Below are 72,089 nucleotides of genomic sequence, written 5' to 3'. Positions count from 1 at the left end.
CAGAGTAAAATGTCAGCTTTCTGTGTCTTACACAGAAATATTCAAAGTCAAATACACAAAAAGCATTCTGCTCTCTTTCCTACCTTCTTTTTAAAACTGTAAAAAAAAGGAAAAGAGGCAGAACATGTAGCCTATTACTCAAGGTGAGAGAAGACACAAGTGCAAAAAAAAACCAAACATATTACACGGTATAGCTAATCCATCAGCTAAGTGTGCTCATAAGTCTGGCTAACCCCAGAGTAGAATCTGGACTGTGTGAGGGCACCTGAGTCATGGGGATTACAGACATTACGGTAATGGATATCTGCTGTACAGTAATAAGCAGACAGCTTGCGTGAACTTGCTCTCAGCGGTCAGGTCTCGACATTGTTGTTTCTGACTTGAATCTTGATTCCGTTGTTAGACCTTGGATATCAATACAGCTGGGTCACTCACTGCAGGCTTAAAAAAAGACCTTACATTGCATCAGTCCAAATCCAAGTCTCTTGTGTGATGCAAACCTTCCCTTATAACTTCATCCCGTCTGTGCTTAAACTGTAATGCTGACTATCCCCAGGAATTTTTTTTTTTTGGTAAGAGTGTGTGTTTCTATGTGTTTGACTCATGGTATATACACAAGGAGTAAAAAGGAGCAGGGTCGCCCTGGCTATCGCTCATCTCTTTAGCTAGAATCGAGGTAGCACTGAAAAGGTTGGTCATTATGTTTTCATCTGGGTCAAAACACATTGCTAGCTCAGGGGGAGATAGTGGTTAGTGCCATGTATGAAGGCTATAGCCTTCCAAGCGGGTGGCCCAGGTTCGAATCCAGCCTGTGGCTCCTTTCCCGCATATCATTCCCCACTCTCTCTCTCTCACTGATTTTCAACTCAATCCACTGTCCTATCTCTCAATTTAAGGTACAAAAAGCCCCCAAAAATCTTTAAAAAAAACACATTGCCAGCTCCCTCTTTTACGACTCCTTTATTTGGCATCACCATTCATGTACAGGTACTTGGCAAGGATTAATTTCGACATAGCTAACCAAACTAAAGGTACATATTTCACTTAGACCACACTTATCAAAATACTTATTATTGTTGTTTCAGAAAGTAAGAAATCTTCCCTTTCCCAGCCTGAACGGAAGAGAACGGACATCAGTGCTGCTCTTTGCATGGTCAGAGGAGGTAAAAAGGAAGGAATGAAGAAAAAAAGACAGTTAAAAGATGAAAAATGGAACGTGGTTGAGGGCCTCTGTGTGTGTTTTGGATGAGGGGTAGAATTAAGTAGAACGGTGGACGGGGATGGATGTGGGCAGGGTTGACAGTAGTGTGCATGCGTGAGACTAATCTGCCTCCATCAGCTGTCAGAGTCGGGGATGTCAGGGCTACAGAGGCTCCTGGTTCTCCCTCTTCCTCTCCCTCCCTCTCTTCGCTGGCAATGTCATGTTGTCAGCCCACATATGCTTGTCTGCAACGAAGGGTGGGGGTAGGGGAAGCGGGTGTCGGGGGGGGGGGATAGGGTGGAGGAGACATAGGCACATGGGCAGCCTCCGTCTTTTTCCTGTCGCTGTCCACACTTGTCTTGTTTCCTGTGTGTTGCTGACGTTGTTGCCTTTTAACCCCTGCAGCTCCTACTTCCCTCCTCTCTCTCTTTCTCTTGCTCTCTCTCTCTCTAGCTGTGCAGGGAAACCATACAAGGCACATTAAGCTCATAGGGCTTTTAATTCTGGCATAATTTTGTGTCTCCCTTTTCTATTTCTCTTCACTTAACATCCCGATAGATTTTTAGCCCCTCTAATTTGGGCTGCAGGATGGAGTATTGAATGCTTAGACCTAGACTCATCAGCAGTGATCGTGCTCCACAGCTGATCTGAGATCTGACCTCCTATGAAAGTGGAGATGAGAGTAATGGGCATGTCACTACAGGGTTATCATGTACTGTCTGCTGGTGTTTACAGGCCCCCATCGGCTGCCTCTAGCTCCATCAAGGATCTAGGAGACATTCTCTCTAAACATGTTCACAGAGAAGTAATTGTCATGGGTGATTTTAACATCGATTGGCTCTCTGTTTCTTCACACTACTGTCTGACTTCTGTTGCAGTTTAAATCTCACTCAAATGATCACCGAGCCGACAAGACCTAAACTAAAAAACCCTCAAAACTCCACATTGATTGATCTGATCATCACTAATAGAAGTGATAAAATAATCTCCACAGGTGTTTTTGACCTTGGAATCAATGATCACTGTCCGGTGGCTTGTGTCAGTAGTACACATCTTAAGAAATTCTCCTCTCAGTCATAGACAAGCATGCACCACTTAAGAAACATAGAGTGAAAAATAGATCAAACCCCTGGTTTACCAGTGATATAACAGATCTATTAACAGAAATAAATAAAGCGTGGTCCATTGCCAGAAAATCAGGGAACAATTCAGACTGGTCTGCTTTCAGACACTTAAGAAACAAGTGCACTTCTATGGTGAGACGATCCAAATCTGTATATTTCTTAGAGTTAGTTTCCAGCTCTTACTTGAACCCTGAACATTTCTGGAAAGCTGTAATCACAAATAAGACCAAAAGCTTGACCATTCCAAATCAGAGCATGGTGAATGACCTCCTTCTCTCTGATCAAAAATACATTTGTCAAGCCTTTAACACACATTTTGTGGCAGCTGGTAACCTCTTTGAGAACGTCAGCCTAGCTCCAACATCGTGTGACAACAATGTAGTCTCTGATCCTTGCTCCACCCTACTTACCCTTCATCCGGTCTCTCTCAAAACTGTCAAGGATGCATTGCTTGCAATTGATCATAGGAAACCTACTGGAGCAGACAATCTGGACCCTTTTTTCTTATAAAGCTCTCAGCACCGATTATCTCAAAACACATTACAAACATTTTTAATCATTCCATCTCATCTGGTATAGTTCCAAAAATTTAACTAAGGCATTTGATTCTGTGATTCATTCCCTGCTCCTACAAAGGCTGTGTAATATTGGTTTCAGTGAAAATGCATGTAATTGGTTCAGGAGTGAGATCTCTCTGATAGACAACAGTCTGTAAAACTAGGAAGCTACTGTTCCGATCTTTTTACAGTAACAAAAGGTGTTCCACAAGGTTCAATTTTAGGCCCAGTTTTATTTACTATATACATAAACAATATTGTCTCATCTCTATCAAACTGTGATGCCCATCTATATGCTGATGACACAGTTCTATATTGTGCGGCTGACTCGGTACATCTTGCAGCCACAAATTTTCAGCAGTCTTTTAATGTACTGCAGGATGCCCTAAAGGACCTGCGATTAGTCCTCAATGCTGACAAAACTAAATGTATGCTTTTCTCGAGAGCTACAGAAATTAACGAAAATTATATTAAGATAGTTGCCAGAAATGGGCTAATGATTGAGAGAGTGACAGGATATGGATATCTGGGCATGTGGATTGATGAAAGACTGACATTTAACTTCCACATTAATAATATTCTAGGAAGACTCAGGCAAAAAATGTGTTATTTTTACAGAAATAAAATTGTTTTTTCAATGTTTTGTAGGAAGAGGGTTGTGGAGTCTGTTTTCATGTCAGTCTTGGACTATGGTGATGTCATCTATAGGCATGCACCTGCCACAACGCTTAAACGTCTCGACTCTGTCTACCACTCTGTATTAATATTTATTACTGGTGACCCCTATGATACACATCATTGTATCTTGTACAACAAGGATGGATGGTCATCTCTAACAGAAAGACGTGATATGCACTGGCATCTTTTTATTTATAAAGCTTTCACAGAAAAATTACCCTCATACCTGACAGAACTCAGGATGTTTATTGTTGAATATTCCTCGAGTCAGATCGGAACTGGGAAAATCAGCTTTTTCTTATTCTGCACTGGACTCTTGGAACAACATACAGCATCTTCTTGAGGGAAATGAACTTTTACTTTTTGGGCATTTTAGAAACCTGATTTTAAGCCTCCCAACCTCTGTTTGTAACTGTTTTACAGAAGTGTGTTTATTTATTGCAGTTTTGTACTCGCTTAATTATCTTAGTACATTTTAGCCTTTTTTAGACTGATTTCAGCAGTCTTGTATTATCTGTCCCCTGTTTTTCTTTTTGATTTAATGTCTGTATTCTTATTATTTCTGTAATGACTCCATGTCATTGTAACTGAGGGTTGCCCCTAAATGATCTTTCGAGTATAAATAAAGGTTGAATGAATGATAACCATTGAAGACACCGAGCTAGGGGTCTGATTTTTTATGTATAAAAATGAATTTGTTCATCAACATTTACCTTTGTTCTGAAAGTATTTCAAAATACTCTCAGATTGTTCTAACCATCTGAATAGTGTCTCTATCATAAAAGTTATGCAATTTTTTACAAACAGCCAAAGCCAAACAAAGCTATAATCAAGATATGCCATACTGTGTTACTTAATGAACAAAATCAACCAAAAATAAAATGCTACATTACAATATATTTTCATTTGTATGAAATCATATTTTGGATTGGTTAGGATGTTGAGGTTGCAGGTAACACAATGAGAGATTGTATGGCTATTGTGGTCATTGGTTTCATGCTTCCTAATAAAATACAAAAGCAAAAGACTTTCAGGAAACTTGTGGCAAATTTTAACAAATGGGGGTCTGTGGTAGAATTTGTAAGTCTAATAAGTCTGATGTATCATTATTATTATAAAAGAACAGCATGTGTGAATCACATTTTCCTTTAGGAAAATAATCAACTTTTTTTTTACGTTTGCTACAGAGATTAAAATGTTGGGCTCATGTGTCCTGAGCAGGGAGAGTTGCCAATGACAGCAGTCAAGCGTTTATATCTAAATGGGTTACAGTGCTCTCGCTCCAGTGACCTGCCCCTGGCACCTGCCACAGGGGGCTTTGAGGCTACCTGTCAATCAAACTCAGACAACCCCCCCCCATACCCTGCTCATTTCTTAAGACGCATATCTTGGCAAACTCATTACATCCCATCCCCCAATCTCTGACTCCACACAAAAAGATAATATCTCTATATGTTCCCACTGCATCTCTGGTTTAGCATGCATGTCACATGTTAACCATAAACCCGTGCTCAGTACAGTCGGTCTACGTGAATGGATTAGTGTTCTGTATGAAAAAAAGCGAGAGTTGTGGTTTCTTTCTGAGATAAGCTGCAACCCTTTCTGAAGATTTCCAGTATGTGGGATATTAATGCAGAGCTTCCTTAACAGGAACAGGTCAAAACTTACATTAAAAGCTCTGCAGACCACTTGCAAAAATGCAGAAGAAGTAGAACAAGAAGAGTGAAGTGCTGCTTCGACAGAATAACTCACAACCTTGATAAGGCATAGATGTATTTCTAATTAATGTTAATATATAGCCTCAGCAATAACATGTATGATTTATAACTTTTGATCAATGGCATTAAGCTTTCATGAGCAAATCCTGTGCGTCAAGATACAATTTCAACACCCACACCTGCAAACACGCACAGAAAACACAAATATGCTCAACAAAAAGTCTCTGTCACACATAACACAAACACACAAATACGCACACCCCTCCTGGCTATGAGTACCCTTGCCCCGAGTGCTCCCTCACTGCAGTCTCCACAGCAGTCCAGGAGACAGTCTGAGTGCTTTATGTTTGCTGTAACACAGAGTCATCACTGTCAGAGCCATTGATTTGTCAACAACATAGTGATACACTGTAGATAGATAATGGCCCATCTTGTGCACAGTTGCTGCATTTTTCTGGACAGCCAAGAAGCATCTGTTGTTATTGTTTTCTTTCTTTCTTTCCTTTCTCCTCCTCTTAAACCTCCCTCTCCCCACCCACCCTCCCACTCGCAAACACACAGACACACACATACACATCCCTGCAGTTTGGAAACAATGAAAGAAAAGCAATGTGTCTTGTTCAGCTACTAAATAGCTGTCTGGTTTGTGTCTCCTGAGGTGGTTGCACATCAGTGGCTGGCCCATCTATCAGGCCACTGCACGGCCCTCAAACCTCCAGGTATAAAGATGATAAATACCCCAACTCCTGAAAAGGGCATGGAAAAAGATGGATGGATATGGAAAGAGAGAGACAGTTACAGATAACAAAATGGAGTGATTGGGAGAGAAGATCAGGAGAATTAAAGGAGGAAGATGAGGATTCATTTAAAATGAAAGAATTGCAGAACCAAGCATGAAGAAAGCACATTGTCCTGTTACTCTTTATTTGGTTCAAATTCAGCTTTGTTAGGTTAAACTATGTATGCAGTGAAGATATGTGCATCACTTAAAGAAAGAGTGTGCAACTTTTTGGATCGCGTAGATAACACCCTTGAGCACCAGCAGCATGAAACCAAAACAAACCACACCGAAGCCTCCACTCTCCTCCAGCCTCCCTAACTTCACATTCGCACGAAGGAGTCAAGCGCAAGCGGAGGACAAAATTGTCCTTGGCTCTAAGCTGCAATTGCCTTTTGCCTGCATTGTTGTGTTAGCAGGCTAATGCTAGCGCTATTTAGTTAGCTCGTAGGTTCACAATGCATGTAAATTTAAACGAAACAACCGTGATATAAAAACGCTTACATGGCATTCAAATAAGCAGTAAGTTTGTTATTCTTCTTTTCTCTAGTCCTTGACTAAAACAGCTTTCAAACGTAAGGGGAAGAGCCGGCCGCCCTGTCCATGTAACTCATTGTAGACAGTCATGACTCAGAGAGACATTTACATACAGTATATATTAGATTTTTGCTATATGTTTGTGTAAAATGTCACACATTCTTCCTTTAACTAAAATAGATTGGACAAAGACTGTCGAAGTTTAGTTTTGCTTTAACGTATATCATGAATTAAACGTGTCTGTTTAATAAAATGACCTATCTAAATAGAGGTTGAATTATTACAACAACAAAAAAGGTCAGCCATCATGACGCTAACTGATCCAACAGATCAATAGCTTTCAAATATTGCACAATTACTTCTTCTCAGGAGTGAAATGAACAAACATGAAATATAATCTTCACTTTAACAAAATGCTGCTCAATAGTGATATCGCATGATAAGTATCTCAGAGGCATTAAAACACAACTCAAATTAAAAAAGCTTCTCAGGTGGAACACCTTGGTAGCGTAGCTTAGGTCGGCATCAGTTCAGATAATCTCTTACTCCCACACAAAATCCAAAACATGAACATTTGCAGGTGTTTCCAAGAAACGTGGTCATACTTGCATTTCAAAGATTGTAATCAACTTTTAAATACAAATTGGGTTAAAAAGAGCTGTGATGTAGCTTGTTTTGGTGCCCTGACTTCCTGTTTACATCACTGATTGCTTCTGATTGGCAAAACTATAGATTTAAGCAGCAGCAGACATTGCTTTAGAAATTCAGAAAACACTAGCCTGAAGTGAGGTAGGGAGAACTTAAGAAGAGCAAACTTATAAATAGGTTTATGAATAGCTAGTCCAAGCTTTATGCTCTTATCCCCCATTCACTCTACTGTTTGATTAAACACCACTTTCCCCCATTATCTGGGCTGTCACTGCATGAAGGAGCTATCTGCTGTGTGACTGGCACACTACTGCCTGCTGCCTCTGATAGCATTCCACTTTGGTTAGGTAAATAGGAACTGAACTGAACTGAGACTATTTAAACAGTCTAAATGTAAGGAGATTAAAACTGTCCAAACAGAGTCTGAGCACAGGGATGCATCAATGCTAGTAAAGCACCACTGCAAGAATGAGAAACACACATGTGTGGGGGGGTTTTGAACAGCGCGCACACACTTCACAAAGTCAAACAGACAGACACAAGCATCAGAAAGGCTCAGCAAAAGACACATAGAGAAAGAGGACACATAGAAGCTGTCCTTTAGCTGTTTTTGATGCCTTGGTGCCCTCTGACCTATAAAATATATGCTTGCACACACACAAACAGATACAAGTGGCATGCGGCAGGCAAAGCAGGATGGACCTGGGGACAAGTTTCCGCCTGGGTGCCTTCAAATTCAAGCCAGTCCTGCCCTGCTCTGCCCACAGGCCCTCCAGACTGGCCAGTCGAGTGAGCGACCTCCCCTGACTCTAACACTGTGTGGCAGGGGGACCTAGAGACAGATGTTCCCTGCCACTGGCATGGTGCAGACGAGGAGATGGTACCGCATGTGCAAACAGGACTATATGTGTGTCTATGAAGAGAGAGGGAGACACAGACAGAGAGACAATCTGAATGCTTCAATGGTGATATAGGGAGGAAGAAAAGAGGAGCAGCAGTGGGTGGGTGGGTGTCAGTGGGGATGGTGTGTGTGTGTGTGTGTGGGGGGGGGGGTTGTAAAAGGAGAAATAAATCAAGTCAAAGCAATTTGTGGCAGTGGCTGCTGCAGTGTCATTAGGAATCCCATCACGCAACGGCTCCTCTGAGCAGTCAGCAGACGCAGGTTGACAGCAGGCCAAAGAGGAATTTTAATTTTTCTCCTTGTCTCACTGCTCCCACCTCTGATACATTTCCTAAGTACAAACCCACATGGCCAGAAGTAGCCTTCAGACATCCTCTACACTGCTTGTTGGCCCTGCCTAAAATATCATAATTTGAGCTGATTTCTGAAAAAAAATTAAAATCATTATATCTCTTTGTAATTTAAAAAAAAGTTCCCTAAAAAGAACCAATAAAACCAGAGATAATTCAACTTGTTTTATACTGCACCTGAATCCAAAACTTTCAATATCCAAAGTGATATCATCAATATAATTTCTTTCTTTATGCCCTAAGCCCAGCTCATCTATCTCTACATCACTGACAATTTTCCAAGATTTCTGATGTTGCACTCATCAGATATGAAATATTAAGAATAGCATGACAATAAAACACATGAATGTCAAAAAGATTTGATGGAGAAAGTATATTCATTTTCATGATAGTCAAAGTTGCAAAAACTGCAGGTGACAGTAGTACAACGTTACGCTTATCATTGATTGATCTCACACAAAAAACTCAAATTAATTACTGAGGTGAAATAATTATATCTATTAAATTAGATATGATAAGACATGATGGGTGTGACCTGGAATAACATCTCCTATTAAAGCAGCATGCGGGCTGATACAGATACAGTATGGATGTGTGTCACACACACAACCAACAGATCTGACAGATTCTAAGTGGATAAGCAGCTCAGACAAAGACTGCGGTTATATCGCTGCGCGGGCAGAGCCGGAGCAGAATAATGCTGCACATTTCTCCTCTCAGCTGCCACTTTAATGAGCAGACAAAATGGCCACCGTTGAATAATTAATATGCGGGTCCATTAACAAGGCATTAGAATGCATTCTATCTCTTATTGATTTTTTCCTGTCTTTTTTTTCTTCGTTGAAAACTTTTACTCCATCCGTAGACCACTCTGCGTCCAGCGCTGGCGAGAGTGAAATATGGCTGCTGCTGTTTAAATGTCAGCTTTGTAATTACACATGGAGCCACGAGCTGGGCAATCCCACGGCCTGAGGGCCTCTGATTTATGGTCAGGCACGGATGGCAACCGCAAAGAGACATACAGACAAAACACATATATGCATGAAACATTGCTTTCTCTCACACATTCACAAACAAACAACCTAAAACAAATGACACACATTTTTTAACTGTAGAGTTAATGTAATGTTAGCTTAAGGCTGTACATTAACATCTTAACAACAAAGAAAGACACAATAAATAGGACGGTTGATCAATGCCAATTATCATAAATTCATGCATTCATTCATTTTCTTCTTTACCTTTGTATGTAAACCTTTGGTCATCCTGAGCTACGCTAACATACTTTCTTTTTCATGAAACCGTTTTAACATTTTATGTCTCTCTGTTATTTGTGACTACCGTACCTACTGACTTGTTTTTCTTTGGTACGTCACTTAACAGTTACAGTAAATTATGTGTCCTACACTATATAATAATGATATGTAGGTGAGTTGGCTATGTTAAAAGATAATGGTATGTTTTGTAAACAATTTTGGCACCTATAAGTTGTTGGGAATTTGTTTGGAGATTTGTTGTACTTAATATAGTCTTCTGAACATGTTAAACCCTAAGTTATTTCCATATGAGCTCACACATCTAAAGGTTAAAAACTCCAACCTGTACGGTTTTGCACAAGTAGTGCTGAGAAAGAGTAAGTAGAGCATTTAAAAAAAACGAAAAAAACAGTGACAACAATTTTGATAATGGTTGAAATGACACAACAAGCTTAATGTTGCTGTGAGAATATGTTGCTCTCTCTGTTTGCTCTCTGTATTTATTAAATACTGTGGGACGTTGGTATTTGTAGACAGAAAAGCAGTGTAGTCTTTTGACTCTGGTCATGCATTTTTCATTTAGATTTCACTTTTTTAATAATAGACTGTATGATCAATCTCTAAATATCAAATAAATCAGAAGTTAAATTGAAAATGAAAATAACCATTACAGCCCTGCTTCGTCTTGCATGGATTCAGAAACTGATAAGAGTCATTATTTCTCCAAGTATCTGTTACACACATATAAAGTGCAACATCAACCTCACCCCTTCCCTCCTCCCAGCATTTTTGCTCAGCGGTCTAACACAGTGTCTAGTGGCATGTGGGACACCCCGGTTCAATACCCCCTCCCTCACGCACTCCGCCCATCAGTCAGATTCTGGGCACAGATACCTGCTGGGAAAACCAATCTATAGCTGGACGAATGGAGGAGGAGAAGCGCGGCCAGATCAATGTACAGATATTGATACACGCAGCCATGCAAGAAGACTACACTCCTTCTGAACTCATTCTCTCTCTCACTGAAAAGATTAGGAATCAAGATGAACTGCTGAGTAAGGGTTGTGTGTGCGTGTGTGGATGACAAAAGAGACACTGACACTGTATCTGCGTGGCAGATAGTACAGATAGAGCAGGAGAGGAGAAGGAGGGAGTGGAGATACGCAGTAGAGACACAGATTACCACCACAGAGCTCAGTAATGGTGTGAGGGGAGCACGTCAATAATAAATACCTCCCATTACAGCACGGTGGACCGCTGCTGCAGCCTGTAAAGCATGACACCCGCTGACTCCCTGATCTACCCCAAATTACCCCTGATGCTCTCACACTGAGCTTCTGTAGATGACAACATACACCGACTGCATCAAACACAGAGATAAACAGCACAGCTACGCACAGATACATGCAGGAAATCAAACATGCAGCTGCAGCAATGATTTCATTTCGAGCAAAGTACAGAGGTTGAGCGTCAGGGTTTGATACTTCTGAAGACTCCCTGTTGGGGTTTGGATTTTTTTTTTTGGAAAGAGTCCCCTCCCCTCCATCCCCTCTCTTCACACAGGGACGAGGCTTGACATCCAGGTGTTTTATAGTATTTGTGGCTCTGATCATCCATCAAGCCGATCGATCACTCTCCCAGCAGCTTTTATTAATGATCTTGTCAGGCAGCCCGCTCTCGGGTGCAGCCGCTTGTCCAGAATGATAGATCATTAGCTAGTCTGCCTGCTATTTATTCTCTCATGACCTTGTCTCTCTCCATTGTTGAGTGGGCCGAGTTATGAGAGGTGGGACATGATAATTCGCAATTGATTCCGTTTTGTTTTCCAAACACAAAAGTTTTGTCGGGGTAAAAAAAAAAAAAATCATAGAGTACTCATTATGCAAAACATTTCCATGAAGTTTCGAATAAATAAACCTTGGATTATTATTTTTGATTATTATTTGGTCATAAACTTTTTTTGTGGCTTTATTCATGAAAATGATTTTTTGTACTGCGATAATCTAATCCAATCGAAAAAAGTAACTACTACCTAGAGTTACAAGATGAATTTGTGGTATTAAAAAATAAAACGTGTACTCTAAAAGGTAAAGAAGTCCATTAATATCTTCCCTTAAGCTTTATTTAGGTTAAGAAACTGACGTAAATGGTACTACTGCAGTAGTGTTGTGTACACTTTTCATAGTAGAGTATAAACCGTATAAACACAGGAGTTCATATTATTTGGGTCATATACTGGTTTGGTAGTTCAATCTACGACACTGGTAAACAGACAGCACCATTAAAAAAGCATTCAAAGTGCTTTTACATTACATGTCACATTCCCCATGTTTCAAACATATTTACATACTGATGGCCGTGTCATGCAAGGTCCATCATCATTTCACACACACTCACACTAGGGTTCAGTATCTTGAACAAGGACACTTAAATATGCCCAGGATACTTCAACATGTAGACTGTCAAAGTATCAGACTCACTCTTGGACTGAGCCACAGCTGAGGCGTTTTCCATGTTTCAACTCATCTGAAAGGTAACTATTGCACAGAGCTACCAGATTAATGTAGTGGAGTGAAAATACATAAATCTCCCTCTTAAATGTATTCAAATATCCCAAGTTGTTCTTAAGTACAGTATGAGGTAAGTCCACAAAAATGTTTATATCTGCAGCAGCATTTAAGCCACTTGTAAATATGCATAAACTTGAGTTATCATCACCTACATTAGAAAAAACATGCTGCAGAACATCAACAGACAGGAATACATACATAATTAACATAAAGCACAGAGGTACAGGAAAAGAAAAAGAAAAAAGAAAATAGGGGGAGTGATAGACAGAGAAAGAGGGGGAAAAAAGGGTCAACAGAGAAAAAGGCAAAGAGAAAGCAGAGAGCGAGTCAGCAGGAGTTTCACAGGAAAGAAGCCCGAGGCTGAGCCAGTGAGGTGTAAGCAGCTTCAGAATAAACATGAGCTCCATGTAAACAACAACCTGCCACTACAAGCATCGGTTACGCACCCACACAGACCTGCTGGGGTTCTGGATTCACTGATGTGTGTTTGTATATGTGTGTTCTGTATACTCAGGGTGTCCCTTGGGCTCCAGAGCCTTGCCTGTCATCCTCTCATCACTTCTCTCTACCAACTTACAACCTTAAAGCCTGTCATGTTGATCACGGAGCTACGGGCCCAGAGCCTTCTGTGATTGTCAAAAGTGCGCAAATGTGAATACTTGTATAATTGTAGCCTGCTTTACTGTTTGTGTCTGTGACGTACAGCTGACATGCAGTGTTTCAGAGCACTGCTTTGAATCTAAAGGATTCTGTGCTTCATTAAATCTGTTTGAAGTGACCTTCATTGATCAAACAGAAGAGGGAGAAAGGTCTTCTCTTCTTGAGTTATTCATAACGGATGGATTTCAGTTTTAAAGCAGAGTAATGGGATGATGTAGACTTCAAATTGAGTTTGAGCAACGTACTGTAGATCAATTACAAATCCTACATGCAAATGTCGAAAACAGTTTGTGACCTGTGGGCATTCGCTTCATTATGTAATTGATATTGTAAATGCTAATTATAATATATCAGGTATTATGTTGTGGAGTACATGTTTAAATTGTTGTGTTAATACAGTGATTTACATCTAGCTTAGCAGAGTTTAAGGAATTTCCCCAGAGCTCAACTTCCGATGACCCTGATGAAGGCCACAAGCCGAAGCGCGTCGGTCTAAAAAGGTTAATCAAGTCGATCTATATACTACAATCGCTGCTGGAGCTTTTTCACCTCCCAGAGCTAAACTTAAAATAAACTGTAAAATCTAGTTAAAAAGCACTTTCCCTTTTTGGAACGAACTCCCTGCCCGTAGGTGTCTGTGAGCCCTGTTTCGAAGTTGCCTTCAACCAGGTGCATGCTGGGATGATGATTCTGAAGATTGGGTAGAGAAAATAAATGGGTGATTGAATGAACTGGCATTCAAACAGTGTGCTGGATGTAATAAAAAAATCTCAGTTTGAAACGCAATCCTGTTTCAAACGTTTGTCAGTTTGTGAAGGCGGCTGGTTCTTGTTATAACCGGATGTGTCCACTGTCTGAAGAGGAAGCTAAATGAAAAATCAACTCGCAAGCCAGGCTTTCATTAAAGGAATCCTGTGACAAATATACAACAGGAAACGTTCAAATATGACCCCCCCTGACATCACCTGCTTCTTTGAAACCTTTGTTGTTCTACGCAAACTCTCCATGCGTCTCCAACACGCAAACAACCACACCGGTGTCCCCCATAACCCACCCTGCAGGACCCTGGGGCCCAATAAGCAGCCATCTGCAGACAACCTCTTCCACCACGCTCCAGCAAACACAGCCAGGGAGGGTATGCACGTGCGTGTGTTCAAGAGAAAGAGAGAGGTGGATGTAGTTCAAGGACAAGAGCACTCCATCAAGCCAGAGTCTTGGGAATATCCACCAGCATACCCACCCTCCCCCTCTGTGCACCAGGGGGGCACTGGAACCCATCCTGAGTGCCCCCCTTAAAAAAAAGAAGAAACGAAATCACCTACACTGGAGTGTATCTGCTACAACATTCCACTTCTATGCTCTTCAGTTCTGATTTTAACCCTCCACTGCTCGTTTCAGCCTCAGCGTGGCAGCCCTGGCCTTCCTTCCTGTGATTCCCAGCTCTGGCGTGGGTGGTTGGGTGGGGCGGTGGAGGGGTGAGGGAGATTTGGGGGCACTGAAGCTGTCCTCTGGTGCTCCTGCAGCCCTGCCTGCTCATCCATCCTGGCCTGCCAGCCCACAGATCGATAGCTCTGCTCTCTTAATCAGGTCTCTGGTGACTGTGGGTGGACAAGTGTGTGTTGGTGTGTGGACAGGGGTTGTATCAGCTTGAGATTACACTTGTGTGTTTATCCAGCCCTCATTTCTCTGGCTGTTCATTACGGCTGTTTATCTCAACTATATTTTACTGCTTCCTTCTTCTTTGGCTTCTACTTTATCTCCAAATCCTTTGCGTATCACTTGTTCAAAACTCTTTATGCTGACTTTTTCTACATCTTCATTTATGTCACAAACCTCTCTTTTATCATCTTTCTCTAGCCAGATCTTGTTAAGGCTCCCATCTCCCCGACAGTCCTGCTTTCTATTTTTTTTTTTTCTCTCCTCTCAGTGCCTTTTTCTTTCATCTCTTCATGCACTCTCTGCCTGTTCTGGCAGCGTGCCAAAGCTCATTCAGAAAGAAGCTCCAAGTCAAGTTGGGCCCGGTGTTGCTGCTATCTGTTTTGACTTGTGATGAGCACAGAGGAGGCGAAGTACTGGAGAAAAGGAAATGAGAAAAGGATGAGAGGTGAGAAGAGCGAGAGGGTTAGTCAGATGGAGTGCGGGGCATCCAGCTGTGCTGTTCGTGCATTGCTAGAGAATCCGCCTTCAGGCTCTCATCACACCTGTGTAACCACAGCTGCACAGACACACACACCCATACACACACATTTACATAGAGTTTAACAACACTGTTTATGAGAAATGGCAAACAGAAAATAACTACAAAACTCTACAATTTATCTAAATTAAACTTTTTAATTTTCAGACAATCTGTTATTTCAAGTGCATTACAGTTTATAAAACGCTGAGGACCTAATATTAACAGTGTTTAAATACTGATCACATTTTTAACTTCATCCTTGCTCCTCTTCTACCAACACATTGTCTCTTTTATTTGCTGTTGGTGTATTTAAGCATGGCTCATTATAATGTTCATATCACTCAACCATCAAAATTATCATGGGAACATCACCATTTTCACTCCCCAAAAAAAACATCTTCAAAGAGTCTACTAGTGGGTGTCCTCAAAGTGCTTTTTCGTGTTTCAGGTACTGTGTTTCAGCACCTTGTTTGCACTGGTAGAATATCCTGTTCATGGAAGTGACATATAGCTTCAGTTCTTTAACCAGGAAACCAGCATGTTGTCATGGATATCGGAGAAAGTCCAGTCATGGGAAGAAGTGTCGCAGGAGGTCCTTCTTGTTGACCTTGCCCATCTGATTCCTAGGCAGCTCTTCCACCAGCAGCAGGCCCGTGGGGATGGTGTAGGGTGCCATGTGCGCTCTGCAATAAACACGGATGTTAATGCACTGAAGAATGCTTACTGCAGAGAGGAAGATAAACACCGACTCAACACAGACAGTTATGCACAAGGACACACACACACACACAACACTGATCTATGTGCACACATGGAAGGGAATACGCACACATATGCACCAACAAAAAGGAAAAACAAAACAGAAAACAATTGCAAAACAAAGGCTAGCCCCGTGGCAGAGTAGAGGAGATAAGGAAAAGAAATGTCCTTCATACACGCTGCAGCTCTCCTCTCTAATACCCACAATTCGCCTTCCAGACACAGACAATTCCCTTCATACAAAACAATATAATCACTGTGAGATGAAATAAAAAAAAACAAATAATGAAAGGGAAAAACAGAAGGCTGCGATAATTAAAAGTGTTTTATTTTTTCCGTTTTGGGTGCATGGTTGTTACGTCAAGTCTTGAAGCCTGAAGCATTTCTATTATCTTCTAACCTAGTTTGTTTGTTTGTGTCTGCGACTGTGTGTGTGTGTTTGTTGTGTGCATGTTCCTGTGTGGTTGCGAGTAAGCATAATGACTCATACTGCTGCCATCAAGCTCTCCTTTCAACAGATGTCTCTGTCTCTCCATCTCTCAGAGCCAGTAAGTAAAGTGTGAGCGAGTACATGTGCGTACATACACCATCACTGTAATGGAGCTTGCTCGTGTCACCAATTTCTCTAGGGCAGTGTGTGTGTGTGTGTGTGTGTGTGTCTGTGTTTGTGTGTGCATGAGCATGTGTGTTGAAGGCAGTGCGGGGTGCAGAGGGTGTGATAGAGATTCAGGCTGACAGCTGAAGCCAGGGCACTGAAGAGTGAGCATTCATCTACTTGTTTATGTCTCATTTTATCTCCCTCTCTCTCCCCTACAACCCGGCCTAAGCAGTAGGCTGTGTGCTGGCACTGCCTGACTGCTGGCAGTACCCCTGGCACTGTGTGTGAAAGAGTGTATGTGTGTGTTTGTGTCTGTGTCTGTGTGAGCAAGTGTGTGTTAACCCAGGTCACAGGCTGCAGCAGTAATCCACCATGCTGGACCAGCAGGCCACAGCAGTAGGATCTAACGCCCCCGCACCATATGGAGCCCACAGCCCTGACACAAACACACGCACACACGCGCATACACACGCACTCACAGAATAAAAAAGATGTGAATAAATGATACTGGTGGGAAGAAGAATAGTGTGAAAGACAAAAGCAGATGGTAGAAAATGTGGACTAATGTGATAGGCAAATTCAGTGTTGGGGGGCGAGAAGAGGAAAATAATACAAAAGAGCAGTGTTTGTGTTTAGTTTTATTGCCAATCCACAGCATAGGGACGCATGTTATATTTCATGACAAACTTTCAAAAGCCAGTTCTGACATTTGGAGAAGGGAAGGGGAAAAAAATGATAGTACCAAAGACAAAGTCCTACATACCAATAATTTGTCTTTTTTTTCCCCTCCCCATATCCCTCTATTTTATCATTCGTTCAGCTCCCCTCATTAGTCGTCTTTGTCCTCTCTTTCTCTCACATCCCCTCCTATTGATCTTAGGTCCTCAGGTCTGGTCACCGGGGAAATGTGACCTGAACTGCTCGGAGAGAGCTGCAGAGTTTGCATTTGAAGCCTTTCATTTGTTTACCACCAAACTGACAAAGAGCTGTAGAAGTTTTGTCCTTGAATCAGCATCATAACATAAAACCTAGACAGGGTCAGTGGCTGTGGCTCAGTTGGTAGAGTTGGTTGTCTCTCAACCGGAAGGTCGAGGGTTCGATCCTCACCTCCTGGAGCTACATGTCCGATGTGTCCTTGTGCAAGACACTTAACCCCAAATTGCTCCCCACATTTCGGCGTGTGAATGTGTATAAATGGGATTAATTACTACTGATGGTCACTCTACACAGCAACATCCACCATCAGTGTATGAATGGGTGTGAATGGGTAGGTGTGACATGCAGTATAAGAGCATTTTGAGTAGTCAGAAGAATAGAAAAGCGCTTTACAAGCTCAAATCCATTTACCATAAATTTTGAAGAATTGGGATATAGGGGTTTATTTTGTGTTTCAGGGAAACATTTTGTCCTCCCTGAAGCGTACTATCAACAGCTAAAACAAACGATAACATTCCCGCAGATACTAACTCATTCTCTACAATGATTGCGTTAACAAAGCTTCATTCTTAAAGTAAACATACTCACAGTAACAGTGTTATTTCCTTCTAACTATCAGGCAGTGACTTTAAAAGAGAACATGATCTGGATAAAAGTCTCAGTACCTGGCCCAGATCTTCAGCTCTGGCAGATTCATGCTCCGTCCCTTCTTCAGCTGAACCACGGCGGTGACTTTCTGACCCCAAGTGGCATCAGGGGCCCCGATCACAGCAACATCTGCAAGGGAAAATAAAACACAAGACATATTACAAGATTATAATCTGAATCCAATGATTTGGATTGAAAGTGCTCAATGGTATGTTTAATTACAGGGTGTTTACATGCATAAAGAAGTTGCAGATGTGCTTAAACCAAATGGATCTTTATTTTAGGGGACAGGCAAGAACATCATAAAAACTCCTCAGTCATCCTATCTGTTGAGCTCCATTATTGTAATGCATGGTCATAAATTAGAGAATTACATACAATATAAAAGAGGCTGAGGTGTTGGCCTACTATTACAATGTGAATGCTCTCCAGTTCTATCATAACAGAATTATTCCTGGTCCATTTTACAGCCAAACAGCAATAGAGCATTATAACCCCACTCTGCTTACAGTCTACACCTGTACGTATCTCTTACCTGTGATGTCTGGATGAGCGAGCAGGTGACGCTCCACCTCAAGGGCACTGATCTTGTAGCCACCGCTCTTGATGATGTCAACACTGGTGCGACCCATGATCCAATACACACCGTCTTTGTAGACTGCTGTGTCTCCTGTAAGACATATCAGTACAGAGAGGAAATAAGAAAATGTCATGGCCCATATACGAAAAGCAGCAAAATGCTAACATCTCCTTGTTAAGCCTGGCTTCAGGATATATAAGTGTATATAAAGAATCTTAATAGATATTCTTTTCTATAATCTAAAGCATGCGTCACGCAGAGAGGAAAAAACATAAAAAACAAGTTTGTCTGAAGAAATGGCCGGGGAGATGCAGACAACATGGATGGTCTGTTCTTCAGCGAGAGCTGGAGGTAAGATTTGTGCATTTTAGCTTTAACGCCTGTTAACAATAGCATGCTGCAGCACCAACATGCAGTGGTGACCATTTACTTTTTTGAAGTTACACTAATGGTCCCAATTCAAAAGCGTTTAAGCATTTTCAGATAATGCTAAAGCTTGTGAATTTTCTTTCAATACTTGAGGCAGTTTCTAAACTGAACTTGCCACAAGACAACTAAATCGTCTGGCAGTCGTTTTACCCAAAATCCTTTTTGAGAAGGTGGGAACATTTAAGTGAATATTGATTAAGCTGAAAATAAAAAACAGCCGAAATGATTTTATTTGTAGTCATAATGAAAGGTGAGTAAACTTGAAAACAAAGTGTGTTTTGTGTGTGTATGTGTGTGTGTGTTGGGAGAGGGGGAGAGCTATGGATGAATGATTGTTTAAGGCCCCCCCCCCACACACACACACACACACACACACACACACACACACACACACACACACACACACACACACACACACACACACACACACACACACACACACACACACACACACACACACACACACACACACACACACACACACACACACCATCCTCTAGACACACACCCTCCACACAAACACACATAGGTGTCTGGGGGACAGGTGTGGGGGAGGATGAGTACAGTATGTGGGACGAGGGGCTCAGCTGGGCCGGGGGATGACAGGCAGAGGAAATGGGTCAGTATGGATGAGTGGAGAGAGACGAAGGGGGAGAAAAATGGACAGAGGAGGGAAGGAGCGCAGAGGAGAAAAGACGGAACAGGATGGTGTCCTTTTGGTCGGATTATTACAGGTGGTGCGTCCACAGCTGTGGCCGAGGAGGCATTGGGGGTGGGTGTGTGTGTGTGTGTGTGTGTGTGTGTGTGTGTGTGTGTGTGCGCGTGCGTGCGTAAGAGAGAGAGAGACTATGATGAGGTTAAGCCGGTGCTGTAGTTAAGGTTGGATGGTTGAATGAAGGTGGTGGTCTGGGAGGTCAGCAAAGGTCAGGGTTAGGTGTTGCAGTACAGAACCACACTGGGAGTTTTAAAGCTTAGAGTATTTTTTTTTCACAGCACCCTCATAATAACCATTTAATTTGCTGGTAGACTGACTTTGTTTCCTATGGACGGGGACAGACTGCCCATTTCCCTGAGGCAAGAGTTTATGCTAAGCTAACTGGCTACATTCCAAATGGGATGATTTTAGACTTTATCAATCATCTCATTGAAATCTCAGGGAAAGGGTGCTGAAGGGTGAAATGCTCTTTTATTTCTTGGTAGAAGTTTGCACTTGGTAACTTTAGAATCAGCATTCCTCTTGCTAGGAAACATTTCCATCAAGTTTGTTTTTTTGCTTTTATAGACACTAAAATAAGTAAAGGTCTAAACCTGAAATATGGAATTAAAACAGAAATGCAGTGTCCCTGTCTTACCTTGATTATACATGAAGCATATGAGGGGAAGGATTTGATTTTTGATTTTGGTCTGAGTTCTCTGCCATCTTCTATCTGTTCTCTACTTCATCATTTCATCTGATTTGTTCTCTACTCTAACCTTGTATCCCTCCATCCATCTTACATTTTTTTCAGTTCCCACTACTCCAGTGTCGGCCAAACACACACAACTATGTTTTCTCCTGTTTCCGTCTCTCTCCACCATCTTCCCATCTTCTTCTTCTTTCCCCTTTTGCCTCTCCGCTTCAGCATCAATAGAGGGCCCATCTGTTCCCATACATCACGCACTTCATTTCAGTTTATTAGCTGGGATAAATCATAAATATTTCATTATACATCACGGGCGGCTGTCGCCTGCACACCGACAATTTATCACCGCTGCCCTCTCTGCCGGCTTGCCACGGCGGCTATAAGCTTTCCAGTCTATTAAACAAGATTGATACAGTGTGTAAATTTAGATATTGGGAATTTCTTCACAGACCACTGCTCCGCACTGATAGGCCAGGGTAAGAGGGGAAAGGGAGAGGGAGGATGGAGCGAGAGGAGGAGGGAGGGAGAGGGAGGGGTTTTAACACTACTAACAGGGTAGTTACTGATTCCTCTATTCTCGTCCTCTTTTGGAAGAGAGAAAAAAAAGTGTTACATGCACATGATAAGCTGTTAGTGTGTCCTGTAAGTATATGCATTAGCCGAAACAAATACAATAAAATGCAACACTTTTGCCGCAGATGTTCCAGTGCAAAGAAAGGGAATGGCATTAATGAAGCCAAAGGGGTTGAAAAGAAAAACTCAAGACAACATACTTGGAGTGAGTTTGAAGTACTTGTACATGACTGTTTGACCTTGTCTCTTTGAGGAGAAGGAAATAACGAGGGATAGAACAGCACGTTTGGAGAGAGGCACATGAGGGAATAGCGATTGGAGAACACAGACTGATAAAAGAGGAAAGAAGGGCGGGAGAGAGATTGCTGCAAACTGTGTTACTGGGACGCACACTCACGAGCTTGCACAAATACAAATACATAGTGTATGTACACTAACAGCACATGAATACACAAACACACATACACACACACAAATAGACAGACACACACACATACACAGACACACCACTTCAGACATCAGAGACTCTGCCATTATGTGTTATGGCGTCGGAGGCAGATATGGCCGAATGGCTTTCTTAATTAAAACGATAAGAAGCCTAATTGCACTGGGCTTTCATCTCATTCAGAGGCATTAAAGAAAGTGAAGGCACACAGTGTGGAAAAATAAAGAAATAAAAACAGATCAAGACTTCAACTGGAGGGTGGAGGGCAGAAAACTTCCATAATGTCTTTCAGAAAACAAGAAAACCACATTAGTTGGCTCTGCGGCAAAGTTCATTATGTTGCAGCGTAATTGAAATTCCCTGAAAAATTAACACTCAATTATTTTAAGCCATTCATTATCATTTCTGACCAGGAAAAAAATTGCAACATTGTGCAGGGAAGTGTGTTATCAATATATATATATATATTTAATTCCAGCTATGGTAAAGAGCAATTTTTCACAGAGCAGAAACACAAATTGCTTCTGGAACAATTCCTGCTCTCGTGTGACATTTTAACAGAACTCTTGTTATGGCCTCTATTCCTGTTGTCGTTTTTTTCAAGAAAGTCTACATTGGTGTTTTTTTTTGACTGATTTCATTGTGAGGAAATATGAAATTAAACAAACTAGAGGGAAAAAAAATTAGAATTATAACATTTATAAAATTGGAAGTGAGCATAGCACCGTTAGCCAAAAAGAACACAATTTAGATTATACCAAGTCTACAACAGATACATGTAAAATAATATAGAATTAGACTAGCAGGTTTTATCCTACTGTCTGAATCAGGCTGGTGTCCCTTTTTCCACCACATAAACTGCTTGCCTGTGGCAGGGGAGCATCATGGGGGCTGCACAGTGTTTGTGACATCCATGTTTCCTCATTAAATATGATTGAAGAATTGACAAGATAAATAAAAAGCCATGGGATATTTTCAATGCTTTTTCAAAAAATCATTCATGTCTGTCTTTATGTCCCACAGTCCTCTTAAATTTGTCTTATTATAGGGTGCCTTGACCCAAAAAAAATGTACCGGTAAGCTACACAACTATTCAAAAGACAGACACATACATACGTAGTCCAGGAATGTTACTTTGTTTGGATAAAGTGCAAAAGAAAAGGTCAGAGAGTGACATATGACAAAGGCCAACATCACAAAAACACTTCAGCCTTTCTGCCACAGGCATGGCTGCTGGAGGTGTCGCGAAGGAGAGAGGAAACTAAAAACCACAAAAACAGTTTTTGTGGAGGTGACAGAAGTCGTCTATTAGCCTGTCAGAACTTTCCAGCAATACAACAGAATTCTGCGGCTGCTGAAATAGACAGAAATACCTGTTATACGAGTGTCTGGAATTGAATGGGATCTGAGTGTGACCTTGATCTAAGTACCATAGTTGTTTTCTGTGTGTGTGTGTGTGTGTGTGTGTGTGTGCGTGTGTGTGTGTGTGAACAACCCACTCCACCCTGGAGATATGGCTGGCATGTATCCTCCTGTAAAGTGCACTTTGAGAGATAAAATGAAAACATGTCCACTTCCACATTATATTCTCATCCTGTTTCTGACTTTCTGCACCCTCAAACTCAGACAGACTAACAGTTTTAAAAAGAGAGAAAACATGTTTTCATCCATGGACAAAGTTTGGCTAAAAAAAAATACAATTCCATGTGCTCAAGTAGGATGGAAGTTTTACATGTATGTGTGTGTGTTTCTACATTATAGAACTACATATCTCACGTGCTCCATCCCATCATGTCTGTCATGTCATTATCATTAAAGCAATCCCTTTCATAGCTTTAATCTTTTATTCTGAGCCTCTTTAGTCCTTTTTGTTTCGGCTTGTGAAAGATGAAGTTAAAAAAATATATTTTATGTAAAAATCGACATTCTTATCTTCTGAGATTTTAAATAGCATTATAGATTCATAACTTCCAAAAATCTTTTTTTTTTTTTTTTTTTTTGGCTAATCAGTAACTCCCTGCTAAGCGCTAAGGCTAGCTCTTTAACTCAGCAGAATGCCAAATAGAGCAGCAAGAAATTCAGCCAGTCTCACAGATGACTGGAGTAGATCCTGAAGTATGTACTAATTCATAAATAGACCTTGAATCATGAATCCAGAATCGTTTTTAATCAAATATAGATTCTGAATTGAATCGTGAGACACACAAAGATTCTCAGCCCTAGCGTTTGACAGAATATAGAATTATTTACTGACTAACAAATGTAGTTTTTTTAAAAGTCTGAAGTACATTTCTGAGTCAAGATGTTGCTACTTCTTCCTGTCATCATAGAAGTCAAAATTATTAATTACAAACTGAATGCTGTACCAGACAGAATTGTTGTCTGTTAAATGATTTGACTTTTTATTACAACGCTTTCACTTTCTGGTCCCCGTTTTTTTTTTTTTTTAAGTTAAACAAACGCATCAACAAACTCCCTAAAAGACATTTTTCAGAGTTTTCCATAAGTGTCAGCTGTGGACATTTGTAGCCGACTACTTTCTCAGTGTGGTACAAGTCACGTCGTTGTTGTTTTTTTTAGCATGAATGATTTAACTTGACGGAGGACTTTGGTCAGCAGTGAGTTTGAGTTAGAGGCAGCTGAGCTCACTGCTCTGACAAAGGGCTTCAGGAAAACACAGATTTCAGCATGAACCTGTTTTATTCAATGTTTCACCAATTTCATTCATGGAGGCACAGACAGTATGTTTTGGAGATGATGAGACCTCTATGAATAATTTGCTTCCAGTCTGTGCCTCATGAACTACAGTATGTACAATTGAGACTCTGTGAGGTTTACAGCCTGCCATGCATTTCATGCAGAGCTTATAAGAGCAAAAATGCTCATTTTCAACCACAGATTTTTAGAAAACAGGGTCGCCTCGACTGTTTTTAAAGGCCAGCACAAAACAAAACAGAAAATAAACTTTAAAAAATGACAAGAGTCAGTTGTTTGTACTTAAAGTATACATTCAAAAATACATTTACACATTTTTAGTTCTCTTTAACCTGCTATCCTGCCTTCACAATCAAAAACCCTTCACCAGAGCAGTTCTTAGGTCAAACCAGTTTTAGTTCTTAAGATAAGTGCCTCAAAGCTACACTGTACTTCTCTGTAAAGTGTCTCTGCGGACACCATCAAATAACGAAACAAAGTTTTGAATTGTTTTAAGAACGACCTATCATCCAGATAAACTCAGACATCTTTTTTTGCCCTCAGGAAAGTTGACATTTAGAGACACAATTTGACAGACATGTCGTGTTTGTACATGTCTCCGCACTAGAATGGCTGAAGTACTTAGAGTGAAGCCAGCGAATTGCCTCTCTCCTGCAAGAATGCACAAGTGGCGTCACAGTCTTTCACTAGTGCAGGTTAAAGCTGAGTGCCCTCCATCACTGAGGAGAGGAGTCTTATCTGCACAGGGCCGAGGAGAGGTCTTGTTGTGAGTCATGCCTCTTCTCACTGTGACTGTAAACACTTAGCATATATGAATATTAATGCTCCACATTAAAGCCCCGATGACTAGATGGAGGAGTTAATGAGGATAAATAACAGACAGCCAAGCAGTGAAATCTCAGCTCTGACATTATTTATCATCCTTAACTTTTGTCACAGCTCCTTTTTTAGCAATTAATATCGTACAAGAAAGCACTTTGCACTTGGATGAGTGATCTAATTTGTTTAATATAAAGCAATTAAAGTAGCTTGAATTGCTTTGTGTTAATGTTACTGATTATATTCCTTGCCGGGTTGCCTCTCAAGCAGCAGATAACAAGCTGAACTTGAGGATTGATGTCTGTCTCAGATCTGCCATGTTCATCAAGCAAGCTGCTTAACAGCAGTTTACATGCTCCCCCCTCTCTGCACTGAATCACACAAATCTGATAGCCTGATCGACAAAGCGACTTCGGAAACAACAACGGTAGAACAAAGCAGATTTCATACTTCAGATCAGTTTTTGATTTTTTTGTACTTTCTTGTTTGTGCTTTCATTTTTGTAATTTCCTTTGTTTTTTTTGTTTTTTTTTACCAGAAAAGATAAATAAATATTGGGAGGAAAAAAAAAAATCCATCCACAAATCAAGAAACGGCTGATTCAGACCCGCTGGTGTCATTCCAGAATTTAGTTTAACACCATCATAATCTTAAATTAGATTATTAATTAATTTAAGATTATGATGGTGTTGAACTACCCCCCCCCCCCCCCCCCCCCCCCACCCCCTTCTTTTTGTGTGTGTTTTGTGCAGAAAATAAAAAAAGGTGATTCAACAGCTTGCGTCCTCCTGGAGTTTTGTTTCTCACATGACAGTGTTTTTACAGTGTTTTCATTTACCTGTGACTGGTGTTAGTAAAACTAGGACCACAGCATGTTGCCACCTTGTAAATGTAAATGCTTCAGGGATGTCTGGTCCGAACAAAGGACCACACAAAGGACCAGCTTCATGCAGGGTGGTTGGGATGTTGGTGAATCCCACAGGGAGCTCTGACATTGGAGTCAGGAGGACACAACGGGACTGAGGGTGAAGTCTGACATTGGGAGTGCAGAGAGGGAAGGGATGGAGACAGGGAAGAACAAGAGCACAGCTGGGAGCTAAAAGCATTGTACAAATGACGAGTGATGGCTCTGCAGGATATGAGCCACATTCTGTCTGTCTGCCTGTGGAGGATTTACCCTGAAGCCCTGAGGCTCACCTTTTACTGCTGGGGTCACATCTCTCACAGTCACACACAATTGTAGACACACGGAGAAGCATGCTTCAACAAAAGGTTTTACATATACATTAAATGTGTTTTAACACTTGTGTTTTTAAAAATGAAACTCTGTAGGACTAATGTCTTTTCAAGACTGAAATACCTAAAGGTTCAACATGCAACATGCAGTTTGTTAAAAAGACTGACAGGTGTATTCTGAGATATTTCAGAAAATATAGGAGCAAAAACAAAATTTACACCTGAAACACATTTGTCTTTTCTGTATTAACTTTGCTCATGTAGGAAGATTTTGTAGGAATGAGCCAATAAAAAGTATAAGCTTAAACACCAACAATTTGAAATCCCCTTGTCAACTTTTCCTTCAAGTTCTACAAATAAATTATTGAACTTTAGATAAGACAGGGTTAATAGTCAGACCCCAAACACAATTTCCTCTACACTGCCTGCTAAAAACCAAGCCTTCATTATTTATCACTCAAATGCAAAATTTGAGAAATGGCTAATGCCCGAGCTTCCCTCTCGTCCCACAAGTCCTTATTAATTTATGTGTTCATACATTTATTTATGGTTTATTTCAGAACATCTTAATCCATTCTGGGACTCTGGGGCTCTCTTTGTTGACACTGACTCTAAACCCAAATCTACTGCACCACTTTACGTTTCTCTCTTTCTTTTCTCTTCACTCTGTTTCCCCTGACTTTTTGTATTTACATGTGTACATTGAATCCAACAACAGAAGGACTCACAGTGCTGTCAGCATGAGCTGCACTTAAACTGTTGCTGTGGACAGCAGACAGACTGTACAGCAGAATGAGCACAATAAAGAAGGGTTAAAAAAAGGAGAGAGGGGATCAATGTGCTCAGAGATGTTTGTGAAGATGAGAGGAAAGAAAGAGGGAGCACTCAGGAGAAGGTGACAGCTTCCCTATAGAGCTGCCAGTCATGCTACACAGCAGCAGCTCGCACAAGAGAAGACACCTCGACTTATTGATCTAAACTCTCACACTCCTTCTTCACTTCTTACCCTCCACTTTTTGTTCAGTTTCCCCTTCCTCTAAACCTGTCAGGCTCCAATATCTGCTTCATTTTACTCTCAGACTTCAGCTTCCACACTAAAGGTTTCAAAGACATTTTCAAGTACAATTGACTTTTACAATTGACTTTATCAATTCACTACAGTTATGATGACTGACGTAATCGAGCATCAACGCAGTAACCTGATCTGCTTTGTTTAATCTGGATTTGTACAACAGGACGTTCACATGCATTTCTCCAATAATAAAAACATTTTCAGCCACCTGGGATGATGCAAATTTTAAACTATAGTGATAAAGAACATAAATGTCGGGACTGAAAGAAGACTGAAAAATGGTTCTGCTTGGCCTTGGGTGAAAAGTTGATGCATTCATTTCAAATAAAACGAGACAAAATAATGTAGAAAAAGAGTAAATAATAAATATTAAATACATAAATGATGTACATTTTGGAAGTTCAGATGGGCTGTTTTGAATTCATGGTGCATTCATATGTCTTCCATTTATGCATTGGTTCAGTGGTTTCTGACTGAAAACCAGCAATTGTTAAATTGATGTACCAAACCTTTTTTCTGCAAATAACATAGTTGATGGGGAAATACATTCATTTTTATTTTCTGGAAATTAACTCTCCAAAAATTTAATACAGGCCATAAAGATTGGAGCCATGAAGAAGACTATGTAGAAGCTCAATGCTTATATGTTGCAGAAGTCTGGCTTGTAAGGCTAAAACATAAACATACTGTATGAATGAAAGACATATGTCCTAGTGTACAGTTTTAGTTTTTATTGACTGTTAACAACTAAGAGGGGGGGAATGACAGAAATTATTAACTTCAAAATCAGGAACTTTAACAGTTTGACTAAACCTGGTAGCCAGTTATACAGTATTGGGGGAGATAAGAGGAGAAATAATTCAGAACATGTTAGCCTTGAAATGACCCAATGAGGTCAAGTATGTGAATTCCTAATACACGCCGTGTATCGTTGTGTATTCTTTTTGTTAAAAAATATTTGTAAAATTTATCATAGCCAGAGCAAAAAAAACAAAAAAAAAAAAACAAAGTACATCTTAGTCAGATCCTTGAAAAGCAGTCTGGTGCTGAACATGATTCATTTTTCCTCCCTGACCTGAAGGTCAAATCCTATAGGTTGGAGAAAAGGTGAGATGGAGAAAGCTCTGTGAGGTGACGAGGGATCAGCCGAGAGTTAACAAGTCAGAGATGGAGTGAAGATGACACACAGTGATAGAGAGAAAGGTGGAGTGTGAAACTGGCAGCAGGTGTGAGGGTAAAAAAAGGGTAACAGTGTGAGAGGGGAGGTGGATGCTAAGAGTGGACTAAGTGCAAGAAGTCTCCTTCTAACACCCCCCCACCCCCACTTAGAGACTTAGTATAGACATGGCACGCGTCTGTTTGGATAGTTTGACAAGACAAACACTTCAACTTTGATAATGAGAGAGTATGTTTTTCAGTCACTAAACTGAGATAGACATCTCAAAAACATCCCTGAACCTCAGCTGCTGTTGCTATAAATAGAAAGCCCACAGATAGTTGAGTTGGTCAAAAATGCACTTTCCAACATGTCTACAGGTCCCTAAGGAAACTGTTGGATCTTATAAATCACGTATAAATGAACATGTAAAATTACAAAAATGTATTAATATTTGTTTGACATCCTCTTTATGTTTCGCTATTGACACAGTAACATACTGGACACTCAACCAGATGTATGGATGCCTCACTGTGGTGGCGAGATGTTCAAACATTTTATTTCACAAAGCAAATTCTTAATTGTTAAGACACTTAAGCTGAGGGTTTCAGTGTCGGATTTAAAGTGATCTCAAAGACTGCGATTAGTTAACTTATTTCGCAGTGCGCCCCTGTAAAATTGTGGTGTTAAAAAAAGGGATCAGTGCAGCAAGATGTATGGTCTCTGTCTTTCCATACATTCTATTTCAATGTCAACACATTTCACCCTCAATACCTTCAACTAGACCATTCTGAGGGTTGTTTTCTTTTAAGGAGCGGCTAATATAGCCTCGAGCACAGATGAGAATTAGGCCATGGAGGTTTGTTAGCTCTCATATTCAACATTATAGATTTTTATTCTTTGAATTATTTCTAACTTGTAGTCTTCAGATCAGATCAGATGTCTTGCACCTCTTCTGGAAGAACTACTTTTTAATTTACCTAGTAGTGTTCCTACCCTGTAAACAGACCTTAATGGGTAAAATCTTCAAGTTTTAAATCAAATAACCAGATAAGTTCTAACTGAGTTTGTTATCAGTCAAACTGATGACTCAACCATGAGAGTTGAGCTTTCAGAGTGCTTTAACAGCTGCCTAATAATTTGTAAGCAAAAAAATAAAGAGAACCTTCACGTCTGGAACCTGTGATGCCCCAAATACTCGACTCGCTTCACATATCTAAATATAAATTGTGTGTGTGTGTGTGTGTTTAAGTTGGCATTAGGGAACACAGGCAGGTGGGTGAGCAGGGAAAGTGTTTGAAAGCTTCCTATAGAGTAGTCCACTGGGTGTGTGTGTGTTTATGTGTGTATGTATACGAGTGTGTGTATGTGTGTGTGTGTGTGTGTGTGTGTGTGTGTGTGTGGCTTGAGGGAGCTGTCTGTGGGGAGCTGATTGCACGGGCTCTCATTATGTGGCCGGTGGCTGTAATGGAGTGTGACAGCAGCGTGCTGTGCTCTGGATCTCTGTCCTTCCAGCCTGCAAAGCCAATTAAACACACTCTGCCCTGGTCTCCCACTGCCTCACCCTGCCTTGCTCTCCATCACTTGTGCCTTCCTTGCCTTCCTTTTTACCCCTCTTCCCTATACCCCCTTCACCATCACCATCCCCAGCTCTACACTTCCCCAGCTCTACACTTCCCCCCTCATCTGTCCTCACTCTCTCTGGGTCCTTACATGCCCTCCTTTATGGCAGACTCTTTTAACCCCCTCTAACACCACATTTCCAAGCTCAAAGCCCTCAAGTGTTTGCTTCTGACCCTTATCTCCTGTTGTCTACATGACAATTAAAAAAGCTCCTACTGCATCTGCCCCCCCCCTCCTACCCCTCTGAACCCCCCCCCCCCCCTCCCCCAAGTCAACCCTGTCTCCCTGTGGCATTGCAGTAAAGCATAGATCCTTTGGGAGGGGGGTAAAGAGAGAAGTGCTGGGCTGCAGGGAGCAAGAGAGAGTCTGATGACAGCACACACACACACATACCTACACACACTCAAGAAGGAGGGAGAGAGAGAAAGGAAGATGAGCGAGGGAGCAATACTTGGTTTCTCAAGACCCAGAGCAGTCACAACCACTTAAGAGGAAAAATGCCCTGCAGCACCAAAAACACACGTAGTCCATTTATCACTCCCTCATAGTCCCCCAAAATGTGCACACACGCACTAACCGTACACACATACCGCTACTCTACTTGCGTGTGTGTGTGTGTGTGTGTGTGTGTGTGTGTGTGTGTGTGTGTGTGTGTGTGTGTGTGTGTGTGTGTGTGTGTGCGTGTGAGAGAGTGTGCTTTCTTGACAGAACTCCTGGTTTTAAAGTGTTTATAAATAGAGCCGTAAAAATGGAGTTTGCAGCAGAGATGAAAAATCTTTTGACATGTTTCCTGCTCCTGTGAATCCTTCTGACAGTTTGACCCATGTAGATGCAATTAAGTGGCACAATGCACTCCCTCCAGGGGGATGCGTGTGAATGTGTGCGATCATGTACAGTGTTGAGTTGTGAGTTAGGAGAAAAAGAAAAAAAGGGAGGGGGGAGGAGGAGGTTGGCACCTGTTTTGAACCAGCCGTCAGCAGTGAAAGACTCTCTGGTCGCTTCAGGTTTGTTCCAGTACTCCTTAAAAACCGACGGACCTCGGACCAGGAGCTCCCCTTCTTTGCCCTCCAGACCTGGACGTACCTGCAATTAATTCAACGAGGAAGATTGAAGAGACCAAGATAGACATTTTGATAGAGTAAATATAAGCCAATTAAATATGAAAGATAATCCCTTTAATATCGAGTCATGCACTAATTAACAACAGCAAGATAAACATGCTTAACTGAAAGAATTGAAGAATCATTTAGTTAAAATGCATTTTTGTATACACACACACTATATATATATATATATTCCTATTTTCGGGGCCCCACATACTGCTTATATCTATGTTTTTTAACTTCATTATTACCTGAGTCTCTCTGTGATTGCCCTCCACAATTGTAGTGTTGTTTGTGTTATTCATGACAATCTGGACTTCCACACCAGGCAGTGGGAACCCAACAGCCCCTGTGAAACACATCAAGCACAAACACAAACATAAAACAAGGGGAAAGAGTGCATTGGAAGCAATACGGGAAGTATTTTTGTCCCCTTAAGAAGAAGTTGAACATTTATAAGGGCAATAACTGCCGGAGTGATTGTCATGAACCTTCAGTTCAGTATTTCTACCTCAATAGGAAACCGGCTTTAACCTCTGTCTGCAGGGCATAACTGGTCACTTAATGGTTTGCTGAGCTTGTAAAACACCAAACTGAAAGCCATTCGTCTCAGTCCCCAGTCAGTTTACTTGGACAGTGATGGGGATTTCTTTGGCAATGCCTGATGCAGCTGTTTTCGCTCTCCGATATGAAGTAAACTCCTCATGGAAGAGCTGTTTTTGGACCTTTCTCTTGATATCAAGTCTGCCACACGTTCACCATATTGTGATCTATCCATTATTGTCAGTGTCTCTCCTTAAAACGACACTCGACCACATCATCTGTAGCATTACGTCAACCAAACCGTCACGGTAACAACCTCCTTCATAAACACACTTTACCAAAAAAAAAACTCCATTCAGCTCCAAAACCACTCACTGAAATAACAGTCGCTACTTTAAACCTGTTGAAAGCGGTTTCTTCAGTCACAGTCCTGAATGCACAGCAGAACTACTGCTGAGTGCTTGACAAGGCCTTTTATTTCAGCACAGTTGCTTCAAATTTTAATACATGAGCCGACAAATTATGAAATACAATAAGGACAGAGTGTAAAAAAAAAAAAAAAAGACTATGGGGCTGTACCTCACGTTGAGCACCAGGATGTTTAAGTGAAACTATTAATAAGAAATGTGTTAAGAAATGTGTTACATTTTGAAACATTCCCACCTGTTCTGGCAACATCTGCAGCCTCTATCTTTGTGTGTGTGCAAGTGTGACCTCCTGAGTTAAGTCATTATTGCAGAGAGTGCACAGAGAAGGTGCCAGTGATTTTTTTTTTTTTTGTGTGTGTGCATATGTGCGTGTCTGCCTTAAAGGCTCTTGTGTCATTTCACAGACCACTGCTCTCCCAATAAAGAGCATGTCAGGTCCTGATTAAAGAGTGATTCTCTCACTTCATATTGATCTAATCCACTTCAGTCCTGATTGGCGATGTCTCTCACACACTCTCCATCATTTGCACTCAGTCCAGCAGCGGGGAAAAAAAAAAAAAACCCAACTGAGCAGAGAAAAAGATCAGGCTGTTTCTCAGCAGAGAAGCAGGATAACAACCAAGCGGCAGTCAGAAGGTGAGAAAAGCAGAAAGTAGACGAGTTATAGTGATCACTGCATTCTGACCTGCTGTAGACAGGGTGAACAAGGTTAAGTGAGACCTAAAGAACAAGGTTTGTGCTGTATCTTATTTTCATTAAAGTCACAGAGTGGAGGACAGAGTGGATCAGGATATTCAATGTAAGATAGAAACTGCATGTCTGACAGTGGAAAAGCTTGAAACACTTATTTTATCCTTAAAGGTATAATACGCAACATTGTAAACATTTGTATAGCATATATCAAATCTAGCCTAACTAAATGTATCAAAAAGGAATTATTTTCTAAAATGAAAACTCCCTCTGGGCTTGTTGTCTTCAGCTCTGTGTTCAAACCGATGGGATGGCGCCTCCTTCAGCTTGTTTAAGTTTTGCTCAGAGGCTCAAACATGTTTCGTTCATGTGAATTCTCCCTGTCCAACCGTTAGCTCTACCCGTCCACTCAGGGACGCTGTTTGTAGTGGCCCAATGGCAGAGTACTGTCGTAAGAGTACAATATTTACTGTATGTATAAAATACAAAATCAACTCTGGGCAGCATATCTAAATGAAGACTAGTCGGAAAAATTAAAGCACTCCATTGGCTCATTGAGGGAGGGGTGGAGGAGGAGGGGGAGTGGTGATCTGAGGGACAGCTTTGTTTGACTGGTGCAACAACTACTGGACATCTAATCTGAAAGTCACATTTCAGATCTAACTTTTATTTTTTTCTCTTTTTTTGTCTTTAAACAACTATTAGTGTGATTGTTTTTAATGTAAATAACCCAGTGAAAGCCTTCAAGGAGAGACTCTGTAAATTCCTGTATCACCTCTAAAAAAGTGAAACTCTTTTAAATCAAGGACATCAGAGTTATTACACTAATTAATTTCAAAGATTAGGCAGTGTGGATATAAACGGAAAGTTACTTTTCTTGAAAGGCTTATTGTGCATTAAAATTTTTATCTTGTTTCTTTTTCGCAGTAAATAAATAATATATGACATGGATGGGTCAGATGATCAGACAAGCTGTAAATAAACTAATAGATCAGTTTAATAACCATCCTCGTTGGAGAAAAATAAAAATAAAGTGATTGCAACTGAAATGTTCATTTGACTTTTTTGGCACTTGTTTTCTTTGGAACTGTTATCTGACAGCTTGCACTTTTCTCTGTCAGACATCTTATTAGCCATTCCCAGACCTCAGGCATGGTAAGAAAATGTGTTTAGGTGTCTGAGTGATGGACAAAAACTCAAAAGTGGGTCGAGGAGCTGTTTTCACTGGGTTGTTGATTTGTAAGGGGAAAAAAAGTTCTGAAAAAAAGTCTGGGCTGCACTTTTATTTTGAAGGACTTGATAAAGTAATCATGCAGATCAGCTTATTGTGGTTGCTTACCACCAATTAACAACAAAAGAAGTAAAAGAAGAATCTTTTTTTTTCAGCTGCCAGTTTAGCAAAACACAATTACAAAAACGAAATACTTGATATATGAGTTTTTAAACATCGGGGACATAGGGACAGAAACTGGTGCATAAAAGCCTAAAGCCATAAAAAACAGAACAGAAACTCTATGCTCTGCTTTTACAGACAAACCTTATAACAATCAACTGTTTTCTGTCTGTTACATTTTGTAATGTTGACTAATTGTGATTTGTCCCATCTCAGGTCCAAACAAGACCATTTTTCATTGAATAAAAAAGAGTGGTTGGTAACTTCAGCAAATTTGGGTTGTGATTTGTCATTATGGAGTTTGTAGTAGCTCCAGAGGCTACACCAGTCAAGAACCACTGCTTTGATAAAAACCCTGACATAAAACAGTTCAAGACCCCAAATATGCCATCAATTGAACGACAAAAACAGATGTGTCCTTGAATGGCTTCACTATCCATTTATGATTCAACTGAATTTCTTTCTCTACTCCTTCAAATCATCCTTTTTTTTTTTTAAATCATGTTTTCACTCTCACTTCAAAAGCTTTTGAAATGTTGGTGACATTTGGAACTCTGTGCATGATGATTTAACAAGATTTATAAAGAGCACGGGCAGGTTATGAACCCTGCACACAGGGTGGGAAAGGGTGAGTGGAGCAGGAATAATAAGAGTTTAGTTTGTTCTCTAGCTTTCCTCCCAGGAGGATCAGGAAATACTTGATTATTTTCTTCTTCAAATGACACAAAGCTTTAGAAGGACGGTACTAGCCATGATGCATTTTTTTTGTTCCCAAGGTCAGTGGGAGACAAAAATAGGTTTGGCGGCAAAGTGATTTAATAATGATATTTAAAGAAGTAGGTTGAACTAATCTCACATATTTACATTTCAGCAAGGGGAATATGACCTAGAAATTCATTCTGCTGTTAATCCATGCTCCAGAACTGTACCTACACAACTAAATCAGGCCAATACGATGCCATAAATATAGCTGATTTTTTTTATGCAATTACTATCAATAGGTGTATTAAAAGCTGAGTGGTCTGCTGCTTGGGAGGATAGTGTGTGCAGAGAGAGAGAGTGACTGCACTCCTCAGGTCTTCTGAGAGTGTTTCCTATGGTTTCTATTGATCCATTTTAACCTACTTAAAGACAAGACGGGAACACACTGACTCAAACAAGCGCAAGCTCATGTCTGCATACACACAAACATAAACACATCGTACTATGCGAGAGTCTCCTTGCTGCAGTGGAAACATCAATAGAACAACAGACCTCTTGAAACCGTTCTTAATAATCACCTGAGAGGAATCAAACTCAGCCTGCTCAGCTTATGCTCAATATAACCTGACAAACAAACAAAAACAACACTCTAACAAAACAGCAGACAGAGCATTACCCAATACACTTGCAAGCTCATTAGCTTTACCTGTAAAGCAGAAGAGTTGGCTGGGGAACAGCCAAGGAGGGAGAACGTGGGGATAGGCAGATGAAAGGGGGGGTGGGGGGGGGGGGGGGAGGACAGGAGAAGACAGGAGAAGAAAGCTACCACCACAGGTCTGACCTCATTTCAAGACCCTGCCTGTTGTTCTTTGCCTGCGTGAGGGCGGTGTAGTTGGGATCATGGGGTTTAATCTGACATCACACCAGAGAAAAACTGCCAACAATCAAACACAACACAACACATAAAGCTAAGGAACGAAATCTAACTTCTAAGGGAGGTAGAACAAGATCAGACCTATTTTTAGAGATAGATGTTCAAAAATAGGGAAGGTAAACGAGAGAGCTCACACATAGTTGGTGTCATTATTTGTAAACCTGAGCTGTAATGCTGTGGTGGTACTCAGACATTACAGACTAAAGGAGAAACATCTCAATCATTACTTAGAATCCGCAACATATTGAAATATAGTCGTCAAAATGAAGTAAAAACAGATCAGGATCCAATGGCTATAGCTTTCATTAACACGTAGCCTTATTTCAAAAGATAGACATTTCAGATTTTTAACGCATCTTCTGCAAATGCAAACGTTATTAAATTTGCTACTATGAGCATGTCCCAACTAAAGTTCAATTTTGGAAAAAAATGGAAGGTAAAAATCCCAATCCTCACCTCAATTAAAGGAGGATTTCTACAAGATTGTCTGAAGATCTTCTAAAACCACACTTCCTGCATTTGTTTTCCTGACACTGCTTTTAATCACTGATTGCAGTTTTGCTTAATGAGAATCACAAGCCAGGAAATTCTGAAAAGTATGTCAAACACGTCTTTCAAAATACTTTTGTTCTGGATTAATTTCCTTGCCAATAATCTAGCAGTCGGTTTGTTACCTCCTACCTGGTACACGTGGGCCTTTGAGTGGGTTGGACAGTGCCATGCCGATCTCGGTCATGCCGTAGCGTTCCAGCAGTGTGTGTCCTGTGATCTCCTCCCAGCGCTGAAGAGTGGGAAGAGGGAGAGCAGCCGAGCCTGACACCATCAGCCTGCAGGAACAGGGCGGACGTGAGGGAAACACTCCAGGCTCGAAATGATTCCATTCTTAAGATTATGACATGTTATAAAAAGGAATTTGTGAAAAAAAATAGCCAATATAAAGTATATCAGGACTGGAATCAAACAGGGAAACAGGGTGTAGAATGAAGCAATGCATTTAAAGAAAAACTGTTACAAAAGAAAAAAAGAGTGAAATATGTTTCAAATAAATAGGAGGACAATTTTTGTACATGAGCAATTCACAGATTAGTTTTGCTGTCAGACATTTTCATTGAATGTAGGAGATTTATGACTGGGTGGGGTTTATCCACAGTGTACCAGGTTGAGAATATTGCCTCTATGTAGCTCTCAAATTAGAAAACAGCTGACTCACTTAAATCTCATGCCACAAAACAATGTCATTATATACTGAGGGGAAGCAACATAATGTGGTGTAATATTATATTATTATTATTATTATTACATTGTTGCTGAAAAACTGACTCAAAAGAAAACAAAAGCTAAGATTATCTCCCCTAAAAAAACAAATTTAATGCTATTCTGATAAGTTTGCACATATAACAACCCAAAAGGGGAAAACAACAAAACAAATCTGTCTCTTATAGGCCAGTTCAAGACTTTAGACGAGCTTCATTGCTCCTTTTTCCTGAAACTCTGCTGGAGGGATTTCTTCGGTGCATTGCACCCGTCCAAAACTTTTAATCAGTGTTCATGTGGTTTCAGATCTGGTGAACGAGATTCCCTGACACTTTCATAGCTGCTTTTACTAAAGCCTAGCTCAATTTCTTTGTGTCTTCAGTTTTGCATGTTCGTATTCTCTCAGCTCAGGTGGTCACCTGATCTTTTATGTTGTTATTCCTGAATGCTAAATAACAATCTCCTGAAGCAATTTTTGACTTTTGTCAATGAACAGCTTCTTACAAATAAAATCTACTTCATTACTTGGTCACATGTACAGTATTTATACATTAACACATACATGTACACATGAACCCACAAATACATCTCCCCGGGAGTAAGCTGTCTGTCATTGATCCCACAGCCAGTACCTGATCCTCTCCTTGCAGACGGCTTTGACAAAGTCCTTGACATGAGGCTGTGTGAAGTGCTGATCATAGTGCTGGATCAGCTTAGAGTAGATGGTTGGCACAGCCATGAACACATTAACCAGGGGCGCCTCGGAGCTCAACAGCATCTCCCACACCTAGGACGCACAAACACACACACACACACACACACACACACAGAAATATAACTGAGGGGGAGATAAGGCAAAGTGTAAAGGAGAGTGGTGTGTCTAATGGACAGGGACCATAAGAAATAAATGATTACATCAGAAATCATTCATTTAGAGCATGTGCAAGTGACATTTTTTCTTTATTTGATGTAAATGGCAGAGTAAGGTCTAGACAGCAGCCTCATACTGAACCTGTCAACACGGCAGCAGAAAAAGACAAGAAGAAAAAAAATCAAGATTTGTAAAGGTCAGCAGGAAGAAAACAGCAGAGTGCTGCAGGGCAGAGCTGACACGTTGGCCAGTTAAAGGCCTTCAGTACGGCTACTTTTGACAAATGTGCTTTTTGACTGCTACTGTGTCCTCCACTGCTTACACACACACACACACACACACACACACACCCAGGCGTTAATGGACATATCATACATCGTGAACCACATGAACATATAAAAACACGCCTCAAAAATCACATAAACTCACTTGCTCAAGGACAAAGGCATCTTAAATACCCAGCCCCACCCACTTTACTTCATCCCCTCACACACACACACACACACACACAGAAAAATACTCAGACACACACACATAGTCTGGGTAGACGATGGGAGGATGGTACGACAGCATGAATTAAGTGAAGGTGAACGACAGCTTCTCTAAGTCCCGTCTCCCCCCTCCCCCCCTCCCCGGGAGACAAACGCTCCTCCCCAGCTGTCTCCCCTTCCTTACCACCCCCTCCCCTCACTCCTCAGACTACTTCTCCTCACTACTTCTACTTCTTCTTCGTCCCTCACTCTACCTTCATTCCCAAAGTGCTTCTTCATTCTCTGATTTCATCCCTGACCCCACATTTTTCCTTCTCCCCTCGCTCCCTATCTCACATTCACTTACCTCCTCTCTCCATTTCGTAATTTCCTGCTCCGCTGCCTCTGCGGTCTACCTCAAACACATACACATTCACACACACACACACACACACACGTAAAAAAGCAGTTTCTCTCATCATCTGTCTCACCTATATAGTGCCACAACATTCTTCTTAATGTCCTAGCAATTTCTAAACTCTTCCTTCCACTTCCGCATTGCAGACTCACCTAATCTTTTATCTATTAACTTCTCACCATCTCTCCTCCTCTGGCTGAAAAAGACAGACACAACAGAAATATGGACAACTAGAGCTTGGAAGATAAAAAAAATGTCAACAGTCTAATCAGATCAATATCCTTTCCCCCTAATATACTCATAACAAGATCTAAAACTTGTGTTTTTCCACAGCTCACCTGTACACACACACACAGCATAAAACTTTGCACAGAGAGAAGGATATTAAGTAAGGGTGCCCCGACCGTTCAGGGTGGTGTCTATCAAGTGCAGTGGAGCGCTTCCACAAAGTCTAGTCTGGAGCAGAGAGGAAAGCAATTTATGTCCGTCAAAGAGCTGGCCTCCACCTGGGGGACAGGATGTGGTGAGAACCCAAAGCAATGGCCTGCATCCTAAACAACTCTATGAGCTGTGAACAGCCCTGGAGTTGTCGGGCGTTGATGTTTCCAAAGAGCTGAGCTATCACAAACTCTCAGTGGCATTAAAGCTTGGTTTGACCTTTTTTTGTCTGGTTGCCTTTATTCTTATCAGTTATTAACTTTGATCACATGTCATTCAATTAATTTCTGACTTTTATTTATGTATATTTAACAGAGGCTTGTGTTAAAACAATTATAAACACAAACGAATATGGCTTTTCATGGTTAAGAAAATAATTCAATTCTAGTAAAATATTTCATATTGCCCAAGGGAGATGTAAAATTAAGTTTAGTTTTGGTTTAAGTAATGAAAAACTGATGTTTTACTGGCTTTGAAATCAAAATAAGAGTCTCTAGGATCACAATGAGCCTGTGAGGCTGCTATTTGTGTTTTGAGCTTAATGTGAATGTTGGCTGACCATCAACTTTAAAAAAAGACAATTCTAACATGCCGATGTTAAGCGGGAATTTCGATCACATCATGTTTGAGAACATTTAGCTCGCTTTTTATTTCCCAATCAGCCCTCATCACAAAGTATAGCTGTGAGTGGTGCAGTATCACTATGTTTTATTATGGGTCAAGATGAAAAGTCAGAGGGGTATTGTAATAAATCCTGAGGGCAATGTTAAAATCAGCAACACATGTTGAAGCTAAAGGAAAGTCAGGGGATAATTACTATTTAACTTTTATTAAAGCCTCGAAAGTCACCAAGTTTACCCTCATTTACAAAGATGTCAAGATTTTAAAAAAGCAAACCAAGAGAAGATGATCCCCAGTAAAAACAATGGCCCACTGTGGTGAAGTGGTTTTAGATCCTAGCCTCAATTTGTCCAACAGTTAACGAGAGCTTCAATCTTGAGAGTGTTTTGTAAGTCATTTTTGGAGCACAAAAGTTAAAATGGGAATTTCAAAAATTCAGAGTAAACCTGACTTTACATTAGAGTCCAGTGGTCCAGTTCAGCATTGATGTTATGTAAGATGGTGATCGTCCAATGACAGTAGATAAAAAGATAGAAGTATGAAAGATGATTCAATGAACTCTTTGACATACAGAAAATACTAGAGCACATGAATCACTTAAAGCAATTTAAAAAGGTGCAATGGACATACGTTTCGAGGCGCACTGCGTCTTCCTCAGAGTCAAACAGAGTCAAAGACGCAGTGTGTGTTTGCACCTTAATAAACTGCCTGTGATTCGTGTGCTTCAGTATTTTCTTTGGATTCTGAATGTCTGAAGGAGTCCATTGAATTATCTTTTGTACGTCCAAGGTCCTTCTCTGAGAGCACCGACCTCCATCTGTGGAGGGGCTGAAGAGCAAGAGATCCCTTCTAAAGGAGATACTATTGTTTATCACATCTCTTAGCTGGAGGAGACCAAAAGACTGTGTTATACTGTATACAATGATGAGCGTTGTAGGGAGGGATCTACGGTAATGACTGTAAGAGCAGAGTGACAAACTGAGTCGAGGGATTTGAGAGTGAAACCAACAGCATGTCTAGATAGCATCAATACAACCCAGGACTGACAAAAAAAAGACCACTGACAATACTTTACCTACAACAAAGAGGAAAGTTAGATCTATTTCTGAACAGAAACCCGAGTTTCTGCTGAAGTTTGCCAGTGAGGTTTTCAACGTGGTGATTATATGTAAATGATTAATCGAGCCAAGTACAGAGATATTTACACAATGTGACCCTCTAAACACTGCTACCACTGAGTGTGGATAGTTGTGGACTGTTCAACTCAATATCTCTGCAGGATCGATCCTCTAGGGAAACAAATATCTGTCCATAATTCTAAAAGAATCCATGCATTAGATGATTTACACTTCTGTCTCCAGAGCCAAAACAAGTTCCAAATATATATCACCCCTGATTTCATTCATCCAAAACCATTGTTTATGAAATACAAATAAATGTAATTTATGATTTTAAATTATATTTCTAGCGTGAGAGGATATTTTTTAAAGTAGCCAAATAAGCTGCTTAATAAGCCGCTTGCCGTAAGCATTTGATCATTTATGCAGCTGAACAACTTCTTTCATATTAAAATTGAGTTTCAATTTTATTTTTAAATAATTCTTGCAGTGACGAGAAAATAAATGAAGATTCATATGAAATTGACGTGAACCCCCCTTGCTGTGTGAACCCCAGGAACAGTATCTGTCCCTGTCAGACTGTAACAGTTACACTTGAAAGAGACTTATCGGCGATTTACTGGATCACAATTCCTGCACTGAAAATTTTTCTGTCACTATCTCCGGGCAAAATCACACACAAAAATCAATGGCGGCCTCTGCTGCCTAGGCTACCCTTCAGAGATCTGAGGGGATAGAAGAGACAGACTATCGATCACTTCATCAATGTACTGTAACTTCAGGAGGAGGAGAAGAAAGGCTTTTTTCTGAGGCTGAGAGGAGGGGTTTGTGGGTTAGTACACAAGGTCAGGGATAACAGCTGAATACTGATAGCTATAACAGTGCAGCAATACCCATGTTGACAGATACATAGGTCCTTTGTAGACCTTTACTTTCCAGCCACCTTCACTGCTGGTGAGTTGTAGAAGACACACAAACAAAACACACATTCATTGGGAAGAAAAAAAAAAAGAGGTGCATCTACAATATGTGCCAAAAATACACCTATACACACATACACCCCTCCCTTCTCAGGGCCAAACAAGCACTATCATCCTTCAATGTCAGCCCATCGATTGATCCGCTGCTTAAGCCCCTGCCGTGAGTCGGCGTTGGTCAGATACAAAGCCACACAGGGCAATTCATCACTGAGCCCCCAACGCTTAGTTTGACAGTCAGAGAGGGAGGAGGAGGAGGAGGAGGACGAGGAGAAGGAGGAGAGACTGATAAAAAGAGAAAAAAGGGGAAAAAGATGAAGCAAGGAGAAAGAAAGGAGAAGAAAAGTTGAAGAATCTGAAAATAGTGACATTCAGGGAGGAATGGATGAGGAAAATGCTTGGGGGTCTTTTGAAACTCAGCAGCCCCTTGCAGAAGCCCTTATACGGGACTACGTCAGCCTCCTCTGTTCAGGGGTGTTAATGAAAGGTTTACTGTACAAAGACAAAGTGCAGACGGGACCTTCTGAGGCTGGAAGTCAGGCAGCATGACGCAGGTGGCGCCCACCCAGAGCGGGCACAGCAGCTTGTTAACAATGCCATGCACATGGTGGAGCGGCAAGGTGTGAAGGATGATGTCATCTCTGGACCACGCCCACTCTGAAACCAGACACTGGACCTGAGAGCGAGGGAGGGAGACAGGGGAGGACAGGGAGGGAAGGATCTGAATGTCAAATTGTCTTTTAAAACAAATCAACAATAAGCTTACACCATGGCTAAGATTTGCTGCGTTTTTGTGGTGATTCAGTTCTGCCAGTTCAAACTCTATACGTAGTTTTTGTTCCTTTAAACAATGACTCTGGTTGCCATGGGGCGAGCAGAGCAATAACTCAAATGAAATGAAGTCTAGCTATAGCTATATTAAGGTCTACAGAGGCTTGAGACAAATCTGTATATTTCTCTTCAACAATAATTTCCCCTAATTATTGTGCAAACTGAGTGCAGATCATATTTAGTGTAGAAAGTGTTTTCCTCACGTTTAGGAAAGTAGCAATCATTACGGGTGCTATGAAATATTGTATCACAGAATCTTCAAATCATTTTTAAAGCATGGAACAGGAATGGTGGTGCTGGTTTGACATATTTGTTAGAGAGTCTGGCTGTCCCTGGTTCGAGTGTGACCCTCCACATGAGCTGTATGGAATCCCCCCACTCTCTTCTCCTAACATGTCACTGTTGTCTTTTCCTAATGAAGGCACACATGGCCCAATGCAATCTTTTTTTTTTTTAATGTAGCAGGAATAAAAAAAAAACCTCATAAATATAAAACTAATGTTTGGTTACATTGCATTTAAGCAGCCATTTGCTCGTATTATATGTCATAAAAAATAAGCTTACTTTCTTCACAGGACAGATCATTACATCTACATATACAGTATCTCACAATATCAACTTGTATTCAAAGAACCCAGAGTTTACTTACATAACTGTAAATAAATGATATAAAGGTAATTTAGTTCCTAAAATGAGATGTAGTTGGTTATTATGGAGTAATTGACATTGAACTCATCGCTGTGCTCTCGTAACACACTTGAAATGTCTGTCAACGTTTCTTCAAAATTGTATCTTTTTAAACAATTTAAATGTGCAAAAGGAATTCATCTTAACACTGCCTTTGTGAAGCTTTTGCATTTAAGGTTAAGCCTGTGTGTGATAAGTTGTTAATGTCTCTTTAAGGGTATTTCTACCTCAGTGTTGTATTTTTGCTATAAAGTTATTCTAGTTATTTTACTCTGTTTGCTGTGTGTTTATGCAGCAGATAATTACTAATTATCTTTTTTTTTTATTACAACGAAACTAACATGATTCTGGTTATAAAAAAAGAAAATGGAACAAATCACAACGGGCTGCTGAAACACTTTCAAAAAGACAAACACATGCAGGCCTCAGGTTCATGTTTTCTCAGACAGTCTGTACTTGAAATGATTACACTAAACTAGTTCATGAAGGTCAGCGTGGACCGGTCTTTTATTGGAGTTTCCTTTCACTCTGATGCCTTTCAAGAACACTGTGACACCGTTTATGATGTAGGCACATAATACATCTTATGCACAGAGCACCTCAAAAATAGTGAAAGAGAATCCAATGGTCCATTCACAGAATGTAATACCCCAAATGATGCAAAAAAAGCACACCCTACATGCACCCATGGTCAAACACATCAGGTACAGGATGAATTTTGGGTCGTGATCTGTCCAAGTTAAAATTTGGAAGTGTTCAGGGAATCAATTTTCCTTTCACTCTGTGTCTGAAGTCCTCCTTCACATTAACCTGACAAGAGGCGCTTTCAGGGATTCTGACAACCTGATGTTGTTGCCTTCCAGGAAAACAGACAGAGTCACTTAATCACTCACTCACGTCCCTGGGCCAACCAGAGACAAATGAAGCACTGCTGTCTTTCAGAGTGATTTAATTTTCCACACGATCGGACATGTAGGTCAATTTAAGCTTAAAAAACGAGGGGAAATCTTCAGTGGATCTTTAATGGCATAAATTAATGATTATTCTGAAAGCTCAACTGGAACAAACGAGAAATGATGCTAATCAGGGACTCAAATATGGGTGTGGGGGTGTCTGAACACTTCTTGCCTGAAAAAAAAAATGCATATCATTTAAGTGGCTATAATTGTGAGTTCTGTGGAGCTCTGGGTAGTCATCTTATAATCTCTGTCTGCATGGCATAATATATCCTGTAGACAGAATTAACTAAAGCACAATAACCCTGACTGGAATATTGAAGTACGCTATCATTTCTTTGAAATGACATTGCAGGGTATTCAAAAACCATTAATGTAACATGCTAGTGCTTCACTCATGTAACTATAGGGTATTAATTCATCTAACAAAGTTGAGCTAAATCTCTCGAGTCAGGCAATACTAACCAAAGTCTGATGACAGTGTGTAACTTTGTTTACATTAAGGAAAGTCACAGTTTCAGTAAACTATTTATTTAATCCTATTTCAAGAACACCTGGACAGATCACACAGATTGAGTAAGGTGTTAGTCATGACTCAAATGAATGATGGTTTTACTATATGAGTGAATATTTACTTTTCTACATGACCAAACAAAAGATAGGGATAATCTTTATGTGGATCCCTCTGATTTTTTAAAAACCTAAATGCTAGCATGTCATCTCTACACTGCTACTACTTATTTATTTTTGACAGCCTAACTCTACATCTGCAGACAGCTCATAGTCAATATACCTGCCTGTGCAAGTTATCAATAGCTTTTATATTTTTATGCACTTCCTGGTGACTGTACCAAACAGAGTACATGTAGTATTTCTGTCTCAACACACTAACCAAGAAACACCATACATTATTTTGAATGTTAGAGGATTTTAATAAATCGAGTGATTTGTTTGAAAATAAAACATTTAAAACAGGATTGTCGTGAACAAAATACACGTAAATCTTTGAACTACACAACCCAATATTGTGCTCATCTGTCATTAAGGTTTAAGATAACAGACCCAAAGAGCGTATAGCTGCCATCCCTCACTGCTTGTGATTTTAATTAGCCACAGCTTAAAGTGCATTACTACCTGCTGTACTATAGTCAGCTATGTCAAATCTGTGGGCAAATGTTTTTCAGCTCAATATGTTCTTAAAAGGTTTACCAAGAAGCAATTGAAATAATAGTTTGAAAGACCAGATTTACCATGGCTTGGATGTTGCTGTGCATATGCAGCACTCCCTTTGGTCTCCCTGTGGTACCACTGGTGTAGATGATCATAGCTGGGCGCTCAGCCCAGTCCGTGATGTCTGCCTCCTCCTCTCCGGCGTCTGAAGAATCTAAAGTGCTCAGGTTGGAAGTAGCCGGCAGAGTGAGGCACGGTAGCCCCAGCTTCTGTGCCAGCGGCTCCAAGGTGTCAGCAAAGGGATGACCTGCCACCAACAATGAACTCTGGGAGTCAGAGATGATGTACTCCAGTTCAGATTCAGGGTGTTTTCGGTAGAGCGGCACCGCCGTCCCACCACTCATCCAAGCTGCCCACTGTGCAACTGTATAGGAAGCATCATTAGCACACAGGAAGGAGATTCTTTTTCCTTCCAGACCCCCAAAGCCAGAGTTCAGAGTAGAACTGATTCTACCAGCAAGACCTAAGCTGCTGCAGTACAGCTGCTTGTAGCTGTGGCTTCCACCACTGTCGATGATAGCAACCTTATCCCCAAATGCTAGAGCTCTGGAAAACACCGGCTTCTGGTGTAACCTTGATGAAGGCACTGTAGTCCATCTGTGAGCTTGTCTTTGAACTGCAGTTCTCAGATTCCATTTCTCTTGCTTTAATAGGCAGAAGGTTCTGTGAAAAATAGCTACAGAGTGAGGTAGTGTCCGCTTCAGAGAGTGGCACGCAGCAGAAAGTCCTAACGGCATGTTTGAAACTCTCAGACCCTCAAGAGTTAGAACATCAAGATGGCTCCATTCTCAGTCTCTAGCATCTGTACAAAACAGAAAGCACATGTAGGTGGCAGACTGGATAAAAGGCATGTGTACATAGAGTACATAGAGAACACAACATTTGATCATCATCTTTAAGACAAATACTGTACGGAGTACTTAATCCTCTGACCAGAGTTCGAGTTACGTGGGAGCCAATGAGAGCTCAGCTGCCATAGAAGGCGTCTGAGGAAGAACCAGACATTAACAACCACTATTTTATTAACAAATGATACATATTTCAATGTAAGAACTATAATTTAGGGTGACTAGATAAATAGATTAGAAGAAAAATGTTTTCCAAAAGAACTACGCACTATATTCTCTGGTGAATTACAGTATGGCAGCGCTTCATTAAGGTCCATGAGCTCCAGGACTGCTTCACATCTAATTCAAACACCTGGCTTTTCACTTTCATTCATTTTGGTTAAAAAAAAAAAAAAAAAAAACTTTGCACAACCTTACTGCATAAAGCTAACATGTTTTTGTTGGGCGGAAAAATGTGCAGGTTGAAAATGTTATTGGGGAAAAGTTTTTGCACTTCAGAGGTGGTGGGATAGCAAGATTCATTTTTTTGAGTATAGGAATAATAGAGGTATTGATATTCTAATTCATGGTCTTTAAAACTCTTGATACTATAATTGTAAAGCTCAGAAGGCTTTACACAGCAGCCAGACTAACCTTTAGGCTTTAAATTACTACCTTTTTGATGTGTAAAATCATAAACTTTGAAGCCGTCTGAAACTGTCAACCTGATTATGTCAATAATATGTGCACCTGCCACACCTGCCACACCTATCACACCTGTCACACCTGCCACACCTGTCACACCTGTCTAAGATTATATTCAAAGTTAAATTCAAAAGGAAAGACGTTTAAAAACTATTTACGACTAAATTATGACCCATGTTCAGGGCAACATTCAACTCTCAAATCAGCTAAAACATGGACTCGTAATCTCTGAGGTTTTTTTTCTAATTGTTATTCACAAGTTAATGAAAAGTGAAACATCAACATGACATTTTAAATCTTTCAGGTGACGGATATTCACAAGTTCAAGAAGAGCCCGAAAACAACCGGAGAATAAAAAAATATATATATTAAGAATACTGTCGTGTATTTTTTAGATTAATTCACATAAATGCTGTTGTAAACAAACCTCCTAGAAGTCATATTCACCTTACCTTAAATAAAAGCCGGTACATAATTTGGTGAGGGACGGCGTCACGTACTGTATCTTCCGGTATGAAACAGATGCCGCTTCAATAGTTCCTGCCTGAGTTTTCCACACACTCAGCCGGTTATGAGTTATTATTGTGAGTAAGTATCATTGTGAGTTTCTGAAATACCGTGTACTTTTTTGAGACTTTGGGGGTAGCAGCCTATTTTATTTTTATTCAAAAAGATTTTTTTAAACCTGCAGAGATTTTTTTCAGTTGCTGACCAGTGCTGAATTAAATAAAAAATAAAAAATAAAATAAAATTAGTATTTTTAGGTTATTTTCAGCCTTTTAGTTCTTAATATTGTCCTCTAAAATCTTGCACATGATCTGATGTGGACTAGACCTTTTTGGGCTAATAGATGCAAGGGGATTACCTTGTGTTTTTGTCTGTCATCAGGTGGTTCCTTACTCAGCTGGGTGGTAATTGTAAAGACCCATCCCCATTTTAAAGACTTTTAAATCCAGTAGAGAGGCTGCTATCAGGAAGTGTTGATAGGGGAAGGGAGAGTGCAGTATATTCCCAGCTACCCCACACAGAGCTGTGTTTGGCTTTAGATCCTACGCCAGTCCTACCACTCAGTGTGCCAACTAGCTTGGCTGGCTTCATCATCACAGTGCAAGTGGGCACATTCAGCCGCCAGCTGGCAGTCGCGGGCCTCAGATAACAGAATGGTTCAGACATGGCACACGTTCAAAAAGTTTTCACTTCCCTCCCCAAACCCCCTACACTGCAAACAAGGATGGCATGTTCCTACCGAAATTGCAGCCTTTGTTTCAGAGAACTCCCCTCCACTCTCAGGAATAGTATCGTCAAAGACCACTCATTCCCTTTCGTGGGGAAAGCGCTATTCAAGGGGATGCTATGCTACCCCAGCAGCTATGTTATTTCCAGAGAATCCTTTATTTGAAGGGCATTTACACAGTCTTTTGTCTTTTATATGTAGCGGCCACTGATGCTTTTTTTTTTTTTTTTTTTTTTTACCAAGAATTCAACCTAAAAAGGACCGAATGCGCATCCTGATGAAACGAAATAAGACACAGACGACCCATGTTTTTGGATTCGATGCCTGGAAGTTGGCCATATTTTTGACATGTGGGACTGGAATCTGAGCTACAGAGAAACTCATTCATTTATTTTGGATCCATGAAGGTATAGATGGAAAGTAGACTGTCAAAAGGGGCGTCATGTGATTGTCTTTTTCTTAGGGAATCGAGGAAAATACATTTCTACCTTGGGGAGGGATTGTAACATTTGTGGCGAAAACATGATCAGATCGAGTATCTTGCTCATGCTTGCATTCTGCCGCAATGGCCTGCTGCCAACACACTATCCAGCAAAGACCACCTGAAAGGATCTCATCACTGACGGGCAGAAAGACGCAAGCCGGCGCCAAATCCCATCTTGGCAAAGGACTGCTTCCGAGGAAAAAGAGAAAGAAGGAAAGAGGGGACCCCCCATAGATCTGTGAGAGAGGCTGAGATGGTAACACAAACCATGGGGAGTACCCAAGCATGTGTCAGGTTGGCATCAATGTGAGAAAGTCTTGGCAAGCTCTTCGTTCTCTCCCCTCCCACCTCAGCTCACACGCAAACACACTGTTGCCCTGCTTGGAACACATGGTACATCAGCAGCGGCATCTGGCCGCGCTGACTCCTGGCAGCTGCGCTTCGTCTTCGCCAGTTGGGAGTCTTGGCACTGCCACTTCATCAACTACCTGTGGCTCCTCCCGGGTAAAAAGGCGGGCGATGAATTATTCCGAGGCTGCAGCTGCAAACTTGAATTTCATCCAAGATATTCCCTGTAAACATATGACTGCCTCACACTGCACATGCCACCCACATACTAATGCACGATTGACAACATGGCTTGTTCTTCCGCGCAGAGGGAATTGTGTGTACTCACGTGATGGTACGGTTCATTTGAGGTGAAAGATGACGGATGTTCTGCAATGATTCTCTCTTGGTTGTACTGTACCTACATCAAAAACAGACACAACAGGAAACTATTGGCTAACAAAGAAATATTTTTAAAGCCTCACATCTAAAAATGACAAGACAACACAATTTTCAGTTATTTTTTATTCGGAAAGGAGTTTGAGTTTAAGTCTGTGCTCTTCATCGGGCAACATCAGCATTTATCTTTGTGTTGGGAAACGGTGTTGCGTCGCCCAGGATTACACTGAATATCATTTTCTTTTTTTTAAATGAACCAACAGCAAGGTGACCTTTCATCTCATAATTATTTCCTCACATTCCATTTCTAATGGAGGTTTTGACAACCAAGGACATCTGCCTGAAGCGCTTTGAATACGTTTGAGCTGTGACATCATGGATTGCTGATGAAGAGTAGGACAGCTTTGTCTGATGATCGCCTCCCTCTCTTGAAAGAAAAATTCCAATGGCTTCTTTGTGTGACGGGCTTGCAATTACCCTCACAAATATTTGTAACATCTCTTTATGAAAAGTTAATGATCAAATACAGCACAATGTAATTTTGCATTTAAATCAGTGGCACTATTGGCTTTCTTTTATGAAATATAACATTGGAAGATGCTTTGGAAGAGGTGCATTCAAAGCCAACTCAGTGTCCAGGGATTTGTCTTGAATCTATTGAGCCCTCTTTTGATATTTCTAGTAGAGAGGCCTTCATATTCCCAAACCTTTCAGTATATCCAGATGTGAACAGCTAACTGGTATGCTGTTCAATTTTGACAGCAGCACTTTGGGGGGAAAAAGTACAATGGGTTGATTGTGATCACAGTTACAGTTTGTGACAATATGGGCCATGCCCCAAGTTATTGATTGATTTTCTGTGAGAGGCAAACTCAAAGGAAGCAGTAGAAGGAAACGTTTAAGGGGAATTAAATGTTAAGTATTATTGAGATCCACTTGCTGACGTGTGAGTTGGTTTGCTTTTGGCTACTTGAGCGAATGGACGCAAGGCTAAATGGACTTGAACTTGAATAGCGCTTGAACTTGACTTGAACTTGAATAGCACTTTTCTAGTTTTCTGCCTATTCTCAAAAAACTGCATGTCACATTTATAGACTGAAGGCAGATGCTGCTATGTAAAGTGAATATCAGTATTAACTAATTCCTATGACACAAATTCACACGCCGCTGATATAGCACAAGTGAAATTTGGGGATCAGTGTTTTGCCCAAGGACACTTTGGCATTTAACTGCAGGAGCTGAGAGTTGAACCTACAACCCTCTGAGCCACAGCCGTCCCTAAACCATAATGCATAACTCACATTTTAATTAAAAACTCATTGTATTAGTATTTTATTCTAGCTTTATTTGAAGATAGAATTTGCTGGCAAGCTGTTAAAAATCTGCACAATTTTGACTTCATCTCTCCCATTAACACATAGTGAATATACTCAAACACATGCACATATTCTCTCACTTTTTCTGTAGGTGTTAGTCATCTGACAGTGACCCAGTGGGAGTTTTTTCTCCATCTGTGTCAGTCTGACCCATTTTAGCCCTCGGCCACGTCCAACTGTTCTGTTTCCCAAACATATGTGCTGTGGCGGGGGGATAAGCGGACCGTTGCCGTGTGGGACCTGCAGACACACACAGCAGAGATGACACTGGACCCTGATTTCCTGTCTGTCTGCTTCCCACGGCATATGCCATCATCAATACTGGCCCCGAGGATTCACACCTTAGTGATTTGACAAAACACCAACACTCCTACTGCTGCTCCTTCCACCGCCTGAGACAAAGATGTTGTTTTGGTCGTAAATTTACCCACTAACTGGATTTATAGAGATTTAATCCTGTTAGTGTTTGTTTGTGTTTATCTGTTGGAAGATGCCTGCCCTCACTTGGCCACCATCATGACTCTGCATCTCATTCATTGCTTAACCTCTCTTATTTGGTATTAATCCGCATTTCCCCTTTTCCTACTAGCCAGCCCTTGATTGGGCACTTGACTTGGAGGACAGGCTGGCTACACTATGCCCGTGCAGATCATAACACTAGCCAGTGAGGGCAGAATAGGACAAGGAAGAGGGATAGGTTTTTTTTTTTCATACAGATCCATGTTGGCAGAAGAGATGGTATCATTGCACAGAGCCAGGACCCACTGGGGACTGTGGGGTGTGAGGCACATATGGGCAAACAGGCTGCTGATGAGCTGCTTACATGAGCCTCTCATCATGGCCTTAGAGAGAGAGAGAGAGAGAGAGAGAGAGAGAGAGAGGGAGAGAGAGAGAGAGAGAGAGAGAGACGCCCCCTCCAGAGGATTTGAAATGGCTATATGTTGTTGGTCTGCATTGTTTGGGTTGGCATAGGATCTTGGAGTCAAGCTGAGAGGCTCTCCCTTTAGATTTGTATTGAATGTCATCCAGATAATTTGAGGATAAACACTGTACACCAATAAAGGTCGAATGAATATGCATCCAACTTGTTTTTGTCATTTACACATTCTCTGAATAACTGAGGCAGACGGTGTGGTCAAATAGACGGAATAAAGTTGATTTAACTGTAGTCTTAAGGTAACTCACCCTAAATAAATTATATCAAACTTCCTGACCTACTGGCTGCACTAAGCTGTAGATTGCTCTGGAATTCTTTGATGGCTCTCCACTAATGCCTTATTGATTCTCCTCTTTCCCTTTGAACTCACACACATGGAAATGGAAAGTATTGTACAAGACTTCCGCCCCCCTTTTCTTATTCAGCTCACTAACTCTGTCCTGCATCAACAATATGCTGAAAGGGTTATAATAACGTAATCAATCAATCATGCCAAAGATGCATATGGTTGCACTTTATTACATCCAGATGTAAAGGGAAATATTTAATTAATCCATCTTCAAAAAAGCAACAACATGTAAACATATTTACAAAGCTTGGATAAAAAAATGATCTCTGTAGCTTTCCTGGCTATGGGAGAAAGAAACTTACATTTCCCAGTCATGCTCAGTTTATTTCTTTTTCTATGCAGAGAAACGTAGAAGGAATCCTTCTTGTTCCATCTTTTGCAAATATGCACACACACTATAGGCTCCCCCACTGGCCCTTAGCCACATATACATACATACAAAAAAAAAAAAGACACAAACACTCTCTGAGGCTGCCAGGCTGCTTGGGTGGTGTGTTGTTACTTTGGAGACAATGCCATATGTTGTCTAGCCTCCCAGGGAGGACAGAGCCTATACTGCTGTCCTGACTCTGAGTGAAACTCGCTGTTTAAGACACCTCATACTGGAAGTACTAAAACTCCATATTTTTGCACATTTTGTGCAAATAACTTTTCAATTTCTTATATAATCCATGCACTTAATGAGTTACTAAATAAAGGTTTATCTTAATAATTACATCTTCAGTCCCTTCATGTTTGGTTGTATTGGTTGCTATGGTGTGCATATAGCTTCCAGCATCGTTATTGGATGATAGGAAGTGCGACTAGCTGTCAAGTAAAACATTTTGCAAACTGTATAACTGTATGCAAGTCAAAGTGTTGGGTGGAATTTTAACAATGGCTAACCTTGCAGTGAGAGGATCTGTCTTTTCCGTTTCTCATCTGCACATCTACTAATTCATTATAGTCAAGCAAAGTGAAAACAAGCTTTTGTTCATAACTACCGTCTTGGAACTTTCAGAGCCCTTGGACTTGTCCTTCTGCTCATTTTTAAGAAAGGAGACACAGAGAAGAAAAGGGAAGAAGTAGAGAGGGAGAATTGTAGAGCGCAGAGAGTATTTGGATACCTTTGGTTAGGAGTGCAGGGTGGTTGATGGGTGTGTTTATTGAAAATGGGATGAAGGAAAGAGTGGGTGTAAAAAAGTGTGTTTGTGCATTGACTTGAGGGGTAGGGGGTGCGTGTTCAGAATTTATCTTATCTGTGTGTTCATTACTACTTTGCATTTCAGGCAGAGAGCTTGGGTGCTCCACTAAATCGCAGGAAGGATTGTTAGACACGCGTGTTATTAATTTTTTCAGGGTCCCTGTGGCGTCTGTATGAATCTTAATGCTGCTGACTGCGCTGCAGCTCTATCGACTTTCTTTAAAATATGAAGAAGCTTTGCTGGAAGCGCCTGGGGTCATTAGCTGAAGAGTAGGCGCAAATCCCTCACCGAGCCTTCTCTGGCTTCGCCATGTTAAATGTCCTCTTAAAATATTCATAATCATACTCTTGCCTACACACACGCACACACGCACTCGCTCACACACACACACACGTATGTACAAAGACAATGCACCAGGGACACAAGGGGATCAATATTAAAATGTATTCCTGTTTTGGTGTGCGGTTAATTAGCTGCGGTTCTTTTAAACCATGAAGTTTGAGAACAGATTAACAGTATCATTTTGTACACAACATAATATTTACTTCTGCTCCGATCGTGAGGACAAAGACAGTATGCATATCAGTGGATGTGCTGAGGACACTCTGACTTCTGCTACACTGCTGCAGTTTGTAGATTTGTATGTTTCTAATATTAAGTGTGGCTGTGCATGTAATTTGCTTGAAATGTTTTTAAACTGGCATTTGATCCTCAGTAATGCATTTTAAGCTAGTACACCATATTATCTTCAAAAAATCTGTTGTTTTATCATCTACGCATAATGTTAAAATAAAGGTCAAAAATAGGAGTCAGACTCTGGATATGTGTCATTACTTCAGTGAGGTAAATGGAAAATATCCAACAAAAATCATGTTGACACTTCTCCTCCAAGAAACTGACTGTATTGATCCTTTCAGTAGTTTGACCTTCGATCGGTTGGTGTACAGCTGTTGTATTCATTATTTTATCTGTAGAGATGAGTTATGCACAAGTATGAGTGCTGTCTGGTCTGTACATGTTTACACTGGATCCTTACAGCATTCCTCCCACCATTCTACACTTCCTGCTGTCTGAGCTTGGAAAGTCTAATAAGTCACAGTTCCTTGCCAATCCTAACAGAAGTTACCTAAGATAAGGGTCTCATTATTTCACTGTTTAGGCCTTGTAACTTATCAAACAACGTATGAGATCTTTTAGATGTGTTTTCTTGAAATTGTATTTATTAGAATACCTATTGAACACCTCTGGAAAGAGAAATAAAATGATCTGCAACACTCACAATCATGGCAGGTATCATCAGGGGTTGACATTAAGCCTCCGGGCCACTAGTTTTCAACGTTCACTGGCCCAACCTTTGTAACCGCTGGTCCAGGAACGTTACTTTTGATTAGAAAAATAACAGTCACCAATTTACTCTTGAACTATTCTGATGCAAGATTAAATTACAACTTTTATTTAACTAATTGAGCTCTTATTATGTCAAATAGTTTGTGTTTTTCTTATATCTATGTGTTCATGTTTATTCACCATGCTGGTAGAATCTACTTAATCTGACTGATATTAATATGAGGCTGTGATAGAGCTGGAATTGTTATGATCACCTTTTTCTCCTTCTTCCTTCTCTGTGAGAAACTCTTCATCCTTAGATATTTACTTTTTCCCCCCCTTTGAATGCTGATTTAAGCCTGGCTTTTGTCGGGATCTGAGGGTTTTAAAACCATTTTACCAAACGTGTTTTTTTATCAGAGAAAACCTGCGCTAAAATCTGTGTGCGAGTGTACAATTCGAGTGCAGGCACGCGCACGAGCGGGTCAGCTGAACGTGCAATCAGATGGCCCGGACTCTATCAATCATTCATCTGGGCCAGCGGGCCAGTTCTAATGTTGAGCCCTGTATCATGCATGTTTAGCTGTGGTACTTTCAGGTTCTGGATAATTGACCTTTGTCCATGCCAACATTAAAACTCAAAACAAACTTCCATTATAGGCTTTGGACGTGGTGACATTGATGCCTTTGCCAGAAACGTTCTCAATTGTTTTATGGCAAATACTTGATAAGGTTTAAGAGATGTGGCTCCAAAACAAACGCAGAGATGGACATTCCAAAAACACCAGGCATTATCACTCTTGTAAGGTGAAATCAATGTGTCCTAATAAAAGTGAGGTGGTTTTGATGCACCGTATTGCTTGCTCACAAGTTTCTGTTGTGAGCTTGTTCTGAGCTTGTTTTTCGACTGAGCCACAGCCGCCCCTGTGTGTTTTCTTTTGTAGCTGGATCACAGTCCAAAAAATTCAACTTCATCTTTTCCAGATTTTTTTTTGTTACATATAAATCCTATCTGCTTATCTAACCTGTTTCACTAACAAATCAATGACCTGTGTGACTCTATGATGACCATCATGATTCAGCCATTAATTTGTGTGGAAAATCTCAACTAACATTAGCTATACGAGGCCAAGTAAGAGCCCTTAAAAAACAGTAATTAGACAAGTGTAATTCAGACAAATGATATAGCTAGAAATTTGAATAATAATTATTTGACATGTATTAATTCGACTGATGCCCTTCAACTGCACTTCATCCACATGTAAAATGACTATTGTGTATGTGTCCTGTGGTGGTTTTTTTAATAATTTGTACAGTAAAGAGATCTTAACTGAACTAATCATTAGCTGAATGTGGACATGACCATGCTATTTTTATCCCAGAGTAATTTGAACAGGGGTTAAGTTACCGCCCATCAAAGGAGTCTAACATGTGCGGGACAGGTGCTGCAAGGGAGACGAGGCCAACACAATCACGTTGCTACAGAAAGCCACACGCCGCCTAATTGCAGCCTGTTTGTGTGGCACGCTGTCGGACAATGGACCCAGGCTGGCAGATGTATCAGGGGGTCGAATGATACACACAAATCCACTGAGAACAATAACGGGGGAACAATGGGAGCAGGCGAGAGCACGCGTGTGTGTGTGTGTGTGTGTGTGTGTGTGTGTGTGTGTGTGTGTGTGTGTGTGTGTGTGTGTGTGTGTGTGTGTGTGTGTGTGTGTGTGTCCAAATTGAGGCAAAAATACAGAAAGAGGGGGGATGCAAAAGAGGATGGTTGGACGATGTATAAGTCAAGTAACTCGCACTGAATACTCTTTTCTGTGTATCTTCGAAGGTCAAAGGGTTTAAGTACCAATCAATACTGGCATTCAAATTAAATATTTCTGTATGTCAGACGCTCATGCCACATTGTTCATGTTTTATAAGACAGAAAAAAAAACTGTAATTACCTGCTACCTAGAATAGTAAAATTCAGTATCACAGCTACACCACATTATAGGGCACACTGTTAGATCTTGCTGACAAATTAAGACATAAATATTTAACAACGCGGCAGGAAGCAGTTATTAGAATGTGCCATTTTAATACATCAGTTCACTTTTAGAGCTAATTCTTTCTTGGTATTCTTTTTTAAAGTTTGAATAAGTTAGTTATGGATTAATTGTACATTATGGTGCTTGTACTTGATTTTTGAGTAACCTGAAGGATAAGAATATTTCTTTCCACTTTCCCCAGATTCTTTAATTGGAAATGTTTTCAAGCTTAATCAGTACTATGAAAGAAAATCTAGGAAAGAAAAAATTATGAACTGTAATATACTATATAGAGAAACATTAATGTACATTTATATATATATAGCCTACAGTCTAATAATAATCGCTTTTTTCCTCTTTATTTCCAATCTTGTAGAATACCAGGATGTTTTTTTGGGGAATCCTGACCCCAGGGTTTGTAACTTCTATGGACCTCAGGTTCACTATTATTATTATTTTTTTCTTTCATGTTTGTAGAAAAAGGAATGTATCTTACAGAAGAGGATAAAGCATTGATGATTTTATACAAGAGTGACCATTTAAATTTCACTATGGAACCTCCCCCCCCCCCCCCCCCCCTTCCAGTGGTATGTATTGATTTGTGTGTAGCTTAATGTTGGTCTTTATGGCTACACTGCGGTTAGACAAGCCAGTAGGAAAACTACTCACTCCTGGCCGCTGTTATAGCTGAATCAATCCATTAGGTGAGCATTGAAACTGTGGTCACTCCCCACAATATTTAGTGATTATATATGGCTGCAAATTGAATTATTCAAAATGTGATTCAGTTATGAGGAGCATGTTAAAACCCAGATAGAGATGGATGTTTTCCCTGTGCCACAATGCATTACATCTATACATTAAATTGAAAATGTGAGCCATGACACGAGGCCATGAGGTGTAATTACAGGCTGTTCCAAGACAGTAGGGCATGACAATCACTGTGTGTATGTGTGTGCTTGTGTGATGAATGAAGCGAGAGTAAGAGAGAGAGAGAGAGAGAGAGAGAGAGAGAGAGATAAGTGTGTGTGTGTGTGTGTGTGTGCGTGTGAGTGCGTGTGTGTGTGTGTGTGTGTGTGTGTGTGTGTGTGTGTGTGTGTGTGTGTGTGTGTGTGTGTTTCCCTGGGAAAGTGGCTGCTGTTTGTCTTGGCCCTCTGTCCCCTCTTCCAAAAAGACTGTGAAATCAGAAATTAAACGCTTCACCATCATGAAGCAATTCACACTGATATGTCTTCCTCCTTTGTAATTGTTTGTTTATTGGACCCTGTTCAAAAGCAATATTGTGAAGGTCTCTCAGGCTCTGGGAGCTGGCTTTTATGCTCGAGGAAGGTCAAGCCTCACCGTGTCAGTAAGCACAAGTGGAGAGATAGTACAGGCAGAGAAAGAAAGTAATAAGTAACATGAGGGAAATAAAGTATATAGTAGTATTTATTTATAAAATCCCCCACATATTGTTATGTTAATACTCATTATCCCGCTCTGTGAGGGCAGATGGACATGACCTGACCAGCAATAACAGGCTGCTGAAATGGTGGCAGCAAAGACCACATCCAACAAACTGTCCTCAGGGGTCACAACCCCTTGACCTTTTTACATCTGTGGTCCATTGTTTACTTTCATTCAAGTCCATTTGCCTTGTTATTCTTTAGAGTTTTGCACTATATGGAGGGGAGGCATGACCAGGCATTACATATAAGTTAATGAGATGACAAACAGAAGAGACATTAAAATGCTGAACAGAGAGATACAGCAATTTAACAGTTCAAGGCAGAATGGATAAAAGCTGAAGGGCAGAAGCTGCCGAGGTCAGCAAACCAAAGCAAAGATCAGCTGATTAAAGTTGAAGCATTACAGTGCTTTTTTTTTTTTTTAAATAAAGGCATCAACGGTACTGTTTTTAAGGCCGACTGTGCTGAGCAAGTAAAAGTGACTTGTTTTCAAGAGGGAAAAAGAGAATTTTAAACATGAAGATACTGTTTTTGTTTATCATCAGGACATTGAAATATCAATCAATACATTTGTCACTATGAATAAGTAAATTAGGCTTTTTCGCTAACGTGACTGTTTCTTCCAATGTTTAAAAATATATGTACTGATGTTAACTTGAATCTTGTTCACCACAAATTTCACTCTTAGCCTTATACTGTATATGACTAAATGAGAGACAGCAGTAGTCCTCCTCTTAGCCCAACAGCCAGATCTCCTACTTAAAGCTACATTATGGAGGAATTTGGTTGGGTGTGCTTTGGCACCCACCGAAGGTCACTATGTGCAATTGTTCTGTTGTAAACACACAGATTGTATTTACATAACGGGCCCAAGAGTCAGACTTGCAGCCTAAGGTTTCACAAAGCTCTCAGCAACTTGTAAAAGTCTGTACTTTACTCTAGTACTCCAGCTCCGAGGTGCGATTGTCAATATTAAATTTGCACATATTAACCAAAATCCTGATAACACACTTACTGGATAGTTACAAAGACATTTTGGTAAGAACAAGTGTGCGTAAGCATATTGTTTTGGGATTTTGTCAATGAAAACGATTAAAATGCACGTTACATTTTTTACAACAATATATCGCCTTTTTTTCTTTCTGGGTCCTGGGGGTGCTCAGCTTTTCTTAGATATCAGCAGGAGGGGGACTCCAAGGAAAAAAGATCGGGAATCACTGATGTAAGGAATGAAACATTTTGCCCCTTATAAATAGACAGATAGATATACAGACATGTGCTCAGTGACAGCTGCAGGGTCTGAGAGCAGGTGTGATGGAGGGATTGAGGAGACTAATTTAGCCATACACTTGTGGTGCTAACGAGACCTCTACCATGTGCTGAGACCCCCCCCCCACACATACAAACACACACACACACACATACACACACACACACACACACAAAACAACACAGTACCAATCATCTCTTCTCAACCCTGAACAACCCCCACCCTGGCTATGCGTGTGTGTATTAATGTGTCTATGTGTGTGTGCATGTATCTTGCCACAAACGCCATATGGAATCACCTAGACAACTGTCAATTGAAGGTAGATGAAAACGGCAATGATGTCTGATGAATAATTCAACGTTAGCAGCAAGTTCTGGTCAACCTTCGTTGTGAGGTCACTTTACCTTTCTCTATGTGTCACATTTTTCTTACTAAATCTAACAATGTTTTCAAGGCAGTCACTGCATTTCTTTCAGACATCAGTTTTGCCTTTTAAGACAAAAAGAAGAAAAACTCAGAATACATTTTAAAGTGACTAAAATGATAATCAAGAATCATTATGTGGCTGTCGTAGAAAAAGTTAATGAGAACAAATTAGTATTTCTTAAAGGGAATCAACTTAAATGAATGTGAAATAACAATTCAAAATGTTTATTCGAGTAACACTTTAGCTTGACATCATTTTTAAATCAACTAAAACATTGATTATAATCCGTCTCACAGGCTACAAAATCTTTGGTTACCTAATTATTGTTGTCGTTGCAGAAAGGAATGTTTGGAGGTTTATTCATTTTTAATGATTTCAACCAATGATAGCCCTTTGTTAGTCAAATTCAAGTCCAAGGACAAAATAACAGACGGAGTCCTAAAGAAAATTTTGTCACAATTTTAGAAGAATTACATATAAATGTTTGACTTTTTCTTCACACATTAAATAAGCTTTAAGTGATGCTGACAACACTTAATTCCGATGTTCTTTAAATACAAAATAAACCTTTATTCAACTTGAAATTAAATAACTGTTAACAACAACATCAACAAATATGTGAGGTATAGAACAATATAGTTGATGATCATGAAACATTTCTTTAAAATATATGATCAATAACATTTTTCAGGGGATGATACATACTGTTAATAAAAATGTCATCAAAATGTAAAGACTACCAGACTGTTGTCAATATGCCAGTTACGATTAACTTTCTCTCGTTCAGCAAGTGAAAACCAAATCTGCCCTCAAACAAAGTGTGTATTAAGTGTTTAGACAAATGAAGGAACTGCATATCATACTTCTGTAGTGCTTTCAATCAGATAGATAAATCTCTTTACTCATGATTTATTTTCCTCAAAAGTTATCTGTCCATGCCTTTAAATCCCACTTTTCCTCAGGGATTAGTTGATTTTCCAGTCATCTATATCTTCTGTGTTGCATTACTCTTATATAAGCAATTCAATAAACTAATAAGTGCAGGGCAGATCATAGCATGACACTGTGGTTAATCACAAACAGCGACAACCAGCTCAAGATTATCAATAAATGAAAAATAAATAAAACAAAAGGCCACGCAGTGAATCCATGTTCAATCTTTGCTAGTTTGCAACAATCCAAGGCCATATACATTCACTAATGAGTTGTCATTGCTTAAAGCTTGAGCCATAGAAATGAGCACATATTGACTGCTGGAAAAAGGTGGCAGGAGACAAACAGTCTTGTCTTTGAGCACACAATTCAATTTTCAACGCGCGAACACTGAGCCATGATGTGTGAGATGAGTGTGAAATCTGATTGCAGAGACAGACATACAGTGGGAGACTGAACCCCAAGGTGTAAAGATCTAACTGCAGCACAAATGTAAAACAGGGAGAAGGAAAAGGTGTTTCTGCAAACTATGCTGTGTGTGTGTGTGTGTGTGTGTGTGTGTGTGTGTGTGTGTGTGTGTGTGTGTGTGTGTGTGTGTGTGTGTGTGTGTGTGTGTGTTGAGGGGTTAGCTGTGGATGGCAGATGTCAGACCTCTCAGCCCCACCCCCACTATGGTACCACCTGTTGGACTGAGGCCATCTGGAGGGTGGGCCATCTCTCTGGACTGATACGACCAGGGTCTGACCCAGCATGCTGACCAATGATACATGATCACACCACATGACAGGAAACGTCCCGCGTGTCTGATGCTCATCCTTCTGTCTGTCTGTCTGTTGGTTGTGCCCTCTTTATTTATGTAGCATAATTATATTTCTCTGTTTCAGACCCTCTCCCTCTGATTGTTTTTCTGACAACAGAATGTGGGTAATAAAGAAATAAAGACAGAGAAAGTACTTCCACTCAAAACAAAATTACGTCTTTCAAGTTCACTGTATATGAAGTGGTGTAACAAATAATACCAATTCAAATCAGGGCTCAGTAGTTTGACTTGTACAGAAGGGTGTGAACACTTTTTTCTTTCTTTTTGTGTTTTTCAAATACAGATCAGGAAATGCTTTTGGTAAATGATAAATAACCTTGATTGGAAATGGTTTAACAGTAGGAGAGGCACAGGTGTAAATAAACTTATTCACAACACAATGACATGCTGGCTTACTATTACAGTTATTGTTAACTTGGAAACTTGAATAAAAAATGAGGCTCGTTGATGTAAGCAGTAGGCTACTTTTATCTTTAAGGGAACCCCACATATTGAGACATGTTGAAGTTATTAGATTAACACTGCTCGCTTTTATATGTATGCCATACCAAAAAACACCCTAGATTTCTCCTCTTTTAGATAATTAGAAAATATAAATTCAAGCGTAGTCTAGAATTGTTGTAAACACTCCAGTGCACTCTTAGTAGTGCATCAAGTGGCTGCATCGTTCTTTTTCCAATACTTTCCCTACAGAAGTGTCGTCCGTTATGCCTTTTTTTAAATTAACCTGATCACGGTGTAAGTGAGGAAGAGAATAATGAAGAAATTATATACAATGAAGATCAGAGGGAATACAATCCAAAAAATGGGAAGGGGGCTAAAAGTGGAGTTGATACAAAAGTGTCTGTACAAAAACTGCTTGTCAATGCCATCTGAGAGAGAGGGGTTGAATACCTGGTATTAGCGATGTGTCCTGACTGATCATAACTGTATAACTCACCAGATCATCATATCTCCAAATATGTCTCCAGTGATAACCTGGGAACACATTTTCCCACTGAATGATAACAGAAGTGATGAAGACTTGAAGACTTGAAGCATGGGGGGTGATGTGATGATAAAGTGATGCAAAACGTTCCTCAACTCTGACATGTGTACAGTAATAAAGTTAAAAATGAACAGGTAGGCCTATTCATCATCCCTCTCTCTCTGTCTGTTGACATTGACTCGCAGTTGCCGGACACACTATCATATTAGCTCCACTCTCGCCTCCTCGCCTCTCTGATTGTATTCACTTTGATCTTCATTGAGAGTAATCTCTTCATTATTGCCTTCTTCACTAACACTGCGATGGGGTGTGTACTAAAATGGCTTAACAGACGACATTTAAACAAGGAAAGAGTTTTGAAAAAAATAATGTAGCCATTTTGTCACTACCCAGAATGTAGTACAATGGCAGCATATGTTTGAATCAATATTTTCAAATTTTCTTAAAATGAAGAAATCTAGGGTCTTTTTGTATGGCTTACATGTAAAAGGTCAACATGTCTTCATGTATTGGGTTCCCTCTAAGAGTGTAAATGTACCTTGCCTTAAAAATATAGGTATGATTACATAAAATAAAACTTTACCATGAAACCAGCTTAGATTAAGCCTGTAGTTCAGTATTTTTGTACTCTCCTTTTAATGAGGTGTGTAGGCCCTTAAAAAGTTTGGCCACCTACCTCAGCTTGTTACTTGTCTTGTCTTGAGTTTTTTTCCATACAAATCAGCAACCCACAAAGATGAATTTAAACACAGTTAATGTGCTGAATTTTCTTCATCATAAACCATGTATGGAGTAGGCTATGTCTTAAAAATAATTAGAAATTTAATACAACAAGTGGAGGGCTGGGCATGCATAGTTTGGGTTCAAAAAAATCAATAGGAGTGGCACTTCGCTTTGATAGATAATCTTTTCCAGAGTGTAGATCTTCTATAAAAAATCAGCCCCCCCTCTCTGGGTCTGTAAAGTCGAAGTTTTGCAGTTTAATCAAGCCGGAGTTAATTACTAAAAGTTTTTGATGTAAAATGGAGCACTAAATAACTGGGGTCAACCGAGGAGCTGCAACTTTGAAGAGTGGTGCCTCAAATTAGGCCACAAACATTTCATGTGGTGGTGAGTTAGTGTTTGGAGCTCACTGTCTGTTTTGCCTAACCATGTTAGCAAATCACACACACCGATATAAAAAGGTAGAGCTAGGCAGGACAGCTATCAGAATCATTGTTGAGGAATTTAGGGATACAAATAATCTCATAAACATGTGATAGTTGTATTTTTTTGAGTTAGGCTAATAAGAAATGCGAGTCATTTTCATTAGGTTTGCCAGCTAACTCTCGCACTTGGTGTTTAGACTCACTGACATAATTTCATGCAGCTAATCCTAATGTTTGTTATGTATGAAGCCCTACACACAACTGTGGTTTTGAACAATGAGACAAATTAGTCATTACATTACATCTTACACTGTATTCTTACTTGTTTCTGTTCAGTTTAGGCAATGCAATTTGATGAGTATCCTAAGGTCATTTTCATTCTGTAAGCAGTGTTTAAGAGGTTTATGTTAACATTATATGGGATATTTGTGCTGAACATGTGATAAGTAACTGTACTTAACATGTGGCTGTTTGTTTTGTACAGTCATTCACGAAACATTTGCATCTCTGTCAAACCAACATGGCAGTCTTCAGCTTGAACCGCCATGCTAGATATTCCTCTGAAGAGATGAAGGTAGTGTCATTGAATGTCCTCATTTCCTTTTCCTTTTTTTCCAATGTATTTATTCTTGCTCATTTCATTTGGACTTTCAAGGTTTTTCTGAATAATAGGTTTTTGTTTTGGGGTTGCTGATTACATGACAAAATGTTGTATGTCGCACCCTTCTGAGGATATAAACATAACCACCCTCTCCTATTGGCTGGAGGTGAATTATCTGGTTAATATCCTGCTGCGTTCACACATCAGCTCACTCGGACTTGCTGCTGAAATAATACCAGAGGTCTGGCAGACAAAACTCTGGGTAATGTCCGAGTGAAAAACTCTGCTGTTTGCGTTCACACATACTGTACAACTCCTCCTCGAGTTTTCTGCAAGTGTCGAATCCCTAAATTAGATCCCATACCCCCGCTCCAAGATAGATCTTCTTTTTTTATAGATGGCAGGTGAAGGCGAGGTTACACTCAACTAATGCGTTCATCAATTTATGGATTCAATTTTATTGACAAGGATACTTTTTATAGTGCTTTTGCTGATCTGAATCTTCAGCTTTTATTTGAGCTGAGTATGAGGTCAAAGGACCGCCGCTAAGCATGACCATGTGAGGCCGAGGCTGTGGCTTCTTTGGTCCATTGTATACAGGTACCATGGCATCATTTTCTGGGTCAGTAAAGCACACAGTAAGAAATTAATAGCCTCCATTCACAGCAGTTAGCATCCATACTGACAGACCATCCCCACAAAAGAACTCAAACATTACCTTTAACATAACCTTAAAGAAAGTAGTACTTTCTTTATTTTGTAAATAAAACAACAACATTTCTCTCAGAGAGAGCGAGAGAGAGAGAGAGAGAGAGAGAGAGAGAGAGAGAGAGGGAAAGAGAGAGAGAGCGAGAGCAAAGCAAGAGATGAAATCTTGAGCTTTAAATGTATTTTTTATTTTACTTATTTTACTCCAACCTTATATAATGGCTTTCTGGCACTTAACTTTCACACCCCACATTAGAAAGGAAGTATATTGACAGATTACGGAGACATCAAACTGACAGAAGGATCTACTTGTTTTTCTGCAACAGCCTGCATTAATGGGTGAGAGGAGTGTTAAAAAAAGGAGGTGTGCATATTCCAAACAACTGCCAGCATCGTAACAACTGTGTGTATTGCATCGACTCTGAAAACTCCACCTGTTTACATCAAACCTCAGTGTTGGCATGCTGTTGCCATAACTGAGAAAATCACTGTTAAAAACATTTGATTCATGCAGTGAATCAGCTGAGACATGTACAGCAACAGTCTAGAGCTGACTGATCTTTTAACTTCACTTTACAGATTGAGTATGTGATAACATTTTGAAACCTTATCTCCGCTCGGTTAACGTGTGACCACCCCAAGACAAAAATTAGACTGTTAACTTAAATGAACACATTAACTACCGGTATGTGACATGACGTTTTATATGAACAGTCTCTTTAATACCTTAGGGGTTTGACAGGATTTGATTAGGAGTTGTTTTAGTAAATAATGAGTCCTGCTGTGTTAAGAGCAAAGAATAAAAAAATATTTTTTTCTTCTTCGTATTGCCAAATAAGTCATTTCCATGTGATGTTTGCCCATTACCAGAAACTCAAACAAATATTATTCAGTATCAAACTAATGAAATGCATCGTGTTTACAAAAAATACAACAGAATTAGTTCTTAAAGTGTGAAAGAGAACATACTCAACATCAATAAATACTACGTACCATTCAAATTTGAGAGTAGTCTCCCAGTTGTGCACAACCATAAGAACATAGCTTACAGCAGTAAGAACAATAAAAACATAATACTTCAGTGTCTCTGCCTCTCAGACCTGCAAAGGGGACCCCCCCCCCACCACCACCACCACCACCTTCAGCATTAGGCCCTGTGTTCACTTAGCATTTTTTTCTGAGCGGCAGCGTCTTTTTAAAGTTTTCTCAATGACGAGAGAGCTTTCTCAGTAGAAAGCTTCCGCTTACAGAAAAAGTGCAGCGCCCAGCGTCTTTTCTTCTGAACGCTCTGCCTTTTTTATGCGGCCACTCCGAGCAGGCAAGTTGAAAATCTTTCAACTTTTCAGAAACGCGCTGTTGACGTCACCGGCACTCTTTTCCAGTTGTTTCTTTTATTCTATTTTTATACAGTTACTGTGATATTGCCAGACTATTGGGGACTCCATTGAATTAGATTTGCTTTGGTCAAGAGGGCTTTCATTTGGCAACCCTGCAGAGTAAGTTTGAATAGCATTCTCAGCAGTGTCCAAATTACAACTAGATGTTTGGCTCTGTGAATAACTTGTGAACAATGGCAAGGGATTTGAATGAAATTGGAAAAGAACTCCTGTGGATTTTTTTTTTTAAACAAAATGTTTAAGACAACCATTCAGGACATGCTTTAATTTGTGGTTTTTCAGATATAATATTATTATAGCACAATATTTTTTATAGCCCCTTTTTGAAACAAAGTTGACAGTGCTTTTCATAAAACATAAAACAACAAAACAACGAAAAAAGGAATTAAAACAAAAAAGATGATAGCTCTGATTGGCTCTCAAAACCCTGCCATATCTTTTAAAAATGATTTGAGGCATTATAAGTCATGCTGGAAAGCATTGATGAATGTTTTTATTGTTGTGTGTATTGATTTTTTTTTGCATCAAAACTACATTTCTGGTTTGTTATTACATAGTGCACCATATTATTTGATTTTCATAAATAAGTAATTACAACCACAATTTATAATCATTAATTACACAATGTGGGGAAATGTATTACATGCGTTGCAAGACTTTTATTACAAAAAGCAGCAGTTTATTACAAAATGTGGGTGATATTACATAAGAGTGATTTTAAAAAAAAAATCATTTTCTCTAGTTATTACGCAATGCGTTGAGCATACTGTGCTGAAGCACACCTCTTCCAATCGTGCCAGGGCTGAGGAAGTGTACCATGCTACAGCTGCATGCTACAGAGATCTCCCACTTGTCAAATGAAATGGACTTAGGGGGTCAAATGTGCTTGAGCATGCTAAGGATTACCTACTGTGAGTGCAGCCTAAGCATAACTGAGTCATTAAGTATCCAGGTATGCCTCTGAAAACTTTGTTGGCAGAGGGTGAGTTAAAAAAAATCTCGAGATCTGGCCAAGTGGGAAGGCTTTGAGGATGAATGAGGCAGTATAAATCATGTAGTTAGACACACGCATGTCCTTTGTCTTAAAATTACTAAGTGACAAGATCAAAAGTGTGGCCCTCGAGGTGAGTGGGCCCATTTACAAATTGAACAAAGTTAAAAGATTCAGTGAGTTGCATTAAATAATTGAGAAGCACACGTGACGGGCAACATACATGAATATAAAAGTCACCAAGTAATAGAATTCTGTCATACTTGGAGGGACAGAAAATCAGAAAAATCCTTGATAAAATCTTGCCACAGCTTAGGAGTCTGGAGACGAGGATGCAAAGTAAGAGAGCTTTACTATTTACTATGTGTTTTTTTTAACAACCGACTCTGCCACCACGACCAGACAAGAGTGGTTGATAAAGATGAACATAACTGCTGGTGTGGCTTCAAACTTGGGGATTAAATTGCCTTAACTCGACCGAGCTTCAGTGATCAAAAGAATATCGAAAGATTCAATAAAATCATAACAGATAGAAGACTTGTTGGGAAGAAATCTAAGTTTAAGAAGCCCAAACTTTAGAGCTAGCTTGGTGGTTGGGGTGTGAGAAATGTGACATACACATTTATGACTTTTTACAGGGAGGGACATTATAGTATCATGTTGTGCATTTTCATTCTGCCCCATTTAATTGTACAATTAACAGTGACCCAGGCAGATGAAACATAATACGACTCTAATGTTTCAAAGCCATAATACAGCTGAACATCTTGCGAAAGGAAAATGAAATCAAAAAAGCTAAAAATAGTTTTGTAAAGTCTTTGCTACACAAAGCTATTATAATTTGATGTCTGTCTCTGATATGAAGGATTTCTATACTAGCAATTTTTACATTTGCCCTGACTTTAAGCCTTATTACAGTATCAGCCGATTGTCTGCGGAGGCGAACATGTGTTATGATATTCACACACATGCACTTTAGTGTAAGGCAGTAAAAGCATATCTATGTGTTACACGCCTTTAAGTGTACTGTACATATTTGTGTGTGTGTGTGTGTGTGTGTGTGTGCCTATGCCCAGCTATGCCTGTGTGTATATTATCGCTTGTCTATTTTGGGGTCATATTTGATAAGCCTCTGAGTGATGTGGCAAGATGAAGTGACAGTTTGTCAGAAAGCAGGTCATGGGGCAGTGACTGTGTAGGCGGCCCTCCAATCCTGCGTACCGGGTATAATTAGGCACTCATTACCATATCAGTCAATTACCAACAACCACTCTGGGTGCTTTCTCTCAGGAATCTGCCCTTCTGGACACCAGCTCTGAAGAAGAACAGATTTCTTCTGACTGCAGAAGTAATTATTATTTTTTCTGCCTCTCTCCCTCCTTCCCCTTATTATGATTGCTACTGGTAAAACAATGGCTTAGGTTTTTTTGTTGTGTTGTATTGCTGCGGGCACCATCTGTGGTGGTGAGGGGGAGGCACAACAATACCCGGCCATATGGTCAGGGCATCAGCAGCGGGCTATATCTGCTCATCAAGTCCTGTCATTGTCATCAGCCTCTCTGCTCATACACTCGTCCGTGTTCATCTGTCACACATGCACATGCTCACAGACAAGGGACTGACACAGCAATATATGGTCGTATACTTATTTATGAGGCAAGGATGAGGTTGGATAAGCAGCTGTCTCATTGAAGCGTAAAAAAATGTTTCCTTACACTTACTCAAAAGACTCGAGTCTTTTGCCTGTTTGTGAGACGGTTTGCTGTTCAAGGGTAACTGTAATCCTTCAAAAATATTCTGGAGTAGTCGAATAAGTTGTTCTTTTGTTGTTGTTTGTCCCCCCTGCTAGTCTGCATCCAGCACTGCTGTGGCATTATCTAGATAACTTACGATCAGCATTTCATCTGCACCAATGAAATAATTTGTCACCTCAACATCAATCCCAACCCGCAACCGTTGATTGGTGTTGGGAGCTTGGGGCTTTTTTAGACAAACCCATCTGCTGTCTCGCACCTCCTAATCTGCAACATAGTGCATGCACACCACAAACACACACACAGACACACACACACACACACACATATGAAAACACACAAAGCCGTTACTGGTGCCACCTTCCTGTCCTACATATTACATACATTATACATTTATCCAACAATATGCTTTCGTTGCTTTCAATTTGCGTTTATGTATTTATATGTCAGGGACTAGTAGACAATAAGGATTAATATAAATTGCATGAGATCTGTCATCATTTGTATTCATATGGGCGAAGAACCTGCCATACTGTAATGGACCGAATCCTTGTTATTCTTCCAGGTGAGAGGCAAGGACTTGAGTTGTTCTCAAGTAGATGAAAAAAGGAAGGGAGGAAGGGGGGTGGGGAAAGAACAGAAGGCTACATTATACATACAATGCACAGAGAAGAGGTGTGAGGAGATGGTAAGATACAGTTATTCGATGAAACACTCCAAAATTAACATGTTAAATAAGAAAAGGACGTGAGATGCTTGAGGAAAAAGAGATAACTTCAGAGAGATCTTAAAAAAAGGCGGAGATGAGAGAGTGGGAGAGGTTGTGACTGTATGCACAGCCTCTCCCACTTATTGTGACAGAAGAGGTGCCTCATTCTCTCAGGGAGACGAGGTCATTCTGTCAGATAGGTAGCTCAGTACTTCAGGTAAGGTACAGTAGCACATTGGGTCATGTAGGCTAACTCATTCTCTCAGGTAGGGTAGCTCATTCTACCCAGTATGGTAGCTTATTCTGTCAAGTAGGCTAACTCATTCGGGGATGTAGTGTAGCTCATTCTATCAGGTAAGGCAACTCAGTCTTTCAGGTGGGGTTGCTCATTGTTAGGGGGGTAAGGGAAGGACAAAGAAGGGGGCATGTGAAAACTGAGATAACAGTTTATCCCTGTGGCATCTCACTCTTTATCTCCCCTTATCTTCCAGTGTCGCCAAATAATAGGAACCTTGAATCATAACTCTGTGAGATTGTGGTTTTTAATAGTTCACCAGAATCCATAATTGACCCAGCACTTCATTGTGCAGACAACACATTCCTGCCATTACTTGCAGATTTCTCTCACATATTCACATATAACACATTATGCTGACGAAAACTGTAAATGTTTAATTAATACTCTATCAAAAAGATGTTAACATGATTTATCATTTACTGAGATATGCCTAGAATCCCTTTTTGACATGAGGAAAGTAAATTAATACAAGCATAAAAAAATATTCCTATGGTGTAGGGCAGCACAATAAGTCGCTATTTTATCATTATTGCAAGATGAACCTGAAATAAACACATTGCAAAGGTCTGATTTTTTTTGTTGTTGCATTAAATAAGAAGAAATGGAAATGAGCACTGCTTTCTCACTCAGCATGTGTACATGATACACACTCTCAGGCAATTTTCCTGCAGTCAGATGAAGCTCAAGCTAGCTATCAGCTACACTCAGAGTAATTGTTGCAGATTTATGGTGCGGTATTTGGTTAAACAAAAGTGGTAAAAAATGGATCGATTTTTTCTGGAATCACGAAAAACATGTTGAAAATAGCTATAGCTAATGTAGGGTTTAAAATTTAAAAAAAATCACGATTCATATTATCCAAAAATAGTATCTATTTTTGTTCCTCATATTGTTTGATCCTAAGATGAAATAGAATTCAAGTTTAAAATAATGAAATTAGGATTGTAAGATTCAAATTTTATTTGCCCATATTTCAGCCTATAGAAACTCACTTTGTATCGCAATATATAGATCGCAGAAAGAAAAGATATTGCAATGTCACTTTTTTTTCAATATTGTTTATTCCTACAGTGGTGTGCGGACATAAAAGAAAACTTCATTGATCTTAAAAACAATACACAATTCATTCTGAGGTAAATAAAGACTTTAATGAATCTGGCTATCAGCTTTGGCCAGTTCGTCTCGCTGTTAAGCAGGGAGGCCCGTATGGACAGCCTAATTCTCTGCAGATCACAGGGATTGGGATATTGTTTATGGGATCAGCTGAACAATAGGCAGGGGAGTGCTCCTCTCTCCTCTCTATCTTTGTTTTGCCTCAGGCTGTTTAGAGGACTGCTCTATATCCACTTCTCTCCCTCGACTCCTTCAAACCCACACTTCTCCTCATCTTGACCTCTCTCTTGCCTGCCTTTCACCCTCTGTCCCTGTCCTCTCGCGTCCCCTTTCTCTGTCTGCCGTCAGGGCCTGCTTGTCCTGCTTGTTGTTTTAGACCAATAAACCTCTAGCGCTGTTTGCCCTCTGGTCACCTGGCCCCACACCACAGCAGAGGGGATTTCGGGGATGACAGTTGCCCCTGGCGAAGGGAAAACCGGCAGAGGGACTA

At 40.3% G+C, this 72,089-nt stretch overlaps 1 protein-coding gene across 2 annotated transcripts; it reads right to left on the bottom strand.

Annotated features, from left to right (window-relative positions):
• Positions 1-15,292: 15,292 nt before the first annotated feature.
• Positions 15,293-47,917, bottom strand: acsf3 (acyl-CoA synthetase family member 3). 2 transcript variants are annotated; one of them, XM_029277091.2, is made up of 10 exons: positions 47,798-47,917; positions 45,834-46,615; positions 42,630-42,785; positions 37,829-37,983; positions 36,624-36,769; positions 31,504-31,601; positions 31,106-31,232; positions 18,634-18,768; positions 18,116-18,227; positions 15,293-15,840 (listed from the first exon to the last, which is right to left on the bottom strand). In XM_029277091.2, the coding sequence occupies exons 2-10, from the start codon at positions 46,548-46,550 to the stop codon at positions 15,726-15,728; spliced, it is 1,761 nt and encodes a 586-aa protein (XP_029132924.2). In that variant the 5' UTR covers positions 46,551-46,615; positions 47,798-47,917; the 3' UTR covers positions 15,293-15,725. The 2 variants fall into 2 exon arrangements, with proteins under 2 accessions (XP_029132924.2, XP_065808938.1); XM_065952866.1 differs by lacking the exon at positions 47,798-47,917 and adding an exon at positions 46,747-46,799.
• Positions 47,918-72,089: the final 24,172 nt, after the last annotated feature.

The sequence above is a fragment of the Labrus bergylta genome, chromosome 3 (assembly GCF_963930695.1).
Source record: "Labrus bergylta chromosome 3, fLabBer1.1, whole genome shotgun sequence".
NCBI classification, from domain to species: domain Eukaryota; kingdom Metazoa; phylum Chordata; class Actinopteri; order Labriformes; family Labridae; genus Labrus; species Labrus bergylta.
This window is presented reverse-complemented; position numbering and strand designations above follow the sequence as displayed.

Coding starts and splice junctions, on each gene's coding strand:
- acsf3 (XM_029277091.2), bottom strand. CDS start 46,550: ATGCCGTTAGGACTTTCTGCTGCGTGCCACTCTCTGAAGCGGACACTA. Junction 36,770..37,828: donor GTCTGCAAGGAGAGGATCAG/GTACTGGCTGTG, acceptor CTGTTCCTGCAG/GCTGATGGTGTCAGGCTCGG. Junction 31,602..36,623: donor CAAAGGCCCACGTGTACCAG/GTAGGAGGTAAC, acceptor TGTGTTTCACAG/GGGCTGTTGGGTTCCCACTG.